The following is a 62,007-nucleotide window of genomic DNA, read 5'->3' as shown; positions in this document are numbered from 1 at the left end:
GAGCGGGAACTGCCGAGTGGTTTTCTGGCCGGAGCTCAGAACAGACACGCACCCAGCGGCCCCTCCTGGCTTCCAGGGCCGACATCTTTAGCAGTAACAGAGAAGACCCGTCAGTTTGTCCTTGACGCTCAGGGCAGCAGCTTCTCCCCTGTGCTGTGGGGCTGAGCCAAGCCAGCTCGGCTCAGTCGTGGTGCCAGCATGGAGGCGGGGGGGTCACCCTGCCTCCTGCTCCCCGTGCCACCCCCTGCTGGCGTGGGTGGGCACCCACCTTTGGAGAAAGCCTTTGTCAGCCAGGGCAGGCTGTAATCCCGAGCGCGCTGCGCGGGCTGGACCGCGGGCGAGCCAGCTAGGCCGTGAAACGGGAGAGAAGAAGAGGCAGCTCAAAATGCTCCCGGAACGAGGCAGCTGGTGTCAGAGGCAGAGCAGCAGGGCGGGGGGCAAGAGGCCTCAATCCCTGCCCCCCGGGTGCCGAGGGGGGATCACGTTCCTCCAGCACACACCCCAGCACGCTCTTCGGCATCCCTCGGGGTCCTGCGCTGCCCTGGGGAGATGCAGCCGCAGCCTGAGAGCTCGCGGTCCCAGTCCCCACGTGAGCTGGGTTTTGAGGTTAAGCCGACAGGGCTCACTTTTTAAGTATGTGCCCCTGTCTCACAGGTTGGGTGAGCCCCCCGTCTCCAAAATACCCCTCCCCAGCTGCTGTTCCCACTCGAGCAGAGAAAGCTGCGGGCAGCAGCCGCTTGCTGGCCTGAGAACTCAGAGTCCCGGGGTTAGCGCCGGGTGCTGGAGGGAGAAGGGGGTGGCGCCGCTCAGATGCGGGTGGGATAAGAAGCTAGACAGGAGGGAGATTTCCACATTACCGAGACTGAGCCCAGTCTCTCAGGCACTAGACTCAGGACCTGGGTGAGAACAAGGGGCCCCGGGGTCCAGGCCTGCACTCAGAACGAGCCTCGCTCCAGCAGCTAGCACTAAATGTAAACACACCGGCAGGGAGTTCCCTGGATTAGACACGCAGCAGGCCACTGCACAGGGCACGTGACTGGGGCTCAGGGGCCCTGGATTCTAGACCTGGCTCTGCCACTGAGTTTGCAGGTGACCTTGGACAAGTCACTTCCCCTCCTCCCCCTTGTCTATTTATACCATGAGCCCCTCAGGGCAGAGACTGACTATGCAGCCCCCAGCACAACGGGGCACAAATGTGGGTTGGGGCCATCGGAAGTTACCACTGTACCCTCCCCCAGGTCCCTGCCGGCCAAGCAGGGCTATTCCCAGGAGGAGCAGAGCCCACCGTTTCTGGTGGCTTTAAAAGATTTTTACAAACCTAGCTAGGAGCAGAGATGTGGAATTTCTTTGGAGACCCAGAACACATGAAAGTCAGGAAGAGACACTGACCAGCCCAGTCTCTCGGTCTGCAGCTGGTGCCTTGAGGGCAAAACCCAAAGCGACACAGTGATGAAAAGTGAGATTTTGTACAGACATTCGCTTACTGGAACTGCAAGGGGGGATTAGTAACAAGAAAGGACAGTTTAAATTCCCTTAACGAGGGGAATGGCGTGTTCAGCTGGGACTCAGGAGTGCTCGGCACTATTCCAGGCTCTACCTCTGACTCCTGAGCAAGTCACTTGGACTTTGCCTCAGTTTCCCCATCCTTAAAATGGGGACAACACCACTACCCTCTGTGAAGTGCGTTGAGGCCAGCAGATGAGCAGCCTATAGGACAGGGATTTCTGTCTCCGTCCCTGTGAAGAGAATCTCTCCTCCCTTCACAACACACAAAAATCATGGATTAAAAAAATTAAGAGCCTAACATGTTGCAGAAACCCCAGGAGTATTTGGGGGGCTTTCAAGTGCTGGGAGGGGCTTTAGGCTCAGGGTTTGAAAGCCTGAGGCACCTACGATTATTTTTGTGATTAGATAGAAGAGTGAAAAATAATTGCAAAAAAACCCTGCACTCAAAAACAACGTATTTAGCGGTGCGCCCTTGGTGACAGCTTGAGTGCGGCTAGGAGAATCTAGCGATCTCGATTAACCGTGCTCTCATCGTCACCGTCCTGTGCACTGAGGAGCCCACAGGGTCTTTACTAGAGATGTACGTTCATGTCCAATTTCTCAGGACTCTCCTCAAGCCATCTTCTCTGTTGCACCGAAGTGTACGTAGCTGCAACTTGTACCTGCGCCAGTTACAGCAACATCTGTGCACCCCCAGGGCTGGTTTAATGGCGTTTATTTATGACCAGAAAGACCAGTCTGTATTGGAAACCAGGGGGAACCTTAACACTTCTGATGAGATAAAAACACAAAGATTTTGCACGGCAGGGGTTTCCTCTAAAGAACGTAAAGGCCTTCAGCTGTTGACAATTCCATGCTCTGCTGTCTGCACAGACAAGGACAAATTAGGGCCAGCTCCACACATTCCTAGCGCCCGCATCGCTTCGAGTGGGCAAGGTGGGAGTGCTGTACAAAAGCAGGTAACCGGTCCCCATTTTCACTGGTAGGGAAGCAGGAGCCAAGAGACTTGGCGGAGGCCCCGCTGAGTCAGGGGGGAACAGGGAATAGAACCCAGGAGCCTAGGCAGTACCAGATCAGCCACACTGCCTCTCAAATAGGTCCCTCAGCGCAGGCCCGAAGAGTCATTCGAAATCCCTTTCCAGCCGCTCCCTCCCCCCTGCAGTGACTCAGGGATGGGAGAGAAGGGGAGGGTGTGACTGTCAAGTTGATTTGCTCCCAAATGCCAGTAAAGCCGCGGCAAGCGAAAAGCAGCATTAACCCAGGAGAGCGCGAAGAACGGAGCAAGGGAGTGAGTGCTTTGGGTTTGTAGTCCTGTGATTTGATTGATGAAAGCTCCCGGGGGCAAGAGGGAGGGATCAGGCCTTGGAGACACAAAAGGGGGCAGAAAGCAAATGGGATTCCATTCGCACAGAGCTTTTCATCAGCACGTCTCAAACGTACTGGAGCTAAGGGGACCCTGTCACATATTTGGGAGTGGGGAAATCTCCATTCAAATACTTGGATGACTAGCACTGGAAACCCAAACACTACGCAGCTGACCCCAAAAGATGCTGTCACAGAACCCCTCCCTGGGCTCTCCTGATGCCTTGCATTTGACTGGGTGTGCGCAGAGCAGAGGGGAACCAGACACACAGCCAGCAGCACAAACCAGGCGGTAACTAACGTACCCTGTGCCTTTGGGTGGAGAAGGTTGCCGTGGCCAAGCCAAGATGTTCTTAGACTGAGGCCAAGTCTACACTAGGAAAGAAGGCACATTTTTAAACACGTGTAGACAAAGAAAATCCAGGTCAAACCTAGGCTCTCCTCCGAGGAGCTTGTGGCATGCCAAAGGGCTGCACCTGTGTTACTTTTACAGACATTTAACTGGGTTTTTTAACAACACACTTTCAAACTTCACCACGTGAGGGCACGCTGAATAGCCTGGAGCCATCCAAGTTATCCGATGACAAACGTCACCGGAACATTTAAAGCTCAGAAGTAGGGGGTTTATTTAATAACAATATCTGCCAGACTCAAACCCCGAAAGGACTTAATTGCTAGGCATAAGAAATTCCACCACCAAAGGAATGTTTGAGGATGTTCTAGACACCCAGAAACAAGGACTTAGAAGAAAATCACTACCTCTGGTGCAATCACAACCACCATGCTGTAATTCACACACCAATGTGCACAGAGAGACTTTGCTGCTATCAGCATCTCCCTTTGAGGCGGGGGAGAGGGACTGTCAAAGTACCCAGATGTGGACTCCACATGAAGTCCCCGTTTCAAGAGTCGGACGCTATTCCTCCTTCCACAATGCCCAGCCTCCTCCAACCCAGCAGAGATCTCCAGCTGGAAGGAAGCTGGGAGTTCCCATTCGCTGTCTGATCTGCAATGCCACAGCTCAGATTTTGTCACAAACAAGTGAGGGATGAGGCATTTTCAGTCTTCATTAAATTCTAGGCACTTCACCTCAGACCTGCTGATGACCCCGGCCAGCGCTGGGATGGTGCAAACCCTAGTCGACATGCCCGCTGTGCGATTATGCTGCAGTCACTGCAAAGCCTGGGGGGGGGGTTTCTACTGTCCTTACAAACAGGCCGCGAATCACCCATGTGGAATTTCAGCCCCATCAGTTTCTCCAACTCATTTTGCGTAAGCCTGAGAACACGCGATCAGAGACCTGATTCCAGTCCCCATCACTCACCCCAGAAGAGAAAGCTCATTATCCCATCCTTTCAGAGCTCGGGAGCGACTGAACCGTCCCTGCTGCAGGAAAGCACAGACAACAACAGTTCAACATGCCCATCGTCAGCATCGTCTTTATTTGTACAACTATGAAGAATGCCAGGAGCAATCTCTGACTGGTGTTACCTAGGATTAGCACTGCTAATTGTTATGGTTATAAATTTAGTTTAGGGACAAGATAGGGTAGGGACGGGCAGGGGGTGAATAAAATAAAGAGGACCCCCCCCAAAAAACATTAAAAATAGGGAACATCTAAATTTATACAGGAAGTGTGCGTGGGCCTTCACAACTGCTGCTTGGCTCCATGGAAGGGTCCCGAGCAAGGGTTTGGGACTCGGGGGGCCAGTGTCGGCCTGGGCTGTGCTGGGATTCAGGTGAGCTCCAAGGAAAGCGAGGCAGACTCCACACGGCTCTCTCCAATCTGACCAGCAGCTACCCTAGCTGAAGCCCCAGCACTCTCATTTCACAGCGACCCTCTTCATTGCCAGCATGAACTGTGTGCTGTTACCAGTGAGAGCTGGCTGGGGAGGGGGGTTCCACCCACAGGTTGGCTCACCCAGGGCCACAACTGGGAGGTTATTTTTGGCTCGGATTCTGCCTGGGGTTCTGTGAATAACTCTGAAGGAAAAGGAGCCATCGAGGTCCCGGGAGCTCCCAGGGGAAGCCACAGATCTGGCAGCAGCAGAGTGCGTTCCGGTAAAGCATGAACCTGGCACACGGCAGTAGCGCGTAGGGAGACGCATTAAGTAGCTTCCACAAAGAGAAGAAAATGAAGGAAACGTACAAGGGAGGAGAGAAAAACGTGGCACAAGAGAGAAGTGTAAACTTTCCTTTGTTAATAGCTCTAGCTAGGAGTTTCCTACAGTCCAGTTATCAAGCCGAGTCTCCGGAGGGAATGGAGATCTGGATCCTCTCAGGAATTCGCCTCTTCAGGCTGGCTTGACCTTGGCTTACGTTGTGGGAGCCCCTTGATGTCTGTGGTGGGTGCGCCTGGATGCACCTGTGCTGAGGGGATGGGCTGGCTCGCCAGGGAGGCAGCACCAGTTCCACTGGTTCCTGTGGAATGAGTCTGGCCAGGGTCAGCAGCAATCCCTGGAGGTCGGAACTGGGAATTCTGAGACCTGGAACCGGACTGATACCAAGGCCCATTTCTGTACCGGTTCGTACTGTCGTGTCTTCCTGGATTGGAGGGGCCGTTATGGCGCTGGCCTTGGGACCGGTAGCCCTGGCCTTGTCTCCTGTTACCCTGGAAGACCTGAAACAGAAAGAAGGGCTGGCAAGTGACTGGAGAGAGGAGATTAGCAGAGCCAGGAGCTGCAAAGAGCAAGCTACATGCAGCAGAGATCTATGAACCACTCGTGCAAGGCCCTGGATGATCCTCAAGCTGATTACTATCCCCTCTCCAGCCACCGCCTTTCCAGCCACCCTGGAAGCCCCCTAGACCAGTGGCACCTCAAGGGATTGTCTCAGAAGACAGGCGGGTGTTGTGGTGGGTTAGACGTGCTCCTCCCCAGTAGATGTTGCAGCATGCAGCTGTGGCTGACTTCATACCAACAGCTGCCATTGCAGAAGTAGGGGGTGCTGCTCTCAGAGAAGCTGAAACAAGCCAAGCTTCCTCCAGCCATGCTTGGATGCCCTGGACTTTTATCATGCCCTCCTGCCTTGTGAGCAGGGCACACTGCCACTGTCCAGTCTGCACCAGGCAAGACAAATGCCCTTTTGGCACTTGGCAGGAGGGACCCATTAGAGAGAGAGGAAACAGCCCCGAGCTGGTGGTGAGCTCCATGCCGTATTTAAACGCTTCTCTTGTGAAGTCGTCACCTACCTCTCGGTGAGGCTGGCATGGACGGCTGCTGGCGCTGGCTCCGGCTGCAGGTGTTTCTGCCGAGGACAGGGGCCTCCTGCTTGCTGCGGGAAGGCTGGGAGCAGAGGCACACTCCGGGGTGGAGGGATCACTTGGGCTCAAGGACATGACGGAGCTGCACCGCGATCTGGCTGAGTAACTGTTCTTTGGATGGGAAACTGAAATGGAAACACAGTGAAGGATGGTGCAAAGGAATTCCACACGCACACATATGCCCCCGGAATCTCACCTACTGTGGGTTACAGCGCGGCTGCCCTGTTCACTCCATGACATGTTACACTACCTCTTCACCTGCTGACTCACCTACGATCTGTGCCAAAGCTCGGCTGGCCAGGGTCAGCATCTCGGTGTTAGAACGCCCCGGGAAAGGGCCCTGACTGGCACTGGAGGGGCTGGATCCAGAAAGCACCACACACTCCAGTGAAAGCCGGCAGGATCAGGTCCTGCTTTCATCATGAGACATGTCCCTGCTTCCTCAAACTAAGCAAATTCCTGATGAAGGAGACCACTTAGCTCCTGCATGACTTTAAGGGCCTGAGAGAATTGACCAGCCTTTGAAGAGCCATTGTGGGGTTTAAATAGGATCTGGACAGACTCTGGTAATACACCACATTGTCAATGCTATTCATGTTCTTAAAATTTATACATACGGCTACAAGGGGTCCCTGCCAAAGATGCTCTCCCACCATAAATTAAGCACAAGCATTAAATGGCCGGCAGACCACTATGCTCCCCAGCCCCCAATCTGGGCTTGCCCCAAAGCACACTGCCCACCGCACTGGGTAAAGATACAGGGGCTTTGCAGCATGCCCAGAAGGTCAACAGACTGGCTATTCTGAACAGAGGGGAAGCTTCTTCCAGAGCAGAGAGCCCCCCCGACCCAGACAACACTTTACCACTGGCCCCTGGTTTAAATCCAGGGGCCCCTCTGAACTCTCTCCTCTGCAACAGTACCTGTCCCTGTCCATACCTGCCCACCCTCTGCCACACGCACCTTCTCACCTATAGCCTCAGACCAGCTCACCTTGCCCAAACGAGCTGATGCTCTTTTTTACTGCATCCAGGTCACAGGTGAATCGTGCCACTCTGCCCAGGTCTTCATCATATTTGCGTTCGCTGACAAAGTGCTTAATGGGAAAGAAAACACTTGCAAGTTAACACAATCTTTATGCTAATGCCTGGTGACAAACTGGCGCGTAAGAGGGGAAGTCGAGATAAGAGCCTTCTCCCTCGCCTGGAAACAGAGCCTCAGGTCAGGCACGGCTCTGACAGCCTTGCCAAGAAAGGGGATGGTTAACACCACGAGTCACTCGGGGCTCTGCTGCATCAGTTCCACCTACACACGTGCAAACAAACAGGTGTCTGCAGCCTGCCACCAGAAGTTAACATTTCCAGGTAACGCAATCTAAGAGTGGCTCAACCTGCTGCTCTCCACCCTACGGAACTCAGGGTGGCTCGCGAATCTGCTTTGGATGCTGTCGGCAGCAGTAGTCCAACTGGGGGAAAACCAAAGCTGGTCTAGGATGGACTGTTGCTGGGAGAACGTAGCAGACCCGGTGATCTGACTTTCAGACTGGGTTTTAATTCAGCCTGTAGATAACATTTTACTGACCTCTGGTGGTAAAAGTGAGTGCGTGTGTCTGAATGCAATGGGACTGATCGGGGACTGGTCAGGTGCCTGCTGACACTGGTGGAAGTGACATCAATCCAAAACCATCAGCTGCCAGCCCTAGCAGGAGATTGCCAGGCAAACCCACGTGGACAAGGCTCACGAGGTGCCAGAAGCCCTGTTCTGGGCCAATTCAAAATGGTTAAAAGCTGAACTAAGCTAAGTGGTGTTAAGGACCAAAAGGCCCTTTGTTTGCTGAAGCCAGTATTTTGCCAACCAAATGCTAAAAGAAAAAATGCAGGGCAAAGTCTGCTGAAGCTTCCACACTGTGCATGCGCACCGCTAGGAGTGAATGTGTTTTGGGAACTACTATTTCTCGCTGAAAAGAAACGGAAGATTTACAGACACGGGTGCTGCTCTGAATGTGCTTCTGCATAAGACGAGCAGTGTGATCTTACGTATACACCGGACTGGAGCGGAGAACTCCCAAATATTCACCTTGACTCCATTTTAAATCTCTGTGTCCTTCAATGGTCACTTCACTTCTGTCAGTTTCAGTGTCAGTAAGATGAAGTGAGCACTCACCTGTCTGACCGGGCATAGCCAACATCTGATTACGCTATATCCGAAAGGACATTCATCCCAAACACAGGCCTGGGGTCAGAGCCCTCAGGCCAGTGCCCTGTTGTGTTACAGGACGGAGGAGTAGAAAAGTTCACCTTTATGTCAGCTCTAAGCTCTACCAACTGCTCCTCAGACATGCGCACAGCGACATCAGTCATCTTCTTTAGTGTCCCAGCTTTCTTCTGTCGGCTGACCAGGATTTCCACTGAAAGGTAATGAAAGGGAGACCGAAGCTTATGTAGAATTGATGCTGAAGGAAGAGTCAGTCTGCAAAGCACCTCACTGGTACACATAAGGTTTAGCTGTCCGTCTGGGTGCTCGGTTAAGCACAGCCGGGTGCTGGGCTGAGAAATGGAACATTCAAGCACTACCACAATATTGTTTTGTAATCTACAAGTTAACTACATTGTCCAGATTTTAACGGTTTCTGACCACCAGAGCGCCTCGCTAGGGAAGCCATTGGAAAGTGAGTTTAAGAACAGATCTGGGTTTTGTTTCTATTAAATCCCAAGCACTTCTGAGGGTCAACTGCACCAACATCTTCACTGGTACGCACACAAAAACAGAGCCTCTCTCTCACCCAATTCCATTTCCTTTCTGATCACCCCAGACCGCCTGCACTGACAGGCAGCTGCCGAGCTGATTTTCAGTACACCACCACGGACTGAGATAGAGGACATCCAAGAGGAATTTATGCTCTCAGCTTCAGCCTACACATTCTGTGCAGCCAAGGTCCTACTTCTTAGCACAAAACAATCTTTGGAACTGGTGCACCACAGAGAAAGCAATGATCTGGAGAAACTGTTTAATAGCCAACCACAAGCCAGATAGTCTGTCTTTTGGCAAGTGTGTTAGACTAGTTAACCAAAACTTTCGGTTACCAGATAAGGTAAAGTCTTGGTGGCACTGCAAGTTTCAGCCAGATTAAAAACAAACCTGGTACATTAAGACCCAGTACAAAAAAATAGTAGTTGTATAAAGAAAGGTATAAATATTTAAAGAGACTTCATCTGGTTAAAAATATTTCCTGAGCTTTGTAACACCCCAGATTATTAAAACTGAAAGGATCTTATATCTACTTGACTGTTCACCATTTGTGTCACTCATTTCCCTCACTGGAACATAAAAATAGGCTAGTGAATTTCACTTTATTCTTGTCATGCTCTTACACAATGGTCAGATTGCAACCACTACAAAGAGATGCCTGTTTAAAAGAAACTTTCCATTGGAATTAGAATGTTTACAGCACTGAAGCCCAACAAACTTCACAAAACAAATGTAGCTTGTGACCAACTTTGATTTGTGTCCCTTTAACAGCTAAATGTCATCCTAACCTGTAGAGAGAAACTTTTAAAAGTGTGTAAGTGTATAAGAGAGAGAGAGAGAGAGGGAGAGAGAGAGAGAGAGTGTGTGAGTGTGTGAGAGTGTGTGTGTAGTTAGTTTACCTGGGAATGATGGAAGTCAGACAATGTACTACACACACTGCTCTCACTGGAGCAGTGTCTGTTCGACTTGCTGTTAGAGTGGAACCGCACCAGCTTTTAAGATGAGCCACTTTTAAAAAATAAAACATCTTACTTGCTTCTGCTTTCACTTTGTCCATTTCAGCCAGTAGCGCCACCTCGCGGTCCATGAGGCTAAGAAAAGAAGGTGACAGGAATAAAAAGGTCTGATCAAGAGCCTGAGTTCACAAACAAATAACCCGGAATTCAAAGCAAGGATTTTTTTGGGGGAAAACAGACAGCAAAAGCATCCCTCCCTTTACGTGGCCAGCTGCATACAGTACAGAAGCAGGAAGCTCTCCAGTTAGATGTTGGTCAGAATTGGCAGAGAACAGGCCAGCAGATGGCAGCAGAAAGCCGGTGTTCCTATGACCGCAACCTGTCCCGGCCTGGAGCAGACTCTGGAAGGCTAGCACGCACCTTAACGTTCTCATGGTACTGTTTAGTCTGGAAGTTCGAGAGTTTTGTGTGAATTTTTTTAGCATTACAAAACCCAATTCCACTTTGGCCCACATAAGTTACTGTGCTAGCTGCCAGGGCAGCCCGCTGGGTACCGATGCAGTCCCCGCGCGACCAGGGAGGGGAGAATGGTAAAGCCACTGCACAAAGCTGTGCTCTGGACACCTGCATCAGCAAAACCCGCTTTTCACAGATGAGGAAACTAGGCCACAGAGGTTCCATGACTTGCTCAAGTCAGGCTGAGTCTGTGGCAGCACAAGAGCAGAACCCAGAAGTCTTGATGGCCAAGGCCCCGACCTTACCACTAGGCAACGCTCCCTCCAGAACCATTTGTCAGTAGGAGCTCAGCTCTAGGATTATAGCTGAAGAATGACAGAACAGGGGACACCCTTTTAGTCTCTCGTTGCCCCATCTCCTTCTGTGTGGACGGTGTCGGTATCAAGCCTCGTTAGAGAGGTGATTTGTGTTCATGTTCTCACCGGGATGGGGGGCAGATGCACAGGCAAAGTTCACTGGGCTTGTTATGAAACGTGACAAACTCAAATTCAAAGCAAATTCCCTCTGTTCTGGCTGGCCACATGGCAGGCTTGAGGGAAGACCTTTGAGAGACTGCTGAGAAGGTCTGAACATGGCTTTTCTGCATCAACAGAAAGAAGACTTAAGAAATCCCAACAAAGCCCCAAAGCTAACAGTTGGCGGCAATGCTCCAGCCTTCGCTATGGCAAAGCAGCAGGCACTGGAGGAAGGGATTTTCTCCTCGAATCACAAAGGCTGAAAGCTGATGCTTCTGCTCATATCACAGAGGCACTTTAAGAGCTGAACACACCTTACGAATGAAGCAACAAGCTCAGGATTTAACACACACATACACATGTGTGACATTCAAGATTTTAACAGCTAAGACACCACTCTGGCCTCCAGTTGTCACCACACACAGAAAGCAGCCCATAGATGTCAAAGTACACGGCATGACCCCTCCAAAGCCCTCTGTGACTGTCACAACTTTCTAGCAAAGGAGAAACCAAGAGGATCACAATGAAGCTCCCTCATTTGCCTGTAAGTTGTACTGTGACTTGGACGTGTATCTGTTGCTAGGAGACTAAAAATTCCCTGAGACCTTCAGCTGGCAGCCTGCACTGGCAGCTCTAGCTAGAACTTCAGGTGATGGCCACGTTCAGACTAGAGTAAGTGCTCTTCAGTTAGCTCATTTAGTTGCTCAGCTCAACCACTGAAGAGCAGACAAGGAGGGACTTCCTGTAGCTGCTGCTCAAAGGAACAGGCCATGTGAAGAAGGGCACTTGAGTAACCTGAGTTACTCAGACTTTGTGGAGGCAAAGGAGGAAAGGCCAATGCCCACATTCTGGATTCAGATACATATGGGGAGGGGCCCTCCTGTGTGAGGCACAAAGCTCAGGTCTCCATTCTACTCCCTGCTCTACAAGGCCCCCTCTGCAATAAACGCTGCTAGCTTTGCACTCATTCTCTACTGGAGCAGGTTTCTCTCACTCTTGTGCCTCAGTTGTCCACAGCGGCGCGGTTTGTACCCTGAGACACACCAAGTTACCTAGCGCGGCAGCCAGCATGTTACGAATACATTTACCAGCCACTTCATTAACTTAGGCTCATTTCAGCTGCTGATCTCTCCTCACTGCATTCTAGGTTTGACATCACAGCATGCTACACGGGCATCTCTGCAGTTCTAGTACCCAAAGGATCAGAACCATCCAGCTCCTACTTAGTGCTCCACGTTGAGAATGATTTACTCGCTTCAAATGGGAAGGGTCTTTATTCTGCTGCCCATTTGGAAGTGGGCGTAAAGCACAGTACATCTGAAATGCTCGTGCTCTCCCGTGTCTTAGAGGGGAGGGAGGCAGGCAAGTTCTATTTGTGCTTCTCGGTTTACTTATCACTGTGTCTGTGTTGCCTAATTAGATGAAATTCGATAATGACAAGTGAAGTATTTTGCGCTTAGGAGGGAAAAAAACAAATGCACAAATACATTTCTGCCCTACATTTCTAGGGCTGTGAGCTATTCAGAGCAGACAGGCTCTCTGTTCCCAGTACGATAGGACCCGGACCCTGACCCTGGCTGGGGTGCTCTAGGCACTACCGGAATACAAACGCTTAGAACACAAAAGTTACTAGTAATGAACAAGCACAAGATTAAAAAGATCCAGAAGTGATTTAACCTTGCCCGGTTGACACAGTTCAGACAGACTGTGGTACAGAAAGCAAGGGGACAGGAAGGGACTGTACCCCATGACTGCAGTCTGCTAGCGCTGTCCCACACTGTGTTCCAGGAAGGATTCCCCGACAGAGCGTAGCAATGACTATCCAGCCATGGGTGCGGGGCCTGAACAACCCTTGCCTATCTCCAGGGGTAGCAGTAGCCTTGTTGTGCATCGTGTGACCACCCTAGAGAACTAGCCCTGTGCTGCACCCTCCTTCCACACACCCCCCTCTCACCCATGCTAAAGCAGCCACCTGTTTCTATCAGACATTCCTGGCTTGGCACTCCAGGCATCCGTATAGTCGATGGGCAAACCCAAAAGCAGGTCAGGCAGCCTGTGCAAACTCAGGCTTGCTTCGGTAGGTCAGTTAGTTTACCCAGCGAAGCTCAGCTGGAGCCTTTTACGCAATTTTACAGCTGGGCTCACTAAGGGACAAAGGTCAAGTGGCTTTGCCTGAGGTCCACACACTGAAGGAGCGACTCTCAGATCTGAATCCAACGGTCTGTTGCTGAAAAATCCAGACGGCCTGGCTTCTAGTTAAAGAAAAAAGCTCCTTGTGCTGGGTCCTTTCAGAAACAAGTATTCATTTTTTGACAGCTCTGCCTCAGGGGCAAATCTATGTGGGGGGAGGGGAGACCAGTTCACAGTGGCGATCTGAAGTGCAGCTCCTGAGAAAGCAGGTTTAGAAGAGGGGAAGAAACCCAGCCAGCTGGTAGCTGCTGAAATTCAGGGGAAAACGAGGAAGGTGAAATAAGGCTGACCACACCGTTGTGATCTCACCCAGCGTTCGAAGGATTAACTTCAGCCGCACCCAAACTCTGGCAACAGCACCTGGAAGATGTTGCCCCTTGGTGAAGTAAAAGAGCGGCTTGCCTTTGCACACGCACACAAAGGGTTTGGAGCCAGGTTTACGTCAGGCTTAAATAGAACAGTCTCTGAAAGACTGGAGGGTGCCTGGCAGCTCCTCCACAAGACAATGAAGGCAACCTACAGCATGTGACATGCATAAGCAGAGGTGGAACTCCCAGATCCAGCGCCCAGTGCACAGCCAATGTCCGGGGGGGGGGGGGGGGAGAATCTGTGACTAGAACTATGTGCCCCACAAAGCTCAACACCTTGGGCGCAAAGCAGAGGATTTCGGGCATTCTCCCCCACATCACATAGTGGAGCGTTCTGGTCATTATGTATGTTCCCCAGTCAACACTGCCAGCCTGAACTCCAACCCAAAGACAGGAAGAGCAGAGGGAGGGATCTGAGAAGCAGAGACTGCCGTCCTTCAGCACAGCACCAGGCAGTGCCCCCGACGGACTAGCCAACCGCACACCCACTTCATTGCTTTATCACCGCCGCAGCAGAGCCCCGGGGGGAGAATGCTCTGCTAAACAGTGGAAACTTCACAGGCTGAAGAGAACGTCCGAGTGCGGAAGGGTGGCTATTTCCATGCAGAGACAGGCCTGACATTCTGGGGAGGGCGTCAGTCCTCACGGACTGGAGCAAGTCCAGTTACAAGCATAGGTCAGCACCTTATGTTTGCTGTAAGCAACTGTAAGGGCCAGGTCTGTGACCACTGTGTAAAAGTGCATGAAACAGCCAATCAAATGGCAGTCGTCTGAGTACAGCTTTGATAGCTACAGCACCAGCCGCTGTTCTGCAGCCCACCTGCACAGCCTCTGAAGTCAAGAGTCCAAACTCTGCCTTTCATTCACCGCCCTGCCCCCACAGAACAGCTGCTTTTTAAACCAGCATTGGGGCAAGTACTCTTCAGCCGAAAACCAGTGGGAGCGATGGCTCCGTGAGCACCATTAGCGCCAAGATCTTGTTTCGTGCCAACAGGAGTTAACAAACGTACTGATTGTTCTTTGAAGCATGGAGCATAAAGGGCACTGAAATGATATTCAGAGGCACAAACCTACAACTGAGTGGCAAGTGCATCACTTTCGGGAAATGGCAGATCATCTTCTCTCTAAAGTTAAATTGACCTGGCTGCAGAGCTATGGCTTATCAATCCTATATACACAGCCTCCCAGCAGGAAGCAGTTCATTTGGCATTTACTGAAGGAGGTTCCCACTGGCTGCATTCCAGACATGTACTCAACATCCCTGCCTCACGGAACTGTGTTTCCTGGTTCATGCTGGTTCTGTCTTTCAGCAATCAGAGCTTATCGGAGCAATGCTACTAAACTGGACTTGAATCTTTAACCTTTCTGAAAATGACATGAGTGTTTCATGGACTATAATCCAAAGGGCAAGGAATTACTGATACAGAACCAGACATTTTAGCTAGAAGACTTAAAGCTTTCCATTCTAATGAGAGGTTTTTCAGAGATTTTGTCCATACAGAGAGGCAGAGAATAAAACTGCTGACAGAAAGAAGTCATAGTAGTAATAATTAATATTACTGACAAAAATCTACTGAAAGAAAAAGGTCATAAATAATAAATAGTATTAATTCCTATCCATAAAAACATTAACCGGAGTTAAGATTGTAAATAGCTCAGTTATTTATAGGGAAAATCTCTTGAGAATAGACTTCTCAAAATATTGAAAAGATCAGAAATTCCAAGTCAAGGTTACACCAAGACATCCCAAAAAATTAGAAAGCCTGGCAATGAAGGTAGCATCACCCAAACAGCCTTAACTCTGCCACGCAGCTTGGCGCAGATTATGGATGCCTTACAGATCTGCTTCAAACATTACAGTCTTTAGATGACACCACAGTTTATGGAATCTACACACTTGCTGATACAGGTCCCATCCCTGCAATCATTTATGCACATGCTTAATTTTACTCCTGGGAGTAGTTCTATTGAAATCAGTGGAATGTCTCACAGTAGCAAAGTTAAGCATGTACATGTTTACAGGACTGAGGACATATGGATCACACACCCCTACAGCATTGGAACGGAGTTACAAATGTCCTTACATCACTCCAGCAAAACCCCACTCCTTAATTATGGCCAGCTCAGTCACCAGACAGGTTTGAACAGACCTGCAAGCCCACCACAGAAATCACCTCTTATCCCTTAGCACAAGAGTTACATTTAACTGCCTGTCAAAGAACGTCACTCACTCCAGTGAGGTTTTAACATTTCTTCACCAAAACCGACCCTATTTGAGACCATCAGGTAGGGCAATTCCTCAAAAATCTAGGACAGAATCAGCACAGACAGCTAGTGTAATAGGTACTATCAGCTTAAAAGGGCATCATCTTAAAATAAGTCCTTCAATAACAGATCTATGATACATATGAGGTGCAGCAGTTCCATAGTGTGGAAGACTGACCTGGGAGGGGGCAAAGTTAAGGTTGCGTGGGATGATCTCTCATGTGCATTTCTTCCCTTCCACTGGGTTTCTTCCCTCCACCCCCATCATGGTACCCTTAAAATGGAATTATTACCAAGCCCCAAGATTTATATTTTTTAAGAAAACTACAGCATTCTCTTACCATGTTTCTCTGCAACAAATGGTAGGATTAAGATGATAAATACCTTAAATATTTTGCCTGTGAGTTTCCTCAGATTATCAGTGTCTAAAAGAGTGTGTGTGTTGACCTGGACATCAGGGTAGTACTGACAGGGTGCTGCTATTGTTAATTCCAGCACCAGAGAGTGATGGCTTAAAACAGACAAACTGAAGCCTTGCCTATGGCGATGGTGGTTCTAAGGCACACGGTACCCGTAAGATACAGTGGCTCCAATGTGGGCCTTATGAAGACTGTAGCCTGGGAGGGTAGGTGCACTAAGGCCCTAGCAGACCCTAGGCTGATACAGATGTTGCAGATGCCCACACCTAGAATTTGTGTTTATTCCTTAACAAGGTAGATGTACAGTGTTCGAGGCAAGGGGAAAACACAAATGAGCAATCCATGAGCTAAAACATTAGGTTTCCTATTTACTCAGTTTGTTGATCCCAATTCCTAATGGTTGGATCGCTTCCTATTCTACTTACCAACTCTGCAGTTCAGCAAAGACCTGCTTCATTTTCTTAATGGAGGCATCCATTTCCTCTTTGACCACAACCCGATATCGTGCCAACGAGACTGTACAACGCTGGAGGTCCTTCACTGATTTTTCAATATTTGAACCTATCGACAGAAAAATAAAAAAAAACACAAAAAACAGCCAAGCATGTTAGCTTACAAAATCTTCCAGATTGTGATAAATCATAAAGGAATCTTTCAGCTCATTTCAAAACCACAGACTGCTTGGCTTTAAACTCCCCTCTGCCTTTTCCTGTTACAAAAACATTGTATTTAGTCTGGACAGCTGCAGAATTTTCCACATGTGGGAGTTTTTCTGGGCTTATAGAATCTCCTGCTTACAGCTGAGAACACAGATGTGTCACTGGATTTTCATACACAGGAGAAATCTAATGCATCTCATGTTTGTCGCTCCTTTGCTACAGATTGGGGACTACTGAAGGGAAGCCCACCTCAAGGAATAACAAGCAGAAGCACTGAATCATATGGAAAAATTGTCCAGTTGTGAATAAAGTTTACTGGGGAAGAGAAATCTTTTAGAAGCTAAATCAAATCCAAGCAGAGAGCTATTTCCTCTGAAAGAAAGAGAGATGAAAGGCTTGGCTATTTGTTACAAAAGTTTGTCTCTACACTTCAGATCTCCAACAGAGCAGATCACCATGCCTATGTGCGTCTCTGCAGCTCCCTGACTGCCAATACCCCCTGACAAGCTAAATTAGCAACGGCTCATTATGGTCCTCATTACAGTGAGAAGGTGAACTACCAGCACTAGGGGCCGGATGTTCTCATCTCACTAAAGCAGAGGATAACGACGGAATTTAAAATTGGGGTCTCAGAGGTCCTTCCTGCTGACGAGACAAGAACAGAAGTGGAGAAAGCAGAAGGAAGCAAAAATAACCAGAGGCTGTCGTTTCTTGTAACTGGGTCTCCGGGAAGCTTTGGCTCCTAGACAAACTCTCCCGGAGGAGGAGAAAGAGCACACAGGCTCAAGGCTCTATGATGGGGCACACAGAGAAACAGGCTAAGCACGTGCAGCATGACTGACTGCTTATCTACTACCCCTGTCGTACATGGGTTTGGTGCTTCAGGCATTACAGCTAAACTGCTGTCAAGATCCCAGCTGTGCACAGAGAGGAGAGTGCACTACCAGTTACTGACCAGATAATAAAAAGGATGCTAGTTTGCCTTACAATCAAAGTCCAGTGTGCCTCTCCATCCACCAGCAACCAGCTAAATCTGGGCAGTACAACCAGAGAGGAGGCCCACAGAACCCTGCTGGAGGTAACCAGCTTTGTAACTCAAGCGCACATAAATCTTTGAGGCCTTACCCAACTTCTTGTTTGAAGATGACACCGGAACATCTTCCAGCATCACTGGAGACAAGGAAGCAGACGTCTGGTTGCTTGCTGTGGACCTAAACAGAGACTTGCTGACATTCCTCTGCTCTGGCTGCGGCCTGACAGATGGAGGGCTCTGGGAAGAGTGCATTACGGGTGACTTTGGCTCAAAGTCCACTATTCCACTGTCTAGCTCAGACACTGCTGTAGAAAAGCAAGTGAGTTCAGGGAAACAAACAAACAAACAAAAAAAGCTGAAACAGGGAGCACAGAAACAGCCCCCTTCCCACCAAAATTTAAATCAACAGGGCAAGCAGCCCTTCGTTCTGTGACAACTGCCAAAGAGTGGAAAGCAAATAGAGTATTTACAGAGCCAAAGAGTTTATGCTATTTTAAAAAAACTCCGTATTCAGAACTGGCGCAAAGAAAGGCAGCAGTAACAGAAGGGAGAAAGCAGCTGTTTGAAAACTTACTGAGCTGTTCAATTCCTACAATACTTTAGAAAGTCTAACCTGTTCCATCGGGCATGTCAGGTGTGGCAGATTCACAATCCTCTAACTCTCTGGCATCTATGGAAAGTGTATCCAAGCCTTCACTGAGCGAGTCCACAGACTCCGTATCATTGGCTGAGCCGTTGACATGGTAACCATTAATCCCGCCCTTCTCAGAGGAAGCTGCAGACTGTTCCCCTTCAGTGGATGCCAGTTTACCAGGCTCTGGGAGGCCCGGGCTTGCTTCAGCTGGAGGTTTGGGTTTCGTTTTCTTCTTTTTGTTCTAAGGATTAAATACCCATCCCACACAAAAAAAACCACAGGTTAAGCTTAATTTCTGAAGGGAAAATTCATGTTGTGCTTACTGCCCAAGGGTCGCTGAATTAAACGCTTTTTCAGCCAATCCCAGCTTTTGGTCCCATAACTGCAGGAGGGATTTATTCAACAATGAGAAGAGATATCCTGGTATTAATGAGGTGGGAGCGCACTCTCCCCCTGCAGTGGGGCGTGGGGGAAGCCATGCCCCCGTTACCGGACAAATGCTGCCTTTCCTATCAGTTACACAGCAGTGACATTCCAGACGACCTCCTCACGGTTAATCCTGCTGGGTGACGGTCACCCATGAGGGGATACCATATTCCCTGCCTCAGCCCACGCCGACTGAACCCTTGAGGTTGCTTGAGGCTGCTCTACCCACCGTCAGCCCTTGGATGGGACCCCTCACACACTCCCTCTCTCTTCCCCCACCTCTCCTACACTTTTTGCCCGTCGGAGCTATAGTATTTTGTTTTGCACCTCAGTGCTTGTTGGTTATTTAGAGAGAGTAGTTTGGTATGATTATCGCTTAAATTCTTATACTGCAGTGTACTTCGATATGATGGCATTAATGACTGAAAAAATAAGTGAAAACAGCCTAAGTTATCTGTTTGTGTAGGGCTCTGAACACACTAGCAGGCAAAACAGTCAACGAGCAAAACATGCGTTGCAAAGAAAAAGGGCATCAAAGCAGAGGCTTCAGGAAATAGAGGCTGCTGAGCTCCAAGGGGTCATGACGGGACACACAAAAGAGGCTGAACACACGGAAAGTGAATGACACCTTCTCCCACTGAAGACGAGAGCCTCGCAGCGTGGCGGGGGTGGGAGGGAGGAAAACCAGCACGTAGCAGTGTTTTCATCATCATGGCAAAGAGCAGGGGAGGAGAATTTGTGGCCAAGGTAGTAAATTTTCATGGTGATTCTGCAAGGCAGTGTCATCAATATTACACTGCAGAACTGAACTAATTACATGATGGTGGTGTTTTTTTTTTTTTGGGGGGGGGGGGGAGGGTTTCAAACCTTCTTTTGAAGTCATCAGATAAAGCATTTCACCTCAGCTGTGAGTTAGACTAGCCGGACTGGTGACTACTTCATGTGAGGCAATTCTGCCCACAGCAATCTATATATATTTGCCCTGGGTTTTCTTTCCTTGTTCTTCATGATTTAGCATGGAATTATAAAGGATGCTGGGTCTCTAACATGCCCTGGAGCCTTTAAAGAAGAAAATGCCAGGGTGATATAGACCCTAGCAAAGTAAGTTAAAGCACATTTTAAAGGTTACCTTTTTCTTGCCCGTTATTGTCCATTCTTTCAATACTTCGCTGGCATTTCCTGAAATGAAACTTAAGATAAGCACTGGAAAATGCTTCACACTCTCCTACACCCGTGCCATACAAAAATCAGAGAGTCTCCATACCTAGGGCCCGCTGGAATGTGTCCTGCAGCTAATGACGTAAAGAAATTAAGTTTCAATTCTCTTAGCTGGTGAAATGAAAGGATCGGTTTCATTTTTGGTTTAGGAATGTCCCACTGATCAGAATAACTCCTCCGTATAACATTCTGTGCTGGTTGCTTCCAGGTAACAAACCCCCTATTGGCACGGCCATGCTAAAGACTTTGGCTGTATTGGAACTTGGACTAAACAGGGGTTCAGTCCAGATCAGAGGGTTTATACGGCTCTCTCCCGCCAAGGACAATTCTATAAAGTTGTTCCAGGCATTAGGAGTAGCTGCACAACCCATATGTACTCTTAGCCAGAGGCAAAGCACCGTGTTGCGAGCGAGGGTTAGTACAAGAAACAGACAAGAAGTGCAAAAAGACAGTTTCATTGGTGAACACCTCCTGTCCTACAAGGTAGGAACTCGATCTGATGCAATATGCCACCTGATCCCGATACATGAGCTGTGATCCATGTTTCAAAAGGGAGGAGAGAACTACCCTAAGGTTGATGCAGACATTCCTTTTCTTGTGCACATGAGCAAGAAATACAATGGTTAAGTACTTGGTATCTCCTGGTACAAAGTAATGGTCTTTTTTTCCCCTCTTAAAACCTAATGGGGCGGATTCTGAATAAAATTACGGGAAGGCCAAGAGGACCATCTTTGGATTGTCTTCCAGGAAAGCGTCTGCACTTGGATGCTTTGCAAAGAAGATCTGAGAGAGTCCCCAGTCACAAAGTATACATACTGTATAAAAAAAGCGTATGGCCCTTTCCTGAAAGCTGTACAGTACCTGCTGAAAAGACATGCTATTTCGAAATGAAACCCACAATAAACATTGTAGCTAAAGCGCAGTTACCAAGATCATGAAACTAGAGATTGTTACCTTCCATAAAGGCCTGCACTGTTCTATCCACACAGTTATCAAAGTGCTGTAGCACCAGGATGATTTCATTGTTGCTCCTGTTGGGGACCACCGCACGCACTGCACTGATCTGGAAGAGAGGAACAAGGAGTCACATCTCTGTCACTTGCTTACCTTCTTTGTACCATCACGGTAACTGCTAAGCTTGCATCAAAGGGTATTATACTGTATGGAACATAGGATCACTTAGACATGGTTTTAATAGGCCAGGACAAAGCATCTTGGAGAGTGAAACTGTCAAAACAAAAAACTTTAGTCAGTGAATGTTTTCCCCATGTCTGAGTTAACAGCTAAGAGATGCACTTTCACTAGCACTTCCACTGCCAAAGAAAAGCTACAGAATTGCCCATAGTAACACTTACCTTCTCCTTCATGTTTTCAAAGGTTCCTCCTTGGGCCATCACGGTGTTGGACTGCACATCGAAAATAAACCCTGTTGGATCTGTAAAGACAGTGAAAGGCTGTGCTGACAATGGTGGACATCAGGAAGAGACATTCAGAATAACCTAAGGCAACAGGGTAGCTCAGATGTTTGCCTTGGAGCGGAAAGCAGGAGACAGTTTTCTGAAGCTTCTGCTGAACGTGCAGCAGCTAAGGAAAAGGCTAACAGAATGTTAGGGACGACTAGGAAAGGGATAGAAAATGAGAGAGAAGATATCATAAGGCCACTATATAAATCCATGGTACGCCCACACCTGGAATACTAGGTCCACTTCTGGTTACCCCATCCCAAAAAGGATCTAGTGAGCTGGGAAAGGTTCAGAAGAGGGCAACAGAGATGATCAAGGGTATGGAATGGCCTCTGTGAGAGAAGAGATTAAAAAGATTAGGGCTGGTCAGGTAAGAAAAGAGACGACTAAGGTGGGATACCACAGAGGTCTGTAAAATCATGGATGTTGTGGAAAAAGTGACTAGGGAAGGGTTATTTACCCTTTTCCACAATACAAAAGCCAGGGGCCACCGAGTGAAATTAATAGGCAGCAGGTTTCATACAAACCTTTTTTCACACAACGCACTATTAACCAGTGGAACGTGTTGCCAGGGGATGTTGTAAAGGCCAAAAATATAACTGTGTTCAAAAGAGACCTGGGTAAGTTCATGGAGGACAGGTCCATCAGTGGCTGTTAGCCAAAATGGTCAAGGATGCAACTTTATGCTCAGGGCATACAGAAGCCTGGAGGAGAAGAGGGGGTGGATCACTCCAACTGCCCTGTTCTGTACAATCCCTTAAAGCTCTGGTACTGGCCACTGTCAAGATACTGGGCTAGATGGACCATTGGTCTGACCCAGAATGATCGCTCTTACTTTATCACCTGCGAAAATACAATATTAACTGGCTACTTCTATCATGCAATCAATGAGGACGAATAGCAGCACGGACTCAGATACATTATAGCCTAACCTCAGACCACACGGCAATAGCACATCCATCTGGCACACGAGACCCTACCTTGCAACCAAAGAGTCAGTGGGACAAATCTAAGGGTCTCCAAATGATCCTGTCTGGAATGAAAAGCCATTGTAGGGTCAACCAAAGCGATAAGGTCAGTGGGAAGATAGCCTTGGCTCAGAGGTGGTCAAACTACGGCCCGCGGGACCCTCCTGCCCGGCCCTTGAGCTCCCGTCTGGGGGAGGCTAACTCCCGCTCTCCCCCCTCCCCTGCAGCCACGCGGACAGTGTGGCTCGTTCTGGCTGGGCGGTGGGGCTGCGAGCTCCTGCTGCTCTCAGCTGCATGGTAAGGGAGTGGGATGGGGTGGGAGGGGCTGGATAAGGGGCAGGGGATCCTAGGGGGGCGGTTAGGGGACAGGGAGCAGGGTGCAGTTGGATGTGGTGGAGGTTCTGGGGGGTGCAGTCAGGGGGCAGTTGGATAGGCTGTGGGAGTCCCGGGGGGCCTGTCAGGGGGCAGGGGTGTGGATAAGGATCTTGGGGGGCAGTCGGATAGGCTGTGGGAGTCCCGGAGGGCCTGTCAGGGGGCAGGGGTGTGGATAAGGATCTTGGGGGGCAGTCAGGGGACAGGGAGCGGGGGGGGGGTGGATGGGGGAGTTCTGAGAGGGACAGTCAGGGGGCTGGAAGTGGAGGAGGCAGATAGGGGGCGGGGGCCAATCTGTTTGGGGAGGCACAGCCTTCCCTACCCGGCCCTCCGTATAGTTTTGCACCCTGATGTGGCCGACTTGGCTGCTTAGTTGTGTCCTCACAAACCCAGACAGGCCAATTTTAATCTCATCACGTAAGCATGCGAACAGGAGCAGTGCTGAAGGTACCTCCATCCTACCACCAATAAGAACAGCTCTAACATCTGGAACACTCAGCCAAATTAGGAATTGCCTGTGGACTGGCTATCATGAACAGTACATTTTCTTCATGCAACAAAGAACATGGGCTTCCAACAACAGTTAAGTTGGCACCTGTTGTTCTTTGGTAACATTTTCCTAAAATGAATTTTGCTAAATAAACCCTTTTCAATGCCCAAAGCATCAAGCCAAAGATTGCTCCCTGCCTTGCCCCAGGTACAAAATTATTTTAAAAAAGGAGAAATGTTTCACTTTACTGAAAAAATTAAAATGATCTAATGTTAAAAAAGCAAACTATTTCAGTTGGCTACAACTTTAACTAAACGTACAGGTTTCAGAGTAGCAGCTGTGTTAGTCTGTATCCGCAAAAAGAAAAGGAGGACTTGGGGCACCTTAGAGACTAACCAATTTATTTGAGCATAAGCTTTCGTGAGCTACAGCTCACTTCATCGGATGCGTGCTGTAGCTCACAAAAGCTTATGCTCAAATAAATTTGTTAGTCTCTAAGGTGCCACAAGTACTCCTTTTTTAAATGTATAGTGAACTGCAGTTTGTATTACAGCCTTTAACAAGTCATTGAAATTCTGATTCATTCCTCAGCTCCAGGCCAACTGAAATAAAGAAAAAAGCAGCAAGCCAGCGACTTTAACCACCAACAGGGTTGGTCTGACGCACTATTAAGTTAATCCAAGCAGCTCAATGCATCTTTTGTCTTTCTGTGCTAATCTTAGGACAATGTGCTTTTATTGGGCTCCGTAATAAGGAACTACCAGTAACCTCATCACCATAGCCTTTGCTCTGTATTTAGCAATTTCACTTACCTGAAAATACAAACTGCAAACACTTCCATAAACATCAATAGCTTCTGTTAAGTGCTACTATAACTTCCAATTAAATGCTTATTTTCTGCCTTCCATCAATCAATTATCCTGAAAACATTTCTACTTCTCCACTCTATGCTGGAAACAAACATCATCAGGACTCTTATGTCTTCTACCCTAGCTCTGACACTTCAAAGTGCAGACCTAAAAAACAAGTTTGCTGCTGTTGACTCCAGCTTGACAAAGATGACTTGCGTCTGGCTACGAAGGAGCTGATTTTATTGCAGGCAAGCAATTAAAGCACAGTCTCATCTCCACTAGATTTGGTTCCCACTAGCCAGTAAGGGTCACGTCATTCTGCAAAACCTGCCATTTTACCGAGATGCATCCCTACGAATGACTGGCATGTGAGCCCACATGTAGTGGTCTAAGTCTTCTGTGGACAGGGAACAGGTAGTTTCATCAATTTGTTCCACTTTCATATTGCATATTTCATGTATATATTTTAGTGCATTTAGTCTCGGAGAGAATAAACATTAACTGTGCTCTAATGCTTTATTTCAACTCAAGTGTCAGCTGCATGGGCTCTGGAGGAAGTCAGACTTCACAGAGACCAAGTGAGACTACGCTTTCCTCCCCTAGCCAGCACCACCTTTGCATCTTCAGGGACTTTTTTTTTTTTTTTTTTAAAGCATGAAGCAAGCTTTCAAAGAGGAGATTTGCTCATGTGCAGTTCATCCCCTACAAGGACTGACCCAGAGCACACTGTACCAAAAGGCTGCTGATTTCGTTGCGAAGCTTCAGACAGATCTCCACAGCCAGACAGCTTTGCTGGCTGGATCTTTCAAGAGCAACACTACTTAGGAGTGAGGCACAATCTGCTAGAAGAGCTGGACTCAAGTCAGTCATTGGCCTCTAGGTTTTAGTTCAACTGAATTCCAAGTTGCTAACTTAAAATCTCGTGAGAGTTATTTAGAGAATGTGAGGGAAAGGTGAGACACCACATTGACTTCGCTAATTCTCAGACACTGATGCAGCATTTAAACGGAGGAAGTACTGGACAGAACCGATGTTTGATGGATAGGGCAGCTACTTATTAAGGATACGGATGAATGGTTAAATCCTGCCTCACTTGGTTTCTCTTCCCATTCCAGCCTCATGAGCAAATTTTCCCAGATTTCCAGGCCTCAGAGACAAGAGCCACTAACTTCCTGCTGTTAAACCTTTAACAGTCTCATGGTTCATACCACTGAAAAAAAGCTGGTTGATGATAAAAAACAATGTTATCAAACTCTTCTTTGCAAAGAATTCCCCTCCCCCCCAAGAATTCATGCTGCACACTCCTGGAACAGCAGATTACAATACACTGATTTTACGTCTAACCTTCTTACTCTCAGTGCTTGCTTTAAATCAGTTTACATTTAATGAACGCAAGGTATAAACAGAACATAAAATTCAAAAAAATGTGTTTGTCTAGCACTCCCTACTCTGTTTTAGGCATGAGGATATTTGCTGGAGTGAAATTAAACTGCCAGGGGAATCATCAAGGAACTGGAGAGCAGCTATTTCTAAATGCCAGTGTATTTGTCATCCCATTTGCACATAGTTTATTAGAAATTTGGGATCTTAAAAACTTTTTTCCTTAAAATGCTTTGCAGTTCAATTTGAAGAATTACAATGGCTTTCTAAGCACCAAATTCATTATAAGACTGCTCTTAATTTAGAAGACTGTGTAGTTTGGGATCTACATATTTATTACAGTGGTTTTCTCTATAAAAGCCTCATTATCTCACATGAAGCCAGACTACCCAAAATACCAGCTAAAGACTTCAGGCCAGATCCTGCCCTCAGGCAATACCTATGTAACGCCACTGAAGATTTACATCTATGCAACCTATTTACATCTGTGCAACCTATGCAGATGTAAATGCTTTAACCGTTGTATGTCAGTTAATGTAGGGTTCACCCACATGGTGTTAAAATTCACTGAGAACTATTCTGTACTGACTTCACCTGGATTCCCATGTCTAGAATCCAGTTCCTCCTCAATGGATTAAGCCCTCGTGTTTGAATATTTCTTGTAAAGGACCCTGGAGAACTTCCTTTCCTTGATCCATGCTGTATACATTAGTTATTGCAGGGTCGCACTTCCAAGTGTTCCTATAGAGCAGGGGTGGCCCAACTGCATCTCTTTTACCGTTGAAGTGCGGCTTGTGGAGCCCCGCCCCCCATTCTCCACCTACCAGACTGGGGGGGAGCTTGGGACCTCTGCCGTGCAGCGGGGTGGCTGGGTAGGGGCTTCTGCCCAGCGGGGAAGGAAGTCCCAGGGCTTCTGCCCAGCAGGGCACACCTGCCAGGGTTTGGGGCTTCAGCAGGAGCAAGGCTGAAGCCCTAAGCCCCGTCAGGCACACGCTGGCTCTCAGACTTCTGAAGACTCTTGTAAGGATCAGTAAGTTTGGCCACCTGTTATAGGGGGTTGTTTGCTCTGAGCTGGCTTGATATGGCTGAAATGCATCAGAGAAGGGACAGCAGTTAAATTACTCATTTCTCTTACCCTTAATAAAATCCTGATTCCCATTAAAAATGTTATCACCATATCAATGTACACCTTACTCTCATGAGAAGACACGCTCTCTTCCAAAGCCTGAGTTCCACGTACAAATAGAATATGAGTCATTTAGTACAGAATAAGTTAGGCCAGATCTCCATAGTGTTGAAACGTAAACCACACAGCAGCTATCCCATTGATTTGATGTGACAAACTCCAGAGACAATGCTAACCACCTAAATTGCTTCTTTGTTCGTAACCTTGTCTCCTCCAGAGAGGCAAATCAATAAGGAAGATGTCATCGCAAGTCTAGTTCCATGCTCGTATTATACCACTATTTATCACACAAATTAACGCTGGCTTCTTTAAACAGCTGCACTGAAGAGATCAGAAAGAGAATCCACTCTAGCAACATTCCATAGCACTTGGTCTGCTCTTATGACAACTCCAGTGATTAGTTCCTCCAATGCATGGCACGGCACACACATCAGAGCTGATATAGAAGAAAAGCCAACCGCATTCAACAAACAGGTTAGCATAGTAGATATGTATCTTTCCATTTTAAATTCAAATACAGTTGTTTCCTGCCCAGCTTTCTCTTTGTACACACACCAAGAGCTGTAAGAGCTGTGCAGTAATCCTCATTCATTTCAAACCACATTCCTGAGACTGGTTTCAGAGTAGCAGCCGTGTTAGTCTGTATTCGCAAAAAGAAAAGGAGGACTTGTGGCACCTTAGAGACTAACCAATTTATTTAAGCATAAGCTTTCGTGAGCCACAGCTCACTTCATCGGATGCAACTGAGACTACGATCAGCCACAGCACAAGAGACATTGCCAGGTTTGGTGACATTCCATAAGCATGTCTCACACTACTCAACCCTCCCTCTAATGCTCTCAATTATCTATTCAATATCATTCCTTAAGTGCACCTGAAATGTTAGATAAACACTATGATATTTATGCAACCGATAGACCCTTTCAAACTAAAAAGTCTCTCCAGTGGAAAACCAGAAGGCATATTATCTACAGCAGCAGTGTCTCAGTGCGCAAGCTTTCGAAAGGTGACACGGAAAAGAAACCAAAGTACCAACAATTAAAGCAAGGACCTGATAGCAAGCCAGACTCTTGCAGTGAGCATTGGTGAAGACAGACAGAATCTTCACACTCTCTGCATATGTGGAGCGCTAATATCTTCATTTAACGCCTTGTTAACAAATGACAGGTTTCAGAGTGGCAGCCATGTTAGTCTGTATCCATAGCAGGGTGCTGGAGCTACAGCCCACTAAGACTCACAAGGTAATGAAACGATTGTTTATGTAACACAGATGTGAGGCAAAGAATAGTGCAGATAGCTGCTTGTCTATCTTCACGACGTTGCCTCTGCACAGCAAGGGGAAGGGTATATATATACCCTGACCAGCAAAATGCAGGACTTGAGGGATCTGTGAGCGCCCTGTAACATTCAAATACTGTTTCAAAAAGGTTTGTGGCCAACCACATGACTCCTCCAGTTCTGCAAGGACAAAGCAGAGAGCGCGACTTGGTAAGTAACCCCTTTTCCTCCCCCTCCTGAACTGCCTCGGCCTGACTGCACCACTGTGTTTAAAGTATCCCATCCCTCAAAGACCAGGCAGTGTGTCTTGCGTGGGCAACAGTGAAATATGCACTGCAGTGAACTAAGCAAGCAGCCTAGGCAGGAGTTTCTATACTAGTAAAAGACACGGGGGATGTCCAGTCTAAATCTTATGCTATGCTTCAGTTGTTCAATGCTCCATCTCCTGTTATTCCTGACAGGAAGTATCCTCTGCAGGCAGCACACTAAATATTTAGTGCTAAGCATTCAAAGGGTTATAATCAACAATAAAGAATGCCTTCTTATAGGGTCAGAAAAGTTAGTGATGGAGACACATACAATTTCCAATTCCTTATTGGCAAACAGCCCCGGATTGTCCAGGTTTAAACGCCTTACTCAACGTGTCTGCTTCCAGTGCACACTGACGCCATAGCTGCTCACTTGACCTATGAAGCCAAGTCCTTATTTCCCATTAGCCCTGCAGAGACAATACAGCTCTGGGAGATTGAGCTGGGTTCTAGTCTGGCTTGTGCAACACCACTAGAAGTCAAATTCACGAGTGTAATGTCCTCAGTGACAAATCAGAACACAGGTGGATTTTCAGATTCCACAGTTTGTGGCAACAGCAGCTAGAAAAATAATCTTTTAACTTGTAGGCTAAGATCATTAGCCCTGGATTCATTGAAGGAGAATAAAAATGAAACCTACCCTCATTTTTACAATCCCTTTACGGACTATAATTCATTTTATAGGGTGTCTATTGTGAGAAAAATGCTAGTTTCTAGCATAATTTTAGCATGTAGAATGATCCAGCATCAACAACATAAGATTGAAAAAAGAATTCTCTTGATTTCCAGAATCCTTGGAAGAGGCTGTGAACAAGTTCAGATATTTCTTTAGCTTGTCACACAATTCTAGCCTTTCTATCCTCACAAAAACACTTGGGACAAAAATGACACTTTCCTTAAAAGAGCCTGCCTGGTCAAGACAGACGTTACAAGACCATGACACAGTCAATGAAAAGATTTTTCTCATAGAAAAGTACTTCTGAAATTCTGGGAACTGAAGTACTTTCACTGCTGGACTGTGGCCAAGTAATAGCTCAGAACATTTTACTTGATAGCTAATAGATGCTACAGTAGATTACATCAAACGTGTTCTGAAAATGGAGACCTGTCTTGTCTACAAGGTAGAGTGGTGAACATACTTAGTCAAAATCTTCCTTCACATGGCTTGTCTGGTTACCCTCTGGCCCTGCGGTAGATGATCATGTGCCATTACCTACTGCCTGGTGCGGCACACTATGTCAACACTGGCATCAAGACTCTGCCTAGATCCCATTCTTATGAGAGCTCATCGAAAGCCCAGTTAGAAGTAGCATAAATTTTTCAGTTAGGCAGGCAAGAGGACAAAGCTCCCTTTGGTTTCTGTTCCCTGCCTAATGACTAAAATCATGCTCCAGACAAATGGCAGATTCTTCTGCCTGTCCTAGTAAAGACCCTAGCAACTGCCTGACTATGGGGAATTATGTAGCAAAGATGCTTGAAATCCCACCCAATAAAACTTCAGCTAAACTGTGAAACATTTATAGTCACGGTGGCTTTTCAGGTCAGTGGTAACTGCTCTCACTCTCTCTGGGATAACACATAAAACCTTAGCTAATATGAAATAAAAAGCTATTTAAGAAATGGAATTTTACTGCAGGCTAAGAGCAACTTGAATTTGCTCTAATTACAAGTTCTCTTCAGCTGTTCCTGGATCACAGCCATCATTAAAAGGCAATGGTGGATATTGCAGAGAAGACCAAACCTGAATGATCACTGAGCACTATTTTCCTAGGACAAGGTGAATTTATCTCAATGGGATTAGGTGGATTAAAAAAGATATTAAAAAATAGTATTACTTTACCATTGATCTTCTACCACCTCCTGGGGTCCCGGAAAGACACGGAAGAGCTGTGCAGAAATTAACATCTCAAAATTCCTTGCAAAACAATGCTACATAAAACTATTCTCTACGCCTTAAATACCAAAAGTTGTCACGGCTTCACTGGCACCAGGACTCGAGACACCATGCTTTAAGAAGGCACAATGCGACAAGTCTATTTTAAAAGAGCAGATATATGTGGTGCTCCACTTTTATAGCTGTTTGTGAATTTTAGCAGAGTACCTTGCTGTGCTTCCCACCTTTGTCCAAGTATTGCTCCTGTTTTACAGAAAAGTGAATGGAGCCACGGATGTGAAGTACCTTCCACAAAGTTACACAGCAAGTCGAAGGCAAAGTTGGGACTAGAACCCAGTGTGACGGGTTGGATCACAGAAACCCCCTTGGGGCTGCCACCTGATGTGCCAAGACAACTTCTGCCCCTGCTTTCCCTGCCCTCCCAGCTTGGGACTCCAGCTCCCTGTCTTGCTAAGCCAGACATGCCAGTCTGCTCCAACACAAACCCAGGGTCTGAACCACGTGCCCCAAAGCTGCAGACTCAATGGAAAGCAACTTCAGAAGTGTTCCTGTCTTTAACACTCAGATGCCCAACTCTCAATGGGGTCCAAACCGCAAATAAATCTGTTTTACCTAGTATAAAGCTTATACAGGGTAAAACAGATTTATTTAGGTTTAGACCCCATTGAGAGTTGGGCATCTGAGTGTTAAAGACAGGAACACTTCTGAAGTTGCTTTCCATTGAGTCTGCAGCTTTGGGGCACGTGGTTCAGACCCTGGGTTTGTGTTGGAGCAGACTGGCATGTCTGGCTCAGCAAGACAGGGAGCTGGAGTCCCAAGCTGGGAGGGCAGGGAAAGCAGGGGCAGAAGTAGTCTTGGCCCATCAGTTGGCAGCCCCAAGGTAGTTTCTGTGATTCAACCTGTCACACCCAGATCCCCTAACTGCCCGTTGCTGCTCTAACCATGAGAGAGGGCACTGTTTCCCCTCCATCACTGATCATACAGCACCAGAATAAAAGTATAGAGCAACATTATAAAAATTCACACTTTACCAAGACTGAATATACATCAGGTTTACAAAGTGTAGCTTAACCACAGCATTTCAGGTTGTGGAGAAGGCAAGTTAAAGTCTCCTGCATGGTTTTTGCTCTGAAATGGCAACTTGTACCTTTCTTCGTGGTCCCTGGGCAAGAACATCTTTTTCATGCACACATCTATTCTCACACAAATGAAAACACTAAGATAGGATTTTAAAAGACAGGTTGGTTAATAAACCTGTATCTTAAACGCCTCCTCCCACCCCAAATCACTTGCATACAGCCTGCTCAGATAAAGAAATCCAGGCGTGAGGCCTCAATCTGTTTCTATGGAAGTTATTTTTAACAGCACCAGGGCCCTGCTGTGATCTCACTGTATTGTCAGCCAGGGGGGAAAAGTGGCAGCTGCACACAAGGAGTCTATCTAGACAAAAATATCACTTACTTTCCTCAAACAACATTTTAAATACATCTCCAAGTAGGATATGGCCTCTATAAAGTCAGAAATAAGAAACATTGTATTTGAAGGTTGTCAGCTCATCAAATTTTAATTAAAAACTCTGATTGACAGTCTTATATTGTCTACCACCATGAAATTCTGCATGTTGTGATTCAAAGAATTCCTACACAGGTGAGCAGATTACACCTGCCAGCTACAGGATCCTTGAGTTTGATACCTGTGAGATGGGAATGGAATCCTCTTCTTGAGGAATACACTGAGCTTTTAATTGGCTAGCAAGCTGCATTTCCAGTGTAGAGACACACATTCATTTGGAGGTTGAGGGGTTGGAAGAGAACAGCACTAAAAAAAAATAATATTTTAAAAGGTGTCATGTTCTCCCCAATAATCTAGCTACGAAGAAACAGGGTAGAGAATCTCTGTATGCTAATTAGTGCTGCCAGAGTGCCTACAATGTTAGCCATTGCAGACAGCCGAGGCCTACCCAAATATGCGAAGACGGCATTTCGACTCTAAAGCCAGACATTTCAAACCTGACAGTTTAGTCTCAAGGTAAAACTCCAATAAGACATAGGGAAAGTTGATGGTATGAAGACAGTGCCCTTAAGAGCACAGCACTTCCTTTCCAGGAGACAGGTGGAAACCATTCCAAAGCATCTCTAACTACTCATCCAGTTATTACCAACTGATTCAATTTAGCAGTCACTGGCTCTCTACAACTTACAAGTGACAGTAATCACAGCTGGCAATTTTAACCCAAGCCCTGCACATCATTTTGAATTAGCAAGTAATGCACCAAGAGAAGAAGGAAAACCTTGCTGCCTTCAGCTGGCTGAAACCTAAGAAATAAACCATAATTTAACCAGCAGAATTTTCACTTCACCCCATGTAGTTCCCATCTGGAAAATGACAGCAAATTAAATTACAACTGCACATTTCCAGCTACTTTTCTAAAGACAAGGCTGTTAATACTCCAATACACAAAGTGTAATGGTATAAAAAAATATCCAGCAACTTCTTACTCCACCTTTCCTCTCTGTGCAGCATCTCTTCATGTCAAATCTGTTGACTTTACTTACAAGCCAAGTTTTTACTCCTATCAATGACAGAGGAGGACGTTGGAAACTTTTATCCCTTGTGCATTATCAACAAAGCTACCAGCAAAGTTCTGAGCTACAGAATCTACTGCCTATGTCAGAGGCAGAAAGAACTCTGCTGAATTATTCTGATCACACGTTCAAATTCGCAGGATGGACAGTTTAAAAGGTGGTCTTGATTTATAAATTGAAAAATATTGCTAATGAAGGTCACCAAAAGAAAATTAATAGGAGTCCCCCATAATCTGATTATCTATTTCCTGCAAAAACTTTGAACTCTGCCCAGAGAGCGGCAGCTTTACTGACACATCCGCCTTTGGCTCGCATGCCAAGCAGTGGCGTCCCACGGGAAAGAGCAGAGCGCCGTGCATTAGTGGGGGCCAGCTGGGAAACGAAGGTGAAGGAAAGAGCTCAGCAACACAAGTAGTGACGCTATTATTGCAGGCAGCGATGAATCAGCAGAGCCACTGAACTACCCAGAGTATTTACTCCGCCAGTTAGCGCCCCTGAGAGCCTCCCCTTTGACTCTCCAAGCAGCTCCATAGGGAATAAGTTAGTCACAAGTTTAAATGAAGCATGCGGTGTAACCGAGATACAGTCCTACAGCTGGACTCAAGAAGCTACATTTCAAATGGAGATTCTAGGACTGCATTCCAGTGCAGTGGTTTCTTGGCAGTGCTGATCCTTCAGTAAAAAGTTACAATCAATACAGCATTATGCAAAAGATACAAAGTGAATATGTGCCAATACTTTGCATGCAAACTTTCAAAAGACTTTAAAAATACCCTTCTGAGTAGTTCAGAGGAAAATTCTACTCTCTGATGCTTCAATTAGGAGAAACAGATGGACCCATGATGTGGTTTCAAAACTGCTGCGTTATTAAAAATAGTTACAGCCCCTCTTACAAATCTTTCAGTAGTTCTCACTGAGGCTTTTTTATAAAGCAGAGGTGGCTTTTTTGAGGGAAAAGATACATCAAAATATCCAAGAATAAAAATATTCCTTCATTAGCCAGGTATTTTGTTTTTTTAAACAAAGCAGTTAAAATCTCGGTTGACTAAGTTACGGCTATAAAACAAAACAATTAAAGATCTAATTGAAAATTTCAGTCCAGGTTCAAACATCTCTATTGACTCTGACCCTGTATCCCTGCTTGCTGTCCACATGTATGTTCCAGATTCCTTTGCTCCTCTGTAGGTACGTGGTGTGTCCCCAATACTCCTCTGTAGGCTCTCCACATGACCACCTGCTACAAACCCAGTGGGGGCTCCTCATATAGGCAAATGAAGCAGGCTTCCCACATTCAGTAAGGGACCTGCAGGCCCCCACAATTAAAGTTTCTCACAGATAACTGCTTTCCTTGCCCCTTTCCAATGCTCCCTTATACATTTCCCAGGCACGCTCCCTATCTCGCTAGGTTAATTCCCCTCTGCTATCTCCAGATGCATTTTTCTCTTCAAGTCTGTTCATCAGTTTAATCATACGGTGTTGTTGCTACCAGTGAAATTTAGTAGTCAAATCATTCATGACTCAGTATTTCAGCCCCTGAATGTCTATCATTTCAATACAGCATTTTAAAGTTATCCAAGATTATCCTATGCAGTAATGTTCCCCAAGAATGCTAACCTCTCTCAGAGTCCTTCTATAGATAAATCCTGACTTAAGGACCAGATCCTTCCAGCAGAAGACCATTTCAGTTTAGAAGTTCCCAGGAAAATCCTTGGAGAACAAGAACTCCTTTCTTCAAGTAAAAAGCTTTCATTGTGAAATCCACTCACATTAAAATATTTATTGACAAAACGATTCTATGGCAGCAGACAAGTCAGGTCAAAATAAATACTTAGAAAACTGACAGGATGTTTCAGAGATAAGAGGTAAATTTGTCAAAAGGGCGTAAGTGCCTTAAGGAGCCTACATCTGATGTTCAAAAGTGACTAAAGGCACTTGGTCTAAATCGCACTGAAAGTTATTGGCACTTTGGCTCTTCAGTGCCTACGTCACTTTTAAAGATGGGCATTAGGCATTTTTGAAAGTGTTACCCAAAGTTCTTAAACGTTTATGTAACAATATTTTGAAGTTCTATTGTTCAAGCAATTTGAGTTATAACTACCCTCTCTCCAAAACAATACAGTTTGCAAAAGGTTTGAGAAAGATTAGCTGTAAACCCAAAATTCCTTGACGAATTTCCTTCACCTGTTCAGAAAATTTACTAAGATTCAAATCACAAGGATTTCTTTTAAAGAAAGTCTGAAGGGTATCTACAAAGCTTACAATCGCAATCTTATTACAGCCTTAACTATAAAACTGGCTACCAATCCATCCACCAAAAGTCTCAATAATTAACAATTACCCTGGCAGTGTATCTTCTACAATAAAGAGGACAGGCATAAGGCAGACACAAGAACAAGGAAAGCAAGGACTAGAGAGAAAAGGAAGAAAGGAGGAAGTTTATTTCCACCAGGAATAGTTATTATCTGGAACAAAGCTACTTAAATAGTTACAATGAGGAGTCAAAGTATGTAAGCAAAAAAGACGATGGCTAATTCAAAAGAAGAAATGGACCTAACAACGTACCTGTTATTCTAAACGACCCTATATGTACATATTGAATACCTCTCCACGCCAAATAGCTCCAGCAGTGCCCAAGGCAATATCGGTTTGCTAGAGGTAACTGGCATACTTTGGGACACAGGATGTGAGAGTATCAAGTGTGGACAGCTGGGGGTGAAACTAAACCAGATGGCTATTTGCATGTTTCCGTGGTCTGTGAAAGAAATGCACTCGTGTACATTTTGTGGCTATTACAGGGTGCTACAGGTTGTGCAAAAGCCATGAAAAACGTAGGCAACAAAACCCCATTTTAGTGTCGTTCGGCGCGGCAGATACGACTGACAGGCCCAAAAGTGCCTGTGTAGACTGTAAAGCTACTTCATTCGGCTCATAGCTAATCTAGGCACAGCTGGATGCTAGATTAAGTATTAAGTGACTGTTGTGCCCAAGGAAGGTTGCCCAACACACCAGAAAGACTTTTATCTGGACTCGGTAAGGAAGCAGGATGGTGGTGGGGGTCACAGTATGATTCTGTTCATAAATATTCATTTGAGATACAAAGAGCAAACAAACCTCATAACGTACACGAAAGAGATTGTCTCAAAGAAAGATTTAATAGGGAACAATAGTCCCAAGAAGATCAAAATTAAGTACTTGCATAAGTGTTTGTAGGAGCAGAGCTTTAATTAAAACAAATATCGGTTTCAACCACCATGATAAAGCTAATATTTATTTTCTTTGTCAGGGATAAATCAGGTACTCAATTTTGCCAATTTTTTGTTTGTTTAAAATTGGCAGCTCAGGCAAAACAGTAAATTAATCGGAAAACCAGGTAGGTTCATATAAATTTCAGAGACCAAATAAAAGCTTCATTTCCCTGAGTAAAAATTCTTTGGCACCATTATTTTGCAATAATACACTCAAATGAAGACGAGCAGGAGTTCACTCGTCCATAAATTGTGGGAGTGGTATAAAAATCCATTAAAATATAAAAAGCAAAAACACACCAGCTTATCACCAACTGATTTTAACATCTTCATAAATTAGCGCTGACTTTACCATGCGCCTGTTAGTCATCTATTTCTCCACTGACCTTTGTTCTCCGGGATACAAACAAATCCAGTTACAGGAATAAAAACCTATACCATCGCAAGATGGCAAGTGTGCTAATCATTGCAAATGAGATGTCACTCACTAGTATAAACTATTCCGTTATGGTATCTATTTCCAGACATTACAGTAGAGCCTACTAATGCGACCATAATTAAGGCGGTATTAGCATTTAAAACACCCTGGAGAAATCATATACTCTAGAACTAACATTTAGGCCTAAGTCAGAAGTTGTCAAACTTTTTCATAGGGTGGACCACATCTGTCATTGCACTCTAACAGCTGGCAACAAGGAGCATCCAGCCAGGATGGGAAACTCTGCTGTAGGATCAAGCTTGGTATGTAAGCCAGAATCTCAAAGACCAAACCATAACCTTTGAGGGCCACAGCCAGGGAGCAAGTCTTTTAAGTACAGTTGGTTACTCTACAGTGATGAAGTGTCCATATGTTTAGTGTACTTTTGGACCCCATGTCAAAGACTTCATATTTAAATGGTCTCTGGTTTGAATCCAGTTCAGGGAATTGGTGACCAAAAGGTGGCCTCACACATCATCTGGCATCTGTTCAATATCTATAAAACAACTAGGCGGTTTCAAACTAGTTCCTAGTGGGTAGGTGCCCACAGCCACAATCCACAATCACAAGTGGTGCCCTTGTTTAAAATTCCAGCTGATGACCGAATCCACGTAGAATTATAAATAGTAGGCTCACGAAAAACCCACACAAACTTAGGCCATCTAGCCTAGTCTCTGAATTTTGGCATGGAGACCAAACTACTTTCCCACTCCCAGAAGTGATCCCTAGGGCAAGGGGAAGAGTGTCTTACAACGACATATGAGGAAACTTGCACAGTCACTGCCACTTCTTTGGAGAGAGGACATCAGTTTATCCTGTCATCAACCCAGAAGCTTTTGTTAGCTCTAACATGGACAAAAACTTTTGTCTAGAATTTGGTCTAAACACTTATGCAAGAAGCTGGAAAAAATAGCAGAAATATTGGAAGGGTCATTCAACTTAAAAAATACAAATAAAAATCAGACCTCTGTCCAAACATCTTCACTTGTAACCCTAAGACCCTGTTCCTGCAACGTTCTGCGTGCAGATGGACCCTGCAATTGCACGGAACTCCATTTCCTTTATGCAGACACAGAGGTTTGCCTGTGTGCATCCCACTGCAGGATCAGGGCCTAAGATTGTTACGACTGAAACAGATTAGAGACAAAGTTATGTTCCTCTAGGATTTCAGCTTGTTTACTTTGTGCATTTGACAGCATGCTGTAGCTTGTCAGTCCCACCGTTTCCCTGTTGTCTTTCACAGAGCAAGAAAAGAGAAACATTTCAAAAAAATAGGGCAGCAATTTTAAAGACAAAAACTGTCAGGACTACTTGGAGGCAGGTGTAGTACCTGAGATGAATTTTAATATATATTTTTTAAAAGGACTAGATTCCAACTTGACAGTATCCCTTTAACTCTGAGATGTTATTATGCACGTATAGTCATTCTTCACGAGTATTTTAACTGCACACAGAGCACGTGACAAAGACACCACCACACCACTTCTGAAAGGAAGCAAACTTGGTCATCGCTTCTGGAGTGAAAGAATGATCATACAAAATGCTAATGGACCACAGAATGCCCATAACTTCATCAAGTCCATTGCGTGATATGGACATCTATTCAAACTCACACATGCAACAGCAACAGTGTCCCCACAAGAGATTATTTTGGTTCTAGAAGATCACAACTATCAATCCAATTCTCTGATCTTATTTCTATACAGGCTGATTGCAAATACAGTGCAACGTTCACGCTGCACTGGAATGGCCTGGAATCAGATGCTATCTGGATGAACAACTGAAGTGTTAATGGAAGCAAGACAAAAGCATTAACTATATGGAGTACACTGAAGTAGTGGGGACAAGCTGACAAGTTATGTTATCAGATTTGGAAGGGGAGGGGGAGAGCAATTATCCTCCAAAGCTGTCAAAGTTTTTCCAAACTGATCACTTCAGAACCAATAACCTTATTAACTGATGCATGATCCAGCCAAGCACACCTCATTCACATGTAATCTTACCTTTCTGATTTTGTTTCTTAGACATCCCTGCGTATTTGTTTTTATGGTCAATTAATTATATGAGGGGGGAAAATAGTTCTCTCCCTTGAATGATGTGGCTGACAGCTGCAAGTCACACGTTGTCTCGTATCAAACGGGAATGGCAAATATCTGGCGGGGATGGCAAATGGGAGCTAGAGAAATCTGCTGACTGAACAGCAAAGCACTCTAGGCTCCTTCCTCTCAACACCAACTTATCAGGATGCCCGAAGATAGCAGCTCACATTGTCCTTTTCACAGATTCTGAAAGTAAAAAAAAAAAAAAAAAAAAAAACCAAAAAACCAAGAAAGGAATTAAGTTAGAAAACTCCTGCTGTATTAGCCATGTCTGTACAGGAACTCTCATAGGGTACTGGGCTCTTCTGGGCAATGCTTTTTAAAAATAAAATTTATGTTGCTTAGAGGGCACTGTAAAACTTCCAGTTAAAAATAAATAAATCTAAACACAAAGCAGCAAGGTCTCTAAAGACTTTGCCTTGCGTTTCAGCAATCTTGCAGTACTGGAATTCAGAGTTAGTGTAGCCTTTACAAGACAATTTTATTGAAGCACAAAAGCATTAGGGCCAATTTATAACCCATTATAAAAACAGCTGTCTAAACGGATACTAGCATGGAGATAAAGTAGTGTTAGCATATTCAATTTGAGCAAGGCACAACATTACTTTGCTTTGTTTTTTCTCTCACCACACCCATAGATTCTGTTGGTTTATTTCAGCAAAAGAACAGGACAGCAACTGACTAAAGCAGGAATAGTTCTCTCTGCACTGCATTGTTTTTAAATTGAAGAACTGAAGAGGTCACCTACGTTATTGTACTTGCTCCCATTAATTAGTCCAGGAGCCTTGATAGCAGTCACCACAGTCAGGCGTGACAGGCGAAACAAAGAACAAGGTACAAAAAAAAAGAGAATAATAAGGAATTCTCTGCTACCGTAAATGGGCACAACTCTGCTGAGCCAGCTGGCCCCACTAAAACCTTACAGCCACATTCAGAAGGAAATGTAAAAACTCAGTGACGAGCTGACAGTAAACCCCTGCTTAGGCATGTATGCTAAAGACATTCCTGGGATATGGTTTACACATCTAGAGAACACAGCAACACTAACATAATACGAGAAACGAGTAACACTGGCCAACTGAACGTTATTCCTACAACACAGGTGCTTATACAAATGTATTCAATTTATAAATGAAGTATGTGCTATAACTAAAACTTTACAAGCTAGACTATACAAGTGTTCAAAACCCTTTTTACTTCTAGTCACAGAACCCAAATGTACTTTTTACAACACGAGACATAAGCTCCGAGATACAGAGGAAGCTGCTAGAATACAATAAAGGCTCAGGGTATTTTGAAAGCTGCATGCGTAAGAGAGCCCTTTTACCTGTCAGCAAAGCTCTTGGAAGGAAGAAAGGAAGGAATACAAACTCCTGTCTCACTGCCTTCAGCTCTTGGAATTAAATAACGCAACTGGTTAGGCTCTGTTGCCTGAAGCCACACCCGACCCATTAAACTTGGTGTGTGTCAAACGAAATTCAGAAAATAAAATGAGATCCCCACAAAAGCCAGGAAATGTAGTGAAGGACTAAATCTTCAATATTTAGATAGAACAAGGGAACCAGCTCAACTTTTTCTTACTTAGGAAAATTATTGCTTGTAGAAACACCCTCAATGTTCAAAACAGATGTGCTCTGGATCGTACGAGTACGTGTAAGTTTCATTTCCCCACCCTCCTGCCTGCGCTCCCTGGCTGTGAACAGGAGTACACTGTAAACGATACAAGGATCCTGCTGCTGGAAATGCAGGAACGGAATTGCTGTGGATTTCAAGATAATGCCTGCTCAGGAGAAGGAACGTGGTATATGTACACACTTGTGATCACAGAACTAGTACTCAGAAGTCTATTTTTGTAGGACCTTTCAGGAACATAACTATAATGTAAGGTCTTATGCAACATTTATTTTTTAGAAAACAAAACAGCTTCTGTGATTCAGAGTAGTGTGTGAAAGAACACAGGCAATTTTAAATACAGAAGCAACATTTTATCTAGAACACCAGAACAGAGGCAAGTCAGGGGGTTATGGGGACCTGGGCCAAAGCAAATGGGAGCCCCCCACCACGCCTTCTGCCTGCAGTCCCCTCCATGCCCCCCGCCCCCAAAGCTCCTGCAGGAGAGCTGGGTCGGGGCACTGGGACTTGCCCCACTCTGCCCACCCGGCGCTCCTGCTGGGGAGTGGGGTTGGGGTGCAGGGACTTGCCTGGTCCCACCCGCCTGGAGCTCCTGCCAGGGAGCAGGGTCGGGGCGTGGGGGCTTTGCAAAAGGTAATCCTCTCCAACTGTGAGGTAAGTTATGTCTTCATTTCAAAGAGAAAATAAAAATAATTGCAGTAATTAAGTCTTGGAAAAAACAAAGGCATTTATCAGCAATTATAAGTTATTCTTTACCAAGCCTGACAATATCATATAATGATACTCTAGTAACGGTTCAAAGGAATATAGACATTGATAAATCCGATAAGCATTAAATGGCTGGCCATTATATTCTCGAGGATGGACTCAGTAGTACATTATCAAATGAAACTGCCACGGTGGAAACATAACTTGGACGATCGGAAGCCACTTCAGCTTATGTTAATATTCAGTTTCAAAAAGTTGTGCAACATTCACAACCAGATGCCTTGTAAATAACTGACCAGCAGGGAAATTGCACCATGGTAGTTACATGAAAGGCTTAGATAAATCACTTTTGTTTTTAAAAACAAAGTGGAAGCATCTCTTTAAATTCCAAGACTGGTAAAATAACCAAAGGGTAGTAGAAGTTAAAAAAAATTGCAAAGGATAGTGTATTTAGTCAGAAAAGATATCCCAACATCTAAGACATTAGGTATAGTATATGTCAATAAAATCTGTATAAAAACAAATATTAACCTTTAAAGCCAGTAAGAAACAACTTAAAAAATAAATTAAGATCTGATTTGTTGGATTTTAAATTACTCCATTATTAAATTTAAATCCACAGATTATGTAGGACCTACAAAGGAAAAAAACACACAATACTTTTTGCTTCTTTTTCTGGCTCTGCAGCAATTAAGCTATTCCCAAAGCTGTGCAGTCACTTAGCTGATTACATAAAATAGGATGCGAAAAAGAAAGAAATTAGTGTTTCTAAAGTAGCCTGAAATTTAGAATTAAAAAAACCACAATATTTTCCAAATGGAACAACAAGATGAGCAGGGATATATTTTCAAGCTTCTTTATGCCTTTATTGTAGGAAGTACAAACTTAAAAATATATACTCATCCATAGTCTCTTTCAAGAATACCACGATAATAGTCTAGGATTGATAGTTTAAATATTGACTAATTATCTGGTGAAAGCTTTGCGTGGGTTATCTATTAAATAAGCTACAAAAGTTGCTTCTGCTATCCTGAAGCCTAAAGGACAAGTCTGCTACTTAGAAGGATTTTTACCATTTTCCATGCTAGGATTTCAAGCAAGTGGTGGTTTGTTTGTTTTTTTTCCCCCCTCTTGAGCTTAAACAACATAATTCGTGCTATACAGTAGCATCTGGCTAATTGGCTCTTGAGTAAAGTAGTCCCTTACCAAGCTATTTTAATCTTGTTGATCAAGCACATGGAAGTCTTTGTGATTCAACACACAATACCATTTCACTAGAATAAATCTTTGAATTTGTAATTTATAATCATTCACAAAAAGAAACTATTTCCAAGATACCAGGGTGGCTACAATTAGCAGAGGACTCAAAACACAAAGATGTTTATCCAAAATATTATGCACCCTGCCTTTGTAACACATACACATGGACACTGGATTAAAGGTCAGTTAAGTACCATGTACTAAAAGTGCCCCCAAATTAACCTAGGAATCCAAAGTATCGTATTTTGTCTTACCACAAAGACTACTTAGAGCAGTAACAGGTTTCATATACCTGCTAGGGGCAGGAATACCAAGAATAATTAAGAATACTTAAAAAAAAAAAAAAAAAAACCTTAAAGTTTTCTTTTTTGCTGTGTCCCCACAAAAAACCCTGCCTCCAGCTGAGAGCATCACTTTATCTGTTGGCCTGCACTGGATCTCCGACACTTCCTCTTTAAGCAAAAGCCAAAAAAGCCATAGAATTCCAACTGCCAGCATCATTAAAGCTTGACACAGGCCTCCATCACTCCTCTTCGAAGACTTAGCTTTTCTGCTCCAGAAGAGATTTAAACCTGGTTCACAGGCTAGCGAGCCCAGATGGCCCCCATTGTTGGATCATATTAAAGAAGTTCTGTATTAAAATCACAAATGAGTTTGATTCCCCATAGTTTAAATTCCAGGGTATTACTAATGAAGAGGTCTCTTGGTTTTTGGTACTGTTTCTCTCCCACTATGTGTGAAACTTGCAAGCTGCTAATTTTAGTATTACATTCTAAGACAGAGTCTGTTCTCAGAGCAGTTCTTTGTAACAACAGAAACGGCACCCAGAGACTCCCCGCCCTTTTGTTGTATTCATCTCGCTTTGTTAACAATTGTGATTAAAATAGAGATAGAGGATGTATGTGGATGGATGCTTGGTGTGGATAATAACTGAATGATCAGGGAGGTACCAGCCTAAGAATCCAGTGTCCATCAGCTGAAGAAGGCGTCAAGTGGAAATAACCAGAGGACCCCTGGAGGGCAGACTGGAATCCACCCAACAGCCTCAAGGATGGGAGAACCAAAGGACAAGATCACATCTGGCAGCACGGAGCCGTCAGGAATGTGCCATCCGCTGATTGATTCAGCAACAGCGTGATGAAGCAATTCCCATAGACTGGCCTAGGAAGAAATTCCTATAAAAATGGACTCTAGAAAGTGAGAACTTGGGGGTCTGATTCTGCAAACCAACTTCCAGGAGCATACCGATGAGCATCTGACAAGGCCCTGCTCCCTCCTCATGTCCAGGCCACCTGGCCAGTAGCTTGGCATGAGCAACTCTAAGGCTGGTGACTATGATAACAACCTTGCAGAACCTGTGTGTGTGTGTGTGTGTGTGTGTGTGTGTGTGTGTGTGTGAGAAAATATGAGATTGAATGGAACGTTATAGCTATAACTAACTGCTTACTATGATTCTTTCTGTATTCACAATAAATGTGGCATTTTGCCTTTTCCCCTTTAATAAGATCCTGCTGGTTTTTATTTTATTGGTATAACACCATCACAGACTAAACTGAATGTGCTCAATGTTTTGATAATAGCAGGTTGGCTTTGGTATCTTCTGTCAGAAGAAGGAGCAGAATATGCCCAGGGGTGCTGGAACAATTTTTATAGTGGAGATACTGAGAGCCACTGAACTAAGCTGTAAACCCTACTTATGATGGAAACCGCTTCAAGCCAGGGGTGCGGCAGGGCCCCCAGTTTCAGCACCCATGAATATGCCATACAGTGGTACAAGCTATCAGAGAAGCATGACAGGAACTGATTTTTGAATCTATATGATCAGATTCCAGAAGCTTATCAGAGAAAAAAGGCACATTTAATACACAGTGCTATTAACAACTTGACATGAGGAGGAGGGTAGAGGGGAATTTTTATGCACTCTGGCCTCCTTGGTTTTCTGAGCACAGGTCTGAAAGTGTCTCCAATACCAATGGCCCCAGGGGAATCGCTGTTTGCATAAAGCAGCCTTTTTTCCCCCCGCCCCAGACTAACCCTCTGATGTTTCTAGGAGAGGATAGCAAAATCATTTTGTGTAAAAAAAAATCTTTTTACTCCTTACAAACATTAATTTCCTACTATCCCATTCAAACTTCTGTTCAGGATTTTTCCATATTGAACATATCTTGCTCTAACCAGTTAATTATTTTGTATAAGAATGAACTGAATATTTAAATACAGAGATGTCACTATCTATGGTCTCCTTAAATCCACACCTGTATTGTTCTTTCAATGAAAGCATTCTGAAGAACACAAGCTAAGCATTAGATATTCTAGAACATACATACCTCTTACAATCTAGTTTTACGTGGTCTTGCACCTTAGAGAAGTGGAAATGCAAACACTGCTCAGACCACACTGATTATTTGTTGCACAGACACACAACATGTGTGCACATGTAGATGCAGTATGCAAAGGTAAAAAGCAAAAGGCAACCTTTTCACTTTTCCACAAATTTCAGACCACACCACCACCCACCAGTGGACTGCATTAGTTAATGCCAGATTATACCGTGTTTTACACAACTGTATAGCGAATGGATACCATCCAACGTAGGATTGTTCTTATAAGACTTTCAATATTTAAAAAAATTGCTGTAGTCTAGTGACTAGTCACAGAACTGGAAGCAAGAACTCCCAAAGTCTAATCCCTAATGTGCTATGTGGCCTTGGGAAAGTCACTTCACTTCCATGCGCCTACTGTAATGTGGGGATAATTCACATCTGGTGCAAAGTGTTTGTATTTGTGTAAAGTGCTGAGTATTACTCTGGTCTTCAACTGTTTCATTCAAAGCTCTTTGGTCCTGAGGGAGGTATGTGTGCCACACAGCCAGTGTAATCAGGCCCTGTACAGAAAGAGAACCTCTCATGCTCTAGCAGCCATGCTGGATGGGCCTGATCTGATGGCCAAACCAGAGGAGACAAAGACACTGCATACTCATGTGCGAAGAGCAGACAAGAATAGATGAGGAGTTGAGTAAAGGGAGCAGAGACCAGCAAAAGTCCCTGTCTCCAGATCCCTGGTAGAAAATGTAGAGGGAAGGAGAGAGAGAGATATTCTTGTCCTGATGGTATTTTAGTGTCTCTTACCACCAGCTGTGCAGCTTTAAGGCATACTTGGGACTGCAGCTGTGTGAACACTCCGTCAGGTGTTCCAGGCCATGTCTAAGTGCACTGCCACCACCATCGCTTTATCAAAATTCTTACTTCCCAACTGCAAACATTTTTTACCTCTTCATTCTATAAAACCTTCCATTAGAGATCTCAAAGCACTTTGCAAACATTAAATAAACTTCAAGACTGTCCCGCAAGAAGTAATAATGGATATGAGCTGTTTGCTCTTTAGATGCAGCTTGTTCATACAGATACACACACAAGTTTCTCTCTTTCGTTTGTTGTTAAACCACCATGATTACTTTCAAATAGCTTTCTGGGTTTGAAAGACATAAAAATAAGACTTTTGTTCGACGGTGACCTATAGAAGGAATTTTTTTTTAAATGAGCTCGTGTCTTTTTGGCTATTCTTTAAAAAGAAATCTTTTACAGATTATGTTGAAAGTTCAGATAGCATCAAAAGAAAAAAATTCATGGAAGACATCCGAAGAGGACTTACTGGAAGTCTCAGAAAATATATGCTGTTAGATCTCCTACCTTAACTGAAGGGGCAAAGGTGTTGAATCTTTAAGATCTCCTAAATTAAACAGGGGTTAACAACAAACGAATGATGATTTTAAGAAGTCCCACTGAAAGTTCCTTTCTCTCAGTTGCTCAACTTTCACTCTCCTGTCTCCTGTGATGTCAGTTTGAGTGGTCCAAGTCTACCAATGAGTCATCCAACAGACAGGACTTGATATTTTAAACTTAAAAACAAGCAGATTTTTTAAAACCTCACACCTTCTTTGTATTAATAAAAAGTTTATAAAACACAAGTCTCTATCCCCACTCTTTGCAGGTCACCTCTTCCTTTGTCTTGAATCTAATCAGCCCCTTTCGCTTAGGGACTATACTGCAGTTGTTCAACAAAATCATAAAATAATTGAAAGCCACTTGAAAAGTAATCTACAGTTCACCATGCAAGTCAACTCTCCCTCAAAACAGAGGTATATGCTGGCAAACCCTTAACTACAGTGGCACCAACAACCACCACTACTGCTGCTGTACATTTGTGATGCACGGCAAATTAGCTGACCGATGTGTATTACTTCTATGTGGACTGTGTCATATGTTTTCAATCAAAACTGAGTTTTTGACTAAACAAAAATGTCAATGGAAAGTATGATTTCCTTGAAAAAAACATTTTTTATTGGAAAAAAAGAGTTTTCTGTTTTCCAACTAAATTACTTTTCATCAGAAAACTGGAAACTTCATTTTTTAAGCTGTAAATTTGGACAAAACAAAAACATTTTGATTTTGTTGAAGTTTTCAACCAAAACTGAAATGTTTTACAGCCAGTGCTAAAAGTTACTGAACCAGCCTGTAAAATATTTCACCCCCACACACACACACAGCTGTAAATAAATATTACATGTTAAATGTTTGAATAGTCAGGGAAACCATGCCAAAAACCTGCTGTTTCCAAGCACCATCCGGCCCATTTTTCTCCTCGCAGTGCTACCTGCCTTTCATCAGACATATTCCTGCTGCCTCATTCCCAGTCATCACTTGTTATTTGTACAATAGTAACGCCTGCAGGCCCCAATGGGGATCAGGCCCCCAATGAAGTGGTTGTCATATAAACACAAGACACCATCCCTACCCCCAAAGAGCTTAAAGGATAGGATGTAACAAGTGGGTGTAATATACAGACGCAGGGAGTAAGGGGAAGATGGTGAGAGCAGCAGGACACTTGGCTGTGGATGTGCACGGTATACAGTATAAATCACACCTATTAATGCCTTCAGGAGTCCTTTCCCACTTGAACAGTTAACACCAGTGACCTTAGTCTCCCCTTTGATGTTCGCCCACCTGCCATTGTACATTTCCCTCATAACCCCGTTCAGCCGTTCTCCCCAACTCCTCGCTCTGCTGTCCTCCATGTCCCCCACCTCTTCTCACTGTTCTATCACCAGACTCCCACACATGCCCCAAGACCGTCCCCCGCTTCGCTCCACCTGCTCTCCCCCAGCCCCACTCCCATCGCCCCCTCTCCTTTCACCCTCCCAGACCGTCCCCCACACTGCTCCCCCCCAGCCCCACTCCCATCGCCCCCAACCATCCCCTCTCCTTTCACTCTCCCAGACTGTCCCCTGCACTGCTCCACCCAGCCCCTCCCATCCCCTCTCCTTTCACCTTCCCAGACCCCCCCGCACTGCTCCCCCCAGCCCACCTCCCAGACCCCCCCCACCGTCCCCTTTCCTTTCACCCTCCCAGACCCCCCGCACTGCTCTCCCCCAGCCCCCCTCCCATCCCCCCCACTGACCCCTTTCCTTTCACCTTCCCAGCCCCCCTGCACTGCTCCCCCCAGCCCCCCTCCCATCCCCCCCACTGACCCCTCTCCTTTCACCCTCCCAGACCCCCCGCACTGCTCACCCCCAGCCCCACTCCCATCTCCCCCACCGTCCCCTTTCCTTTCACCCTCCCAGACCCCCCCACACTGCTCCCCCCAGCCCCCCTCCCATCCCCCCCACCGTCCCCTCTCCTTTCACCCTCCCAGACCCCCCGCACTGCTCCCCCCAGCCCCACTCCCAGCCCCCCCACCGTCCCCTTTCCTTTCACCCTCACAGACCCCCCCGCACTGCTCCCCCCAGCCCCCTCCCATCGCCCCCTCCTCCATCAGCCCCCTGCCCCCCTAAAATCCCCCAAGCCCCTGTGCCCACCGCCTGGGCCCCCCAGCTCCCTTCCACCTCCCCAGGCCCCCCCCAGGCGCTACTCCTTATTGCCCCCCCCCGACTCCTCCTTCCGCCTCCCCCCGCCCTCACCCGCGTCCCCTGGGCCCGGCTGCTCCCCTCAGCCCCCGCCGGGCCCTGGCCGCGCGCAGGGAGCCAGACGCCGCCGCCCCCCTCACCGTCTCCTCAGGCCGCCGCTGCCAGGCACCGGGGAAAGGGGGGGCGGGGCCCCGCACCGACCCCGGCGAGAGCCATCGAGCCCAACCAACCAACGGGAAAAGGGCTCGGAGCCACCCAGCCAATGGCGAGCGCTAGAGACGGAAACCTGGGGCGCGGACAGCGAGGCCAACCAATGGCGGCACGGGACACCGAGCCCCGCTGGCCAATAAGGAGCGGCGAGGGGCCGATCCCAGTCCCACCGGCCAATAGGACAAGGAGAGCCTCCCTCTCGGAGCCTCCTACGCGCCGCAGCCAATGGGCGAGCAGAGCGCTCGAGCCAATGCGGGTAGCGAGGACGGCCCAGGAGAGGGGCGTGGCTAGAGGCGGTCGAGGGCCAATCCAACAGCGTCCAACAGGATACCTGGCTCCACCCCCTATTCTCGCCGGCTCACGCCAAGGGCGGGGCGGGGGGAGCCGAGCTGAGCCGGAAATTGCCGAAGCTGCTGCCACGGACCTGGCGGAAAGAGCCGAGCTTGTTCCGGAAAGTGCCGAAGCTGGGAGCTGGCCTCAACACTGATGTGCCAAGGCTGGAGCCTGGTGGGGAGCCAGTGGGCCGGCCTCAGGGGACTCAGGGGGGTCACTGGTCCAGGGGACCCCTGGGCTTTGGGGTCACTGGTCCTGGGGCTCTGGAGTCATTGGTCCTGGGGGGCCCTGGGATCACTGGTCTTGGGGGGGCCCTGGGCTTTGGGGTCACTGGTCCTGGGGGCCCTGGGCTCTGGGGTCACTGGTCCTGGGGCTCTGGGGTCATTGGTCCAGGGGGGACCCGGGCTCTGGGGGGCCCTGGGGTCACTGTTTCCCCACCTCCAGGGTCCCAGCCTGTCCCATGCATGGAGCCTACTCCCAAGGGGGGCCCTTGGCTCTGGGGTTGCTGGCCACCCTTTTCCATGTCCCATGCAGGGGGCCTGCTCCCCACCCAGGTCCCAGCCGGGCAGCTTTGGCTCCGGAGTCTCTGTTCTGTCAACGCCAGGGTCCCACGTCCCAAGTAGCATCCCCGGCACCACGTTCTGCCCAGACTTTCCACCCCGAGGGCCCCACCACTGCCCTCCTCGACGCTGTTGGATCTGTAAAACAGCAGGCCCTTCCTGTCCTGGGCTGGATGGGAACGAGTGACCCAGCAGCCAAAGGCCCCATCCCCTGGAGCCCACCAGCCCTTCCCAGAAGGTCTGACCTAGCCTGGCCTTTGTAACCTCTGCCCTCGACACATCACAGCACAGGCCACCCCAAGCCCCACGCTCCTCCCTTCTCCACGCTTCGCCTGCGCTCTCCGCTCGGGACCTGTCCTCTTATTCTGTGGAGTGGCCTCAGCCCAGCTTCGGGCTTTATTTCCTTTATTTTTGATTCTCCTCTTTCCACGTGCAGCCTGATGCCGACACCTACTGGGCACCCAGGGCATCACAACGCCGTCAAATATCAATGTACCGTTTCCACATTCAACCCAAAGTGCCTCGTTGGTGCAGTTTATTTGTAGGACAAGCGGCCGGCAGGCCCAGAGCAGAGCCCGGTGTTGTCCAAAGATAGGGTAAAAGACAGTCCCCACCCTTCTTGGGGCAGCGAAGTGCAGAGCCCCCAGGCCACCACCAAGTTCAGTCCAAGGGCAGTCGTCAGCGACGCGTGGCTTTGTCGGTGTTTGGCCCCAGTCGTGCGTGGGAGCTGCTCGTTGGCCCCGGCTGCACATGGACCCTGGCCTGCTGGAACAGTTCAGAAGGGCCCAGGAGCGGGTGGCAAATCAAAACCAGGTGCGTGTTTGCCTGGTCAGTTATAAAACATTGCTGATGCAACTCCACCCCCTGCATGCGAGCTATCGGGCTGGCCCTGAGAATGGTGTAGCTCAGCAGGGAGGGGTTGTCGGCAGCCAAACACAGCATTATCGGTCCCTGCCCTGAAGAGCGTGCAGTCTAAACAGACAGGACAGACACAGAGTGGGAAGGGAAACAGGGATCAAGTGACTTGCCCAAGAAGTTCAGTGGCAGAGCAAGGACTAGAACCCATGTTCCTGGCTGCCATGCCAGTGCTCCAGCCACGAGACTAAGCGACAGCCCTCAAAAATTACAAAGGAAAAACCCTGCTTTATTACACACCCTAGGCCCAATCCACAGTCCTTTGTTCTCAAGGGGAGCGACAGGGTGCTGAGCACTTTTGGCCATTTCACTGAGGCCCTTCTGATAATTTGCCCTGGTTTCTGATGAGCCCCTGCCCATGTCGGCCACCTTCCATCTCTGGATCTCAAAGCACTTTGAAACCAATCACCTCAAACCCCACCTGGGGACCAGGCACTAGCCCCCTTTTACAGCTGGACTCACTGAGACCCGGAGAGGAGACATGGCTGGCACCACGACACACAATGACTCAGCAGCAGAACTAGGAAGGGCACCCAGGAGGGCTGATGGCCAGTCCCCTTCTCATAGGCAGTGAGTTGCCATCCAGCGAGCCACCTGCCTTCCCCCCGCCCCCACTCAGGAATGGGGAGGGGGAAAGCACACACTACAAAAGCCTTTCTCTTGCTGCCCTGTGCAATGTGCCAGCCCGGTGCCCTGTCTGTTCCTGCCGCAGGATTGAAAGGAACCTCTGAAGTTACTGCTGCTCAGCTGGGCCCTTTTCCTTTGCACCTGGCTCCCTGTTTTGCATTTCACCCTGCTTGTGAGCGCAAAGCTAGCCTGGTCAGTTTCACTTCCTGGTTCTCATGCCCTTCCCCGAGCAGTGCTGGGGGGTGGGAGGAAAGCAGGCACATTCTCAAAGACTCTATCGCAAAGCTGTGGGAGGGGCGCAGCAGCTGGGCCTCCCCCACCAGGGCTGCTGCCCATCATATGGGCTTGGCTTTCCTCGGCTGCACGAGGCTCTCGTAGGCTGCCTGCACCTCGATGAACCGTCTCTCGGCCTCCTCCGCCCGGTGTTGGTTGTGATCCGGGTGCCAAAGCTTCACCAGGTCCCGGTAACTCTTCTGAATCTCCTCCACGGGGGCGCCATCCCGGAGACCCAAGACCTGAGGGGTTGCAAGGAGAAATGACCCCACTGGACTGGCAGCGGGGTGGGGGATGCAGCGAGTCTCTGAGCTCTGGGGTCTTCCCCTTAGGGGATTGGGAGGGGAGCTGGATCCAGACTGGAGACACTGGAGACCCAGGAACTGCAGCCCACCTGGAGACTGGGCCATGGCAAAGGATGGGCAGTGCAGGCTCAGACTCCCAGGCCAGGCACAGAGCTGGACAGTGCAGGAGATCCCCTGCAGCAGGCGGTCACGTGAGCCCGCTGGGAGCAGCACAGCCCCTAGGGGGCGCTAGTGCTCAACGTGGCCCGGAAGGTTCGGGGAGCCAGGTGCTTCCCTTCACGTGCATTTGCTCCCCCTGGAACGTGGGCGTTGAACGACTCCCACCCGCACCTGCTCCGTGCAAACCAGAGTGGAAGCCGCTGCCCCATCAGGTCCCGCTGGTTTCCCTCCCAAACAGAGCTGGGGATGGATCCAAGGGCCCTGGCCCCCGCTTTCCCCACTGCTCTAACCATTAACCCCCAGCACAGAGAGAGCAATAGAACCCGAGAGTCCTGGCCCTCTGGCCCTTGCTCTAATCACTAGCCCCCACCCCCCTCTCTTACACTTCTCCTTTGTCCATGTCAACGCTAGTCCGCACCCTCGTGCTGTGACCTGACGTCCCCGCGGACACCCACTGCTCACCCCAGGAGCCGGCAACTCCCCACCTTGTACGCCAGCGGCTGCCGCTCACTCTGGAAGCTCTGCACAAACTCATAGACCTTCTCCCACTCCTGGAAGGAGCCGGCCCCGAAGCCGGCCCCCCCCGTCAGCAGCCTCCAGGCACGGTAGGGCAGGAGGAGGAGCTGCTCCAGGAAGCCGCCCAGGGACGGGAAGAAACTGAGCCAACCCAAGACGGTGCCAAAGCCGTCGGCCACGTAGCGGGCGGTGGCGGCTGTGTTGCAGAAGGCGCAGTAGGCCAGCGGGGCGGTGAAGGCCAGGTAGGCCAGGCCCAGGTGGTACAGCCGGGCGCGCAGCGTCTCGCCGGTGCCCCGGCAGGGCTTGTAGCTCCGGCACTGCTGGGCGGTCACGCTGGCCGCCAGGCTGACGGGCAGGATGGCCAGGGCGCGGCCGTAGAAGATGGGGGAGGTGAGGAAGGCCGCCGCCAGAGTGCTCCTGAGATCCGAGGTCTGCTCGCCCACGCTGGAGACCACATGCACCCCCAGGCCCACGGCCAGCGGCAGGGCCAGCAGGTAGAAGCCGGCCAGGGAGGAGAGGCCGATGAGTGCCACCAGTCCGAAGTAGATCCCCACCAGGACCTGGCCGAAGAAGCGCATGGGGCTGAGGGCCGGGGGCTCCGGGCCACGGGGCTGCGGCTCCCGGGTGTCATTGGCACGTGCCACCCAGCCGGGGAGCCGCCAGAACTCCCAGAGCCAGCCCACCCCGAAGCCCCCCAGGGTCAGCATCCACAGCAGGGCGTGGCTGTCCCGGCCCAGGTAGACGTGGTGCAGCCCGACGGGGCCCCCCAGCGCCCACAGGGCGTAGGTCACCAGGAGCCGCTTGGCCATCGCTGGGGGGGGTTGGCTCACATGGGCTCCAATGCCGGGCTGGGGGGGTGGGACATCATCCCGTTGCGATGCCCCCCGCTGGCTGCTGGGAGTACTGCAGGTGTCCTGTCACCCTAAAGGAGGGGGGTGGAACAGATCATTGCGTGGCATAGGGGGCGGGGGCAAAAATCCCTCCTCCCATGTTGCACAGCTGCCCCCTATGCCTGTGCGGCGAGGGGAGACAGGTCCAGGGCAGAACGGCCCTTGCCTCCCTCCCTAGCTGGACACCTGGCCCAGGCTGCCCCTCTCCCCCCAGCACAGTAACTAGAGATGCCCCCTGCCCCCCATCCAGGTGTGCTCAGTGCCCCAGCATTCACAGTCACCAAACCAGGTCCCTCTCCACCCCAGGTGCCCCCTGCCCTGGGAGCCCTCATCCCGCCCGGGATTGGGGCCAGCGGGGGCTTGGAGACGCCTCGATGTCCCCCACTCGGGACATCAGGGAGCCAGGGCCAGAGTGAGCTGGGAGGGGGGCACCCAGAGAACAGGAACAGGGAGCAGAATCCACCCCCCCAACAACCCCCGGGCCCATCCCAGAGCCGCCCTGCACCTCGGCTCACGTACCTCTCTGCACATACACCCAGCCAGGGGCCCCCGGACGCAGGCTGTGGGGCGGGGAGGGGGCTGGGCCACCAGGACTTTGCTCCCAGGCTCCCCACACCGGGTTAGACTTTGCCCACATTCCGTGAGTCCGGGCGCTGACTCAGTGGGGCTTGGCGAGGGCTGGATTCTGCCTGCACCTAACACCCACTGGTCAAAGGGCATCGGCCTTCCCACAGCCTCTGCAGCCCTGGTGGGGCTCCCTTGGGGGAAGAGAGGGCAACAATGCAGCCCCCTGGAAATGGCTGGTGGAAAGACTCCTGACCCTCACTCCTCCGCTAGGCGCCAGATCCACTGCAGCCCTGCCCCAGGGCCTGAGCTGTGGGGCCAGCATGTCCCTCCTGCCCCCGCTCTGGGCCCAGGTTCGCTGCCAAGCCCAGCTCTGACCTGGCTCTAAGCCCTGGGGCCCGGGAGGTTCGTTTCCTCCCATCACCTGGATCTTCCGCACCGGGGCCCTGAGCCCTGCCCTGGTCTCGTGGGGCCTTGTGCTTGGCCATCCCTGCCCCTGCCCTCCGGGCCAGCTGAGGCAGGATTCAGGGGCTAAGGCCCCGACCTCTAACCACTGGGCTCCCCCACGCTGTCCCCCAGCTCTGGGAGCCATCCGCCCGCGGGGTCCGTGGGAATCCCCACTGCTGTGGCTCTTTGCCGTCTAGCGTGAGGCTGGGCGCCGAGCCCCCTCTGGTCTCCATCTGCTCCCCTCTAACCAGGGCCCTGTGCTCCCCAGGGTCCTGCACACACTCCCCGGCCGGAGAGAGCCACGAAGGAATGGGGGGCAGGGTAACCTCAGGACCAGCACTCTCAGGTCGGAGGCGGCGGATGGGGAACCGACGTCCGTTTCCATCTGGGGGTCATTCCCAGCACAGGCTCTTCAGCCCCGGGCTGCCATGCAGCCCCCGGCTGGCGCTAACCAGCCGCTGAGCCAGACCCTCCTACAGCACCATCCACCCGCAGTGTCCTGCCTGTGTGCAGCTGCCCCACCACTGAAATGCAGCCGCCTCTGGGTGCCACTAGGCAGCTGTATTGTTACCGGGGTGTCTCGAGGGGCCACGCTGCACAGACACAGAGAGGGGAAGTGACTCGCCCGGGGTCAGGGTCAGGGGCAGAGCCAGGTGTCCTGAGTCCTGGTGCTGGGCCCCCACCACTAGGCCTAGCTGCCTGGGCACTGGCCAGAGGCAGGGGGAAGGGCAGGCGGAGTTTGAGAGAGGGCCCTGGCTGCCCAGTGCGGCCCAACGAGAGACCGGAGTGGGGGGCTGGACCAGGCTGAGTGTGTGTATGGGCCAGACAGACAGACATTGCCTGGCTAGAGCCTGGAGCAGGGCAGTTTCCCAAGCCAAGGGCCTGGCCCCAGCCTCCCCGGGTCCCAGCCACGCCGAGGAGCGCCAGGGGGACAGGCTGCTACATACGCTAGAAGATGGGGTGAGGGACCCCGCCCCTCGGGGCCTGATCCTGCCAAGGGACAAGTGCCCCTTGGTTCTAGCCATTGGGGGGAGACCATCTTGGATGCCAGGCAACTCTGGGGCATGTGGGCCCAATGGCCCCACATATGGGACCCAATCCTGCAAAGCGCTGAGCACCCTAGATTGCAGGAGGCGGGGCCATTCCCACCCCAGGGTGGGGGGCAGACAGCTCCCAGTGAACCTCACATGCAGGTGGGCTGGGAATCAGGCCCGGGGGGGGACCCCCGCTAATCAATCCATCAGCTCTCTCTGGACCCCGCAATTGATTCATCCCTCCAGCCCCCGCCCCGCTTTTTCCTCCTCGTTAGTGTGGCCAGGGGCCAGGTCCAGCGGATTTCAGAGGGTCTCTCAGCTCATAGCAAGTCCCCCCCCGCCCCCATGAGGCCAGCGGCGCAGTGCCTTCTATTTACATGGATTAGCAGGGAGCAGGCCGCCAATTTGCTCTAATTCATTATTAATCAGCTCAATCTCCAGCCTCTTCCCGCACTGTTGACTTAGCTGCCTGCTGCTCCCCCCATGCAAATGGGATCCGGCCTTCGCCCGTGGCGGGGGGGGGCTCTTGAGAGGGATTCTTTGATTTCATTGCCCCCCCCAGGCTCCCAAAGAGGGGGGTGGAGCAGGACTTAGCGGCTGTTCCGGAGCCCGGGGCGGGAGTCCGACGCTGGGGTGCGGGCGGCTGGCTCAAGGGGGAAGGGAATGGGACCTGGGGGCACTAGTCCCAGCTCAGTGGGGGGGGTAAGTTGTTACAGCGGAATCAGGGGATCAGGTCCCTGGGGGGCTAGGCCCAGCTCTGCCACCCAATGGGCTGTCTGACCTAGGGGTGCACGCAGTCCCTATCTGTGCCTCAGTTTCTCCAGCTGTACAGCGGGGCTATGGTCCTGACCCCTCCCCACACCTCACCCCTCAGCCCCCCACCTTCCCCCCATGCCAGCCTCTCAGGTGCTCCCCCAGTGTCCCCCTCACACCAGGCCCCACCCCACTGGCATGGAAGGAGCCAGAGCCCACCTTGGCAGAGGAAGGGGAGAAGCGGGGGAGGGGGTGTGATGAAGTGGGACTGTTCTTAATGTTTCCTCTGAATGGTGTGGGGGTGCCTCGGTTTCCCCTAGGCAGTTCTTAAGTATCTAGGTGGTGGGATAAGGGTGTATGGTTGTTGCGGAGCCCTAGAGGGCAGGTGTGTGCAGGGGTCTGGACACAGAGAAGGGCCGACACCCTGTTTCCTGTCAACTGATGGCCTGGGCCCTTCCCCCCTGCAAGGTGAAAGCTAAAGGGTTGGAGAACAAAGGAATCCGGTGACCTCCTGGCCCGGGACAGGGACAAAGCCCAGAGGAGGAGGGGCTGGAGGGAGTTTCAGTTTGGGGCTGGCTGGGACATGGAGTGAAGGGTAGACGGGGTTGTCTGGCTCACTGCCCCCCAAAATGGACCCGGCTGAGGGGTCCTGTTCTCTGCACCTACAAGCTCTGTGTTAGACCATGTCCCTGTCGTCTAATAAACCTTCTGTTTTACTGGCTGGCTGAGAGTCACGTCTGACTGCGGAGTTGGGGGGCAGGACCCTCTGGCTTCCCCAGGACCCCGCCTGGGCGGACTCGCTGTGGGAAGCGCACAGAGGGGCAGAGGAGGCTGAAGGCTCCGAGGTCAGACCCAGGAAGGTGGAAGCCGGGTGAGCTGTGTCCCCTGCAGACAGGCTGCTCCCAGAGAGGAAACTTCCCCAGAGTCCTGCCTGGCTTCATGGGGAGCAGATCCAGAGCATCGCCCGGGGACCCCGTGACGGGGGGGCGTCTCTCTCTCATCCCAGCTCAACCTGCAGCTGGGGGGGGTCGGATTTATCCACTGGGGTGAGCAGGGGGCTAAAGAGCCACAGTGGGGTGAAGGGGGTGGGATGGAGCAGCGGGTCCAGGTGGGGTGGATGGAGCAGGGGGAAGGGGTAAATGGAGTGGGGGACGCTGGGGGCCCATGGAGGGGGAGGGGGGATGGAGTGGGGGGACTGGAAAGCTTTGCCGTGGAGGAGCTTGGGGGGGAACGAAAAGGGCAGATGAATATTCAATCCCCCCCAACCTGGGGGGGCGCTGAGTTCTGCAAAATCTGACCCCGGATCTGAGTTCGGGATTGCCCATTGGGAGCAGAGGGAGGCTGTGGGGGGTGTGTCTGGGGGTGACCGGTGGGGGGAGCCATGGGGCAGGGGGTGCACAGGGGTTACCAGTTGGGGGGGGGCTCCTGAGTGGGGGGGGCAGGGATACCCAGTCAGAGGGTTGCATCCTTTGATCCTGGGGGCCCCCGCGTCTGGGTCTCTCTGTCCGTCTGTCCATCGGGGCAGGAGTTTCCGGGCTGCCTGACAGGGCTGTGGATGCCCCCCAACGCCCCCCCCCCCCGAGCCTGTCTTATTCCATGACAGCAGCGTCTGCGCGGCAAGTCCCCCGGGCAGCGCGGCCGAGAATCTTCCAGCGCCGCGGCCCAACGCTTGGCTGGCTCCGAGCTCAGCCGCCCCGGGGGGCTCCCGGGGAGCAGCCAAGGATGGAGCCAGGCGGAGCGCAGCCCAGCTGGGCCGGGGGATTTCAAGCGAGGAGCCGCTGCCTGTGAACGGAGCCGGTGGGGGGAGGCTGGGAGAAGGGCACGTGGGGCTGGATTCTGCCCCTCACTCCCGACCCGCAGCCCCCTGCGCTCCCAGCCCTGGGCTCCCCCCTTCCCCAGCTCTGCCGGTGCCCCTCACTCCCGACCCGCAGCCCCCCGCCAGCCCAGCCCTGGGCTCCCCCCACCCAGCTCTGCCGGTGCCCCTCACTCCCGGCCCGCAGCGCCCTGCACTCCCAGCCCTGGGCTCCCCCCACCCAGCTCTGCCGGTGCCCCTCACTCCCGGCCCGCAGCCCCCTGCGCTCCCAGCCCTGGGCTCTCCCTACCCAGCTCTGCCGGTGCCCCTCACTCCCGACCCGCAGCGCCCTGCACTCCCAGCCCTGGGCTCCCCCCACAGCGCGCGCGCACACACACACACACACACACACACACACACAATCTCTCTCTCACTCACTCAGCCTGTAACAGATTTCCAGGCTGGCTGCGTCTGCGCGCTCAGGCAGATCGATTGCTGGGGTGGGGGGCGTGGGGGGGGGGCGGGTTTCCTGTGTCCGTATTGATTCTTTTAAGTATCTGGATTTAAAAATGTCAAATTTGCCATTCCATGTGGGGCCAGATCTCGCATCTGGGAATGAAACACGAAGGGATCGATGGAGTTGTGCCCAGAATGAGAAAGGCCTGATTGGCTTGCACGAGCGCCCCTCCCTTCCGCGCCGGCTGCCCACTCCCTGCCACCCCCCAGCACCCTAGCAGCTCCCCAGTCCCTGCCTGCCAAATGCCCCCCTAGAGCTGGGGATAGAACCCAGGAGTCCTGGCGCCCAGCCCCCCCCCCCCCAACCACTAGACCCCACTTCTGTCCCAGAGGTGGGACAGAACCCAGGAGTCCTGGCTCCCAGCCCCCTGCTCTAATTTGGGGGTGGGAGCTGGCACATGGTTGCCAACCCTGCCAGTGCAGCCGGCCGGCCCAGCACACAGTGGGTTAACCTCCCCCCACCCCCAGCAGCTCCAGCCCTTTATCCCAGGCAGGGTTTGCGAGTTGTCAGGGAAACGCGGATTTGGCATTTCTCCGCTGCCTGCAGACAGGTGCCTGACAGTGATGGGCTGTGGGCGCAGCCTGGGACCCCCGGCGCCTCTCCCCACCTAGACCGCAATGCGACGGGGGCTGGTATCCCACCCCCACTCCCCTGATCAAACCAATGGGTCAGAGCCAGGGGTGTAATTTGGGGCATGGGGGCTGTCCGAGGGGGAGAGCAGGGGGAGTAATTTGGGGTGCAGGGGCTGTCCCAGTCTCCCTGCTCTAACTACGAGACCCAACTCCCCTCCTGGAGCCAGGGACAGAGAACCCAAACATCCTGGCTCCTGCTCTAACCACTAGGCTCACCTGATTCCAGGAAAGGTGACCTGGATTACGGTCCTAACTGATCTGCCGGGGACAGCAGCGCCTCCCACCCATCCGCCCGCCCCTCGCGCCAGCTGCTGGGCTCTCCCGGCCCCGGAGCTGCCAGCGCCCTGGCGAGGGCGGCGAGGGCAGATTGCGGTGGCCGGGCACCTGACACCGATCAGCCGCCTGCTATAAGCCATAATTGGAGCCATTGATCAGTGCCGGCCACCAGCACTTAAGGCATCGATTTTGGGAACCTTCCTGCTAACTGAAACATTTGTCACCTCCTTGTTCCACGGGGCCCGTCCCCAGCAGAGACACGGGGCCGGGGCACAGGCTGGGCCCACGGGACCCCCCCACAGACTCATGGCGGGGAGCAGCCATGACCAGAGACCCGGGCTGGAGTGCAGGCCACAGAGCAGCCTGGGGAAAGGGGGATCCAGTATCACAGACACCCGGGGTGGGGGGACCCGGCTCTGGGAGGGCAGTGGGGTTTAGTGGGTTAGAGCAGGGGATGGGGGGCCGTGTCTGGGAGTCAGGACACCTGGGTTCCATTCCCAGCTCTGGGAGGGAGGGGAGTCTAGAATTATAATGGGTTGGGAGTCAGGACTCCTGGGTTCTGTCCGTGGTTCTGCCACAGACACACAGCGTGACCTTGCACAGACACTTCCAAATCCCCGTGCCTCAGTTTCCTTGATGGAGGAGGGTGGGCGGTTTAGTGCTTTGAACTCCACGGGCAGGACGACGGATCATTGTCACTCCCCTAGCCCTGCCCCTCTCTGCCCGCCCAGCCCAGCCTCACAGGCCCCACGGGCGCCACTGCGGGGGTCTGGTGTCAATCCTGGGGCGGGTGGGGGCAGGGGTGGGGCCGATCCCCACCCAGCGCCGGGGCCTGGTTGAATTTCTGCTCAGGATCCCTGGGCCATGCGGGGCAGAGGGGCCGCGCCCCAGGACGGGCGCAGGGGGGCAGAGCCAGCCCCCGCCGCCCAGTGAGTGTAACATGTGTGCAGACCCACTCTGCCGTGCACAGGGACACGCCTGACCCCACGCCCAGGCCAGGAAGTGAACAGACAGGTGTCTAGAGGTGCACCCAGGCCCCAGCCAGGAGCACCCACTCTGGGCACGGAGTCCCACCTGGCTCGGCCGTCCAGAGACACACACGGGCCCCGACTCCCGCGACCCCCCCCGCGCGCCGTTCCCACGCAGCCCCGGTTGCGGGCGCTGCAGCCGGGCTGGTTAAAGGAATCCGGCGCCCGGCTCTGAATGTCACGGCGGCTTGTCAGGTGGCTGGTAATTAATGCGAACTCTGGGGCTGCAGCCCCCTGGACTCGTACATCAATGCCAAAGCCGGCGCTGCAAAGCCGCCCTGCTACCCCGGTGCTGTGATTAGGGGAATTTGATATGTATTAGCTGTTGGTGCACATTAATACATTAAACATGTCAGCCTCGGAGGCCAGCTAATTGCCTGATTTAAATGTCTATTTGTCAGCGCGCGGCTCAGGTGGGCATGAGGCGAATCTGCAATGAGGCCCAGAGCCTGTCGCGGGGAGGGGAGCGGGGCTCACCGGCTCGGCGGGGGTGATCGATGGCGCAGACATGGGCGCCTTTCCTCCCAGCTGTCTCAGCGGGCCGGGGAAAGGGAGAGACGGCCCGAGGAGACAGCTACGCCAGTGCCGGGGTCTGCCAGCAGGGGGACCCGGGGGGCAGGGGGCAGGAGTGCTGGGGGTGGGGGACCCGGCGGCTGGGGGCGCTGTGGGGCAGGAGCACTGGGGATGGGGGGACCCGGTGGCTGGGGGCGCTGTGGGGCAGGAGTGCTGGGGGTGGGGTGCTGTGGGGCAGGGGGCAGGAGCGTTGATATTAGTCGGGAAACAACCGTGCTATGGGTCAGGAGAATCCGGCGCCAGACGCCATCCAGGGAAGGGCTGTGACCCTGGGCGCCCAGGCCCCGCCAGGACCTCAGTCCATCTGCCCTGCTCTTTTCCCGCCCGTCTAATTGCCCGCAGGCCGGGATGGATTTCTCCGGCCGACATCCTCGGAATCCGTAATATGCCGCTTGCCCGGAGTGTGGATCCCGGCCGCCCTGCAGAGCTCGGCGCTGGCAGGCCGGGGATCTACGGCCGCGCTGCCATGTGTAGGACAGGGGCTGGGGCATTTGGGGAATAACAGATCTGACCGGGGAGGTTCACTCTGCGTCTCCCAGCCCAGTAAATCCCAGCCGGAAATACCAGGGGGCAGAGGCCTGGAGCATCCCCCACGCCCTGTGCAGCTCGTTAAAGGGCCAATGGCATAAAGCCCCCCCCCCCCCGCAAATATCAGAAGTGGGGAGACCCAGCAGGGAAAAGGGGGGACGCCGAGTGATCAACCAAAGAGAGAACCTTGGGGGACGTCCCCCAGCTGGCGAGGGGTCTCCGTCATCTCCCTCGGGAAGGGGTGGGAGCCCCACTACAATCACCTGCAAACCTCAGGGGCCTCCCGATGGTCACCCAGCTGGAGCCCCACGGCGGCTTCAGGCCTGGAGCCCAGGCCCTCCAAATGCAGGCCTCTGCTCTGCTGCTCCAGCTAAAGGAGAATCCACAGTGGCTGCTAGCAGTATGGGGACTATGACACACGTGGGATCAGCTTGGTCCCAGAGGGCAGCTGTGCACGCAGGCCTACAGGCCTGACCTGGCTCGGAGCGATGCTCGGGGCATCTCTCCAGTGGAGGTTTATTACCACGCCCGCAAGCCGCTAAGAGAGGCTGAATCCAGGCGGGGTCAGGACAGGAGCACGGCCTCACCGGGCCACAGCTTGTGATTTACTCATTCCTCGGGATCAGGCAGCGCAGGGGGGCTGCTGGAGGCAGACTAAGGGGGCGGCAGGAGCCCATGCCAGGACGCAGGGCGATCCTGCTGACTCACCCTGCAGCTGGAGCAGGGGGGCCCTATCACCAGCTGAACTGGATGCTGGCGCAGGCCTGTGGCATGCCCTAAGCTGTGTCCCGGCCCCTGTGGGCTTCGTAGCAGCTGGGACGCAGCCTGGGTACAGGAGTGCCCCAGCCAACCCCTCTCCGTCCCCCAGCCTGCTCCAGAATCCCCCCACCGCTGCGGGCTCCAGGGAGCTTCCGGAGCTGCCTGCACTGGTGGAGAGGCCCCCCGCACTGGGGTACCCCCT

General features: G+C 49.9%; 2 protein-coding genes across 10 annotated transcripts; both read right to left on the bottom strand.

Annotated features, from left to right (window-relative positions):
• Positions 1-4,285: 4,285 nt before the first annotated feature.
• Positions 4,286-48,331, bottom strand: SPATS2 (spermatogenesis associated serine rich 2). Of its 6 annotated transcripts, none has more exons than XM_074934983.1 (12): positions 22,006-22,138; positions 21,371-21,450; positions 20,970-21,078; positions 19,927-19,976; positions 18,351-18,612; positions 17,830-18,039; positions 16,471-16,606; positions 9,909-9,967; positions 8,426-8,535; positions 7,122-7,224; positions 6,059-6,255; positions 4,286-5,488 (listed from the first exon to the last, which is right to left on the bottom strand). In XM_074934983.1, exons 1-12 carry the CDS (start codon positions 22,121-22,123, stop codon positions 5,147-5,149), a joined length of 1,776 nt encoding a protein of 591 aa, XP_074791084.1. In that variant the 5' UTR covers positions 22,124-22,138; the 3' UTR covers positions 4,286-5,146. The 6 variants fall into 6 exon arrangements, with proteins under 6 accessions (XP_074791084.1, XP_074791085.1, XP_074791083.1 ...); XM_074934984.1 differs by lacking the exon at positions 22,006-22,138 and adding an exon at positions 38,517-38,794 and having other exon boundaries at positions 4,287-5,488; positions 17,830-18,042; XM_074934982.1 differs by having other exon boundaries at positions 4,287-5,488; positions 17,830-18,042.
• A 1,212-nt stretch (positions 48,332-49,543) lies between these two features.
• On the bottom strand, positions 49,544-52,907 carry DNAJC22 (DnaJ heat shock protein family (Hsp40) member C22). 4 transcript variants are annotated; one of them, XM_074935307.1, is made up of 2 exons: positions 51,959-52,907; positions 49,544-51,274 (listed from the first exon to the last, which is right to left on the bottom strand). In XM_074935307.1, the coding sequence occupies exons 1-2, from the start codon at positions 52,819-52,821 to the stop codon at positions 51,211-51,213; spliced, it is 927 nt and encodes a 308-aa protein (XP_074791408.1). In that variant the 5' UTR covers positions 52,822-52,907; the 3' UTR covers positions 49,544-51,210. The 4 variants fall into 4 exon arrangements, 3 of the variants coding, with proteins under 3 accessions (XP_074791408.1, XP_074791407.1, XP_074791409.1); XM_074935306.1 differs by having other exon boundaries at positions 49,545-51,274; positions 51,982-52,907; XR_012635870.1 differs by having other exon boundaries at positions 51,139-51,274; positions 51,880-52,907.
• Positions 52,908-62,007: the final 9,100 nt, after the last annotated feature.

This window comes from Natator depressus, chromosome 20 (assembly GCF_965152275.1).
Source record: "Natator depressus isolate rNatDep1 chromosome 20, rNatDep2.hap1, whole genome shotgun sequence".
NCBI classification, from domain to species: domain Eukaryota; kingdom Metazoa; phylum Chordata; order Testudines; family Cheloniidae; genus Natator; species Natator depressus.
Note: the sequence above shows the minus strand (reverse complement) of the source record. Positions and strands in the feature narration are given on the sequence as shown.

Bases quoted from the DNA above. Each gene is read 5' to 3' on its own strand.
- DNAJC22 (XM_074935306.1), bottom strand. From the start codon at position 52,821: ATGGCCAAGCGGCTCCTGGTGACCTACGCCCTGTGGGCGCTGGGGGGC. The intron at 51,275-51,981 runs GTGGGGAGTTGC...GCAACCCCTCAG, and splicing joins GGCAGCCGCTGGCGTACAAG to GTCTTGGGTCTCCGGGATGG.
- SPATS2 (XM_074934982.1), bottom strand. From the start codon at position 22,123: ATGGACCTGTCCTCCATGAACTTACCCAGGTCTCTTTTGAACACAGTT. The intron at 18,043-18,350 runs GTTAGACTTTCT...GCTTTTCTACAG, and splicing joins TGACATGCCCGATGGAACAG to CAGTGTCTGAGCTAGACAGT. The intron at 9,968-16,470 runs GTAAGTAGAATA...TTCTTTTCTTAG, and splicing joins TTTGCTGAACTGCAGAGTTG to CCTCATGGACCGCGAGGTGG.